At 37.5% G+C, this 64,750-nt stretch overlaps 10 protein-coding genes, 1 non-coding gene and 2 pseudogenes across 14 annotated transcripts in view; 3 read left to right on the forward strand and 10 right to left on the reverse strand.

Moving 5' to 3' along the window:
• Positions 1 to 825, reverse strand: part of LOC103324467 (putative F-box protein At4g22030) — a 1,605-nt gene extending 780 nt beyond the window's left edge. The window contains exon 1 of the mRNA XM_008226527.2: positions 1 to 825. This exon is cut by the window's left edge and continues 780 nt beyond it. Coding sequence (XP_008224749.1) covers positions 1 to 602 — 602 coding nt within the window. The 5' untranslated portion in view covers positions 603 to 825.
• Positions 826 to 4,609: 3,784 nt separating this feature from the next.
• Positions 4,610 to 7,495, reverse strand: PMP22 (Peroxisomal membrane 22 kDa (Mpv17/PMP22) family protein). Its single transcript, XM_008226473.2, has 7 exons — positions 7,161 to 7,495; positions 6,752 to 6,850; positions 5,884 to 5,985; positions 5,545 to 5,620; positions 5,200 to 5,270; positions 5,028 to 5,113; positions 4,610 to 4,898 (listed from the first exon to the last, which is right to left on the reverse strand). The coding sequence occupies exons 1-7, from the start codon at positions 7,230 to 7,232 to the stop codon at positions 4,844 to 4,846; spliced, it is 561 nt and encodes a 186-aa protein (XP_008224695.1). The 5' UTR covers positions 7,233 to 7,495; the 3' UTR covers positions 4,610 to 4,843.
• A 928-nt stretch (positions 7,496 to 8,423) lies between these two features.
• LOC103324419 (putative F-box protein At4g22030) lies at positions 8,424 to 9,950 on the forward strand. Its single transcript, XM_008226472.2, has one exon. The coding sequence runs from the start codon at positions 8,533 to 8,535 to the stop codon at positions 9,808 to 9,810; it is 1,278 nt and encodes a 425-aa protein (XP_008224694.2). The 5' UTR covers positions 8,424 to 8,532; the 3' UTR covers positions 9,811 to 9,950.
• A 584-nt stretch (positions 9,951 to 10,534) lies between these two features.
• LOC103324417 (Glycine cleavage T-protein family) lies at positions 10,535 to 13,659 on the reverse strand. 2 transcript variants are annotated; one of them, XM_008226471.3, is made up of 4 exons: positions 13,271 to 13,659; positions 12,036 to 12,610; positions 11,516 to 11,634; positions 10,535 to 11,216 (listed from the first exon to the last, which is right to left on the reverse strand). In XM_008226471.3, exons 2-4 carry the CDS (start codon positions 12,594 to 12,596, stop codon positions 10,670 to 10,672), a joined length of 1,227 nt encoding a protein of 408 aa, XP_008224693.1. In that variant the 5' UTR covers positions 12,597 to 12,610; positions 13,271 to 13,659; the 3' UTR covers positions 10,535 to 10,669. The 2 variants fall into 2 exon arrangements, with proteins under 2 accessions (XP_008224693.1, XP_088903908.1); XM_089047782.1 differs by having other exon boundaries at positions 13,275 to 13,589.
• Positions 13,660 to 15,664: 2,005 nt separating this feature from the next.
• Positions 15,665 to 17,306, reverse strand: LOC103324465 (transcription repressor KAN1). Its single transcript, XM_089047986.1, has 6 exons — positions 17,042 to 17,306; positions 16,871 to 16,947; positions 16,726 to 16,762; positions 16,327 to 16,540; positions 16,138 to 16,249; positions 15,665 to 16,014 (listed from the first exon to the last, which is right to left on the reverse strand). The coding sequence occupies exons 1-6, from the start codon at positions 17,304 to 17,306 to the stop codon at positions 15,763 to 15,765; spliced, it is 957 nt and encodes a 318-aa protein (XP_088904112.1). The 3' UTR covers positions 15,665 to 15,762.
• Positions 17,307 to 18,928: 1,622 nt separating this feature from the next.
• Positions 18,929 to 23,014, reverse strand: LOC103324416 (protein SKU5 SIMILAR 14). The gene is made up of 8 exons (XM_008226470.2): positions 22,953 to 23,014; positions 22,658 to 22,767; positions 20,933 to 21,203; positions 20,699 to 20,804; positions 20,196 to 20,541; positions 19,708 to 20,074; positions 19,526 to 19,604; positions 18,929 to 19,432 (listed from the first exon to the last, which is right to left on the reverse strand). Exons 6-8 carry the CDS (start codon positions 19,731 to 19,733, stop codon positions 19,220 to 19,222), a joined length of 318 nt encoding a protein of 105 aa, XP_008224692.2. The 5' UTR covers positions 19,734 to 20,074; positions 20,196 to 20,541; positions 20,699 to 20,804; positions 20,933 to 21,203; positions 22,658 to 22,767; positions 22,953 to 23,014; the 3' UTR covers positions 18,929 to 19,219.
• Positions 19,704 to 23,093, reverse strand: LOC148918358 (L-ascorbate oxidase homolog; annotated as a pseudogene). Its single transcript, XR_016124986.1, has 6 exons — positions 22,953 to 23,093; positions 22,658 to 22,767; positions 20,933 to 21,203; positions 20,699 to 20,804; positions 20,196 to 20,541; positions 19,704 to 20,074 (listed from the first exon to the last, which is right to left on the reverse strand). The product of XR_016124986.1 is annotated as an L-ascorbate oxidase homolog (transcript).
• A 1,580-nt stretch (positions 23,094 to 24,673) lies between these two features.
• LOC103324464 (uncharacterized) lies at positions 24,674 to 28,237 on the forward strand (annotated as a pseudogene). Its single transcript, XR_016124987.1, has 13 exons — positions 24,674 to 24,724; positions 24,856 to 24,978; positions 25,077 to 25,196; positions 25,284 to 25,425; positions 25,530 to 25,699; positions 25,793 to 25,948; positions 26,069 to 26,175; positions 26,284 to 26,374; positions 26,529 to 26,670; positions 26,840 to 26,996; positions 27,077 to 27,193; positions 27,377 to 27,500; positions 27,764 to 28,237. The product of XR_016124987.1 is annotated as an uncharacterized LOC103324464 (transcript).
• A 73-nt stretch (positions 28,238 to 28,310) lies between these two features.
• LOC103324415 (endonuclease/exonuclease/phosphatase family protein) lies at positions 28,311 to 31,346 on the reverse strand. The gene is made up of 4 exons (XM_008226469.2): positions 30,650 to 31,346; positions 29,548 to 29,702; positions 29,354 to 29,464; positions 28,311 to 29,177 (listed from the first exon to the last, which is right to left on the reverse strand). Exons 1-4 carry the CDS (start codon positions 31,224 to 31,226, stop codon positions 28,593 to 28,595), a joined length of 1,428 nt encoding a protein of 475 aa, XP_008224691.2. The 5' UTR covers positions 31,227 to 31,346; the 3' UTR covers positions 28,311 to 28,592.
• Positions 31,347 to 31,494: 148 nt separating this feature from the next.
• TRNAF-GAA (transfer RNA phenylalanine (anticodon GAA)) lies at positions 31,495 to 31,567 on the forward strand. Its single transcript has one exon. It is a non-coding gene; the product is annotated as a tRNA-Phe (tRNA).
• Positions 31,568 to 31,996: 429 nt separating this feature from the next.
• LOC103324414 (O-Glycosyl hydrolases family 17 protein) lies at positions 31,997 to 34,497 on the reverse strand. The gene is made up of 4 exons (XM_008226468.2): positions 34,122 to 34,497; positions 32,717 to 34,033; positions 32,362 to 32,389; positions 31,997 to 32,207 (listed from the first exon to the last, which is right to left on the reverse strand). The coding sequence occupies exons 1-4, from the start codon at positions 34,231 to 34,233 to the stop codon at positions 32,024 to 32,026; spliced, it is 1,641 nt and encodes a 546-aa protein (XP_008224690.1). The 5' UTR covers positions 34,234 to 34,497; the 3' UTR covers positions 31,997 to 32,023.
• A 1,423-nt stretch (positions 34,498 to 35,920) lies between these two features.
• Positions 35,921 to 39,038, reverse strand: LOC103324413 (5'-adenylylsulfate reductase 3, chloroplastic-like). The gene is made up of 4 exons (XM_008226467.3): positions 38,636 to 39,038; positions 38,340 to 38,501; positions 38,125 to 38,251; positions 35,921 to 37,318 (listed from the first exon to the last, which is right to left on the reverse strand). Exons 1-4 carry the CDS (start codon positions 38,715 to 38,717, stop codon positions 36,280 to 36,282), a joined length of 1,410 nt encoding a protein of 469 aa, XP_008224689.2. The 5' UTR covers positions 38,718 to 39,038; the 3' UTR covers positions 35,921 to 36,279.
• A 760-nt stretch (positions 39,039 to 39,798) lies between these two features.
• Positions 39,799 to 42,720, reverse strand: LOC103324412 (5'-adenylylsulfate reductase 3, chloroplastic-like). Its single transcript, XM_008226466.3, has 4 exons — positions 42,235 to 42,720; positions 41,939 to 42,100; positions 41,725 to 41,851; positions 39,799 to 41,019 (listed from the first exon to the last, which is right to left on the reverse strand). Exons 1-4 carry the CDS (start codon positions 42,314 to 42,316, stop codon positions 39,981 to 39,983), a joined length of 1,410 nt encoding a protein of 469 aa, XP_008224688.2. The 5' UTR covers positions 42,317 to 42,720; the 3' UTR covers positions 39,799 to 39,980.
• Between the last annotated feature and the right edge of the window lie 22,030 nt (positions 42,721 to 64,750).

The following is a 64,750-nucleotide window of genomic DNA, read 5'->3' on the forward strand; positions in this document are numbered from 1 at the left end:
GTATTTTCACTGTGAAGTGATAGTTTTGTTTGAATCTGGGCATGAAGCTGCTTGAACAATCTAGCTGCGTATCTCTGTTCTTCAGCAAGTTGGGATGGTTGGATTTTGTTCATCACCACCAACATTCCAGTGGCTGCTACATAAAGTATAGTGGAAGAGAGCTTGAGAGCCATGAACGGCGCTCGTGCTCCGGTTGTAACAGCAAAAGTGGCGGCGGCAATTCCTGCCATGGTTGCAGCAGCGAGAGTAATTGCATTGATGGACATCAGAAGGAGGTGGTTCCAATTGTCACGCTGTGCTCCAATATTCTTATGCATCTCCACTCTGTCTGCAATAGCCTCCATGATAGCATACAGCTTAGAAGTAACCATTGGATCATCAGAATGATTTGCACTGTTATTAGTTGGGACTTTGTAACCATTACTTGTGATGTCCAAGTTGTCAACCAAACTCCTGGATGGGAGCTTGGGAAGAGAAATTGGACTCACCTGGAATTTTGGTGCATTATTGGTGGTGGCTTTAATTGCTCCTCCTTTAGGAAAACGCATTTGATCAGGCGAACCCATCAAACAAAAGATGCTTGAAACTTGAAAGGTTGCCATATTTTCTTTTTGGCTCGATCAAACAGTCAAACTTAGGAGGTGGTTGTTGATAGTTTGAATATTATGCTCAACCTCTCATGGCTTATTTGATCACTTCTCATCTATTGTTTTTGGTCAACCACTTCTCCTCTTTGGGGTTTGAGCTTTGACACAATATTCAGTTTGGAGGGCTGGGCACCGGATATTAATAATGTGCCTACTCCTAACTTTTGTTAAAAATATTTCATGGACAACAAGAATAAATTGTCAGTCCATTTTAGTTTAATCTAGTTTATTTTTTTATATATAAATAAAATATTATGAACATGGTTTTTTAATAAACAAAACCAATTTCTTAGGCAGAAGGAATATTTGTTTTTTAAAATTAATTTTCAAAGAATCCAAAGAAATCTTCATTCCAATCCAATATTTGTCGTAAACTGTTGGTCTACATTTTAATTGATTTCTCAATTTTGGCAATGGCCTAGTAGGCCTTAGTGGCATTTCCCCTCTCATCCTATGGTGGGAAGGTCTTGTGGTTCATTCAAATGCCTCACGTGGATGAATTAAAATACATGTAAAGTGATGTACGGGTGCTTAATGTGCTCTCTATTGGTGCAAAGATGATGTGTTTTTCATCATCATAGTGGTGGCTGCTTCTTTATTTGCAATTGGCAATTCCACAGCATCTCTAAATCAGTCAAACTTACATAATCAGTTGATGAATTATATTTCTAAATCAGTCAAACTTACATAACCAGTTGATGAATTATATTTCAGAATCCTTCTTAGCGTTTAATCTTTGAACATCCTACTTTACTTTAATCTGTTATGGTAATCTTTCAAAGCCTTGCATTACAAGCATCGACTTGGGGATGCACACAATGTGTAATTAGCAAGTCATCCCAAAGTTCATTTTAGACACATCTCATACTCGTTTTGCAAAGAAAACAATGGTGAATCGGATTACGTATTTGGGGTCACGGTCAGTGTAATATTCAGCCCTCAATTCAAGGAGAGATGGCACAAGGTGGATAGATTATTCAAAGTTGCAATTCTAAATGAGTCGCTGTCCTTCATGGCTTATTTGCAACATAAGCAAAAGCTTTGTGGTTTATTATATGATATGACCCCTGCTTTGTGCTTTCAGGCTTTGAGCTGTCGCAATCACATGCAAATTGCAATGCAGGTGTGGTCTCCAACGCCGACAGGGTAAGCAATTTACAGCTTAGATTTCGAAGCGTTGCAGTTCATTGCAACAATATATAATGCAATGCAGCAGTCAATTCATACTTGCTTACCAAAAAATAATGGATAACACATTTAGTCATTTCGAATACTGTTCACAAGATCCAGCATGAAAAAAACAGGGCTTATATCTCTTTATGTAGACTTCATAATTGTTGAAGAAAGACCATCTGTACGTGGAGGGAGCACAAATTTGAGGCCAATCGAAAAATTTCCGTTGCTTCACTTTGCCTTTGGTCAGATCTTGCTTGTAAGTTTAGGAAAATTTCAGCCAGTTTGTTAATGAATCGGGAAAATTATCATCGTGGTATTCTAATCAGGTAGCAATAGAATTATAATCATCACGAGTCCAACCAGGTAGCAATAGGAATTATAATTAACACAAGAACTTTCCCTTTCCCTTTCCCTTTCTTCAATCTCCTTAGTTTGATAGGATTCCTAACTCACCCTTAATTACTAATGGATCAAGTAAATTGCCCATAAAATCTGATACATATATATAAACACAATCCTATGTAGCTTTCAATTCATCAAAAACTAATCTAGTTTTCTAGAGATATTCTCAACACTGAAAATATGAACATGTTAGCATTCTACTATGTTAGGATGATTCAGAAGTCTTTGTCGCGTGTCATCGGCTACTCCCAGTTCTTTGTCATTGATTTAATTCTCATTGGTAAGTGTTTTTAATTTGTCACTTCATGTTCATTGAATTGTTGATTATTTATTTATTTATTTATTTTGATTTTGTATTATACATCCCTCCCTTCAAAAATCCCTTAATTGTGCAGACTAGTATAAAAGCATGATATATTTTAAGTATTTATGCTAGATAACACATTTATTTCCGTAGAATGAATTGGCATGTTCTTCATTGTAGGCTAGACCAAGCTTGTTTGAAATTTCGTGATTTGTATTAATTTGAAAATTGAACTAGTATAGGAAGTTTGATTATAGTCTACGCAGAGCTAGCTAGAACCAACCAGGAACTGCCCTTGTTTGGATATGACCCAGGGCCTGCATCTGTTGTTGCTTTCAGGCTTTGAGCTGTCGCAATCACATGCAAATTGCAATGCAGGTGAATGAGGAAATCATCCAACGCCGACAGGGTAAGAACAATTTACAGCTTAGATTTCGAAGCGTTGCAGTTCATTGCAACAATATATAATGAAAACCAGCTTGATGCGGAAGCAATATTACTTCTTTGTCAAGTTGCATCAGTACTTGCTTTACGAAAAGACCGAGTTTTTGGTTGAAAATAAAATAATCCGAAAGCTTCCCTCAACCACGTGGTAGATAAAAAGAGAAGCAACACATTGAGAATTTAGTGAGAACAAAGAGAGAGAGGTTTGTTTGCAGAAGCCAATACTGATGTTGTAAGGAAACTGTCACTCATTGACAAGGTGTTGAGTTGAGGAAAACCAAAGCTTGAAGAGCCAGTTGCAGTCATATGACAACAAACTTAAACAACTAGAATATGAAGTCGAGACAGAGATAGAGGCTAATATTATTGATCTAAAGGAAGATTTAGAAGATGATATTCTTGAGTATGATCAGTTACTTGAGGAGACCAAGATCTTAAGAAGCCAATTAGAATGGGAGATTGTCACAGACTCACGAGGTAAGCCAACAAGATTAATTAAGGGGATTGCAAAACCTTTCAAGATGTTTTTTAGTTATTTACTTTCCATGGCAGTTGTTAGGGAGTTATATTTTTCAGTTTGGAAGGCTAAGGCACCGATATTAATAATGCGCCTACTCCTAACTATTGTTTTGTAAAAATATTTCATGGACAACAAGAATAAATTGTCAGTCCATTTTAGTTTAATCTAGTTTATATATATTTTTTAAAATAAAATATTATGAACGTGGTTTTTTAATAAACAAAACCAATTTCTTAGGCAGAAGGAATATTTGGTTTTTAAAATTAATTTCCAAAGAATCCGAAGAAATCTTCATTCTAATCCAATATTTATCGTAAACTGTTGGTCTACATTTTAATTGATTTCTCAATTTTAGCAATGGCCTAGTAGGCTTTAGTGGCATTTCCCCTCACATCCTATGGTGTGAAGGTCTTGTGGTTCATTCAAATGCCTCACGTGGATGAATTAAAATACATGTAAGGTGATGTACGGGTGCTTAATGTGCTCTCTATTGGTGCAAAGGTGATGTGTTTTTCATCATCATAGTGGTGGTTTCATCTTTATTTTCAATTGGCAATTCCACACTATCTCTAAATCAATCAAACTTACATAACCAATTGTTGAATTATATTTCAGAATCCTTCTTAGCGTTTAATCTTTGAACATCCTACTTTACTATAATTTGTTTTGGTAATCTTTTAAAGCCTTACATTACAAGCATCGACTTGGGGATGCACACAATGCGTAATTAGCAAGTCATCCCAACGTTCATTTTAGACACATCTCATACTCGTTTTGCAAAGGAAACAACGGTGCAAAGCGGGAACAGAGAACAGAACATGATTATGTATTCGGGGTCACGGTCAGTGTAATAAGCCCTCAATTCAAGGAGAGATGGCACAAGGTGGATAGATTATTCAAAGTTGCCATTCTATTAGAGAATGAGTCGCTGTCCTTCATGGCTTATTTGCAACATAAGCAAAAGCTTTGTGGTTTATTATATGATATGACCCCTGCTTTGTGCTTTGAGGCTTTGAGGCTTTGAGGCTTTGAGCTGTCGCAATCACATGCAAATTGCACAGGGTAAGCAATTTACAGCTTAGATTTGGAAGCGTTGCAGTTCATTGCAACAATATATAATGCAATGTAGCATGTCAATTCATACTTGCTTACCAAAAAATAATAAGCACAGATCACACATTTAGTCATTTCGAATACCGTTCACAAGATCCAGCATACATGAAAAAGGGATCCAGGGCTTATATCTGCTTTATGTAGACTTCATAATTGTTGAAGAGAGACCATCTGTGACTGGAAGTAACTTGGAGGGAGCACAAATTATCTGAGGCCAATCGAAAAATTTCCGTTGCTTCACTTAGCCTTTGGTAATGCCACAGATCTTGCTTGTAAGTTTAGGAAAATTCCCCTGAAAAAAGGAAAAAAAGCACAAGGCCAGCCAGTTTGTTAATGAATCGGGAAATATTATCAGGAACCAAAAACAACATGGATATTAATTATTATAGAGAAAAAAGGAGATTAAGCTTATAGCTTGTACCAGCCAAAAGCGACCAAGCTGTGGAAGACGACGCGTAGATGGAGAGGGACATACTGGTGATTTATCCAACCCAGAACAGGCCAGAACTGCATTTTCATCCGTCAAGGTTTAAAATGTGTTATGTTTCCTGATAAGGTGTTCCTAAAAAATCACAATGGAGACAGAATTATACCGTCCACGATGTGTATTGCACTGACGGGTAGTCCTTCTTAATTTTATTCTTTACATGCGTCCAGGGTCTTCCTGCGTTTCACATCTTTTCTTAGACAATAAGCAGCAAAGTTCACATAAGCTGTTACATTCATATCTGTCCCACATGCTAACATGACTCTTTTAGGCTGACTTTCTTTGAAAATTTCAGAGTTGTTTGACTAATAATATTATAATCTCAACGCTCAGATCTTAATTAAATTTAAGGGCTGCGAGGAACTACTGCATTCCAACTGTACTTCTCACATGCCAACATTTCAAACATAAAAAATTGATGATCACAAGTTTTGACATATTATATACTTACCCTCCACAACCAAGCCATAGTAAAGCATGAAAAGCAAGTTATTCCAAGGAGAAGATGTCAACTGTTCCACCAGCACCTGAAATAATTTAATTAGAAATTTTAGAACGACCAATAAAATCTTCTTTATGAGCACAACCTTTTTGGTTTAAGAAGAGGAAGAGATCAGAAGTTATGCCACTTAAATAACGATGGCTATAATTAATATGAAGTGTAGGAACCCATGACTCGGACTTCTGCAGCCATGTGGGGTTTCAATAGCTGGGGGAAAAGTCACTCCTTTTTACCATGGATTTCTCAATCAAAAACCAAAGCGTGTGAAGGCAAGTAGAGTAGCCTTACCTTCTTGGCTACTGTTTTTGAATCCTTCTTCCCCTTGAAAATCTTATCAAGTATTAAATGCAGGAAATGCCCAAATGGTCCCAGATAAACAGCTCCAAAAAGCTGCATGCAGAAATGCAAGGTTATAATGGACAACACATGTAATATTACTTGTACACATCAAAATTGACATATTAGCAATAGACATGTGTGCATATATAGCAAAAAAATTAAACCTTCTTTCCTTCAGCACATTAATACTTTTTAGGGCCAAGCAAATAGAGTCATGAAGATCCACCCAAACTTCTTACAGAATCTTCTCAGAAAAACAAGAACGTACATATCACCCAATAATGATTGTAATTATGACTGCATAATGAGTTTTAGTCATTATCCCTGACAACCATGCTGTATATTTTGCATTTTACTGGGATATTTTCTGTTTGCTACATTAATTTGTAAACAGGGTTAGTGATATTATCTTCTTTAACTGCATGCCTTAATCCAAAAACCCAGGTCAGGGGTCTGTGTGATATGCAGGGTGAGGTTTTAGGCATCCACCTGATTGAAGTGCCATCCAGTGTAATCATGTTCATAAGTGTTACGTTGGTCTTTCAGACCAAATCTAGCTCAGAACTTATTCTAATTAAGGTTGAGCAATGGCTATGAGTTTAGCCAAATGAAATGTGTGTGTGTGGCAATGATCAAATAGAAACAGCATCATTTAGCTACGGTAGGGAATTGGGATCTTTCCATTCATTTAGCTCAACTGCTTAGCATCCAATTATATAGAAGAAAGAATAACACAGTTGCGAGCGCATGCAAATCAAATATACAAATCCTTTATGTAATTGGAAAACCAAGAAACCAAAATAAAATGGGACCTTACCACTTTGAGAAGCAGCCGTCTTAACTGAAGTTTCTGGATGCCGGTGAGCTTCTGAGACACTATGTCACTGATCGCTGACAAAACCCCAGCTGTAATTGCCTGTTCGAAAAAGAAACGAAGGTATCACCAAAAATTCCCAATTAACAGCATTTGATGGCTAGGATAGAGAGACTAAATTAGCACAAGTACCAGTCATAATTGAGTTTAAAAGACAATATCTTTGAAAACCCAGATGAGAAAACAATCTAAAACTATAAAGAAAATCCTTTCTTTTGGCTTTCTTCCCTAAACTTTCTGGGCAACTAAGCGAGCAGGAGTTTAGACGGAAAACAGAGGAAATCAAGGTAAACCCATCACAAAATTGGACTGAAACAACAGAAGTGAGATTAACAGAGACATGGGATTTGACCTTAGTTCTGAGAGGATGATGCTGAAGCTGAAGCAAGTACTGCTGCAACCCCTTCTTTGCAATCGACCCCATGCTTTTCCTTGTTACAGAGTCTTCCAATTCTTGAGAGGAACTAACTCGTTGCGCTTTTCAGTTTGTAGTTTTGATTGAGTGAAATATCTCTAAGGCATTTAATTGTAGCTCAAGACTGTCAAGCTGAGATTTTGTTTGTATTGTATGTGTCCCTCCATGGCTGCGCCGGAGCGGAGTGCCCAATTATCAGGGGAGAGAGTATCTTTTGGGTTACTTCGCATATATTCTCCTTTTACGGTTTTTCCAATCACGGGCAAGCAGACCTTTTCTTCCTTTTAGGAACGGGTTCCGAATGTAAAGTTGGAAAATTGGAAAGTCAATTTAATCCGATCAAAATTGGAAACGCTCAAACCCTCATGGCGTCAAACCAAGCCTAAAAATGTTTTTTTTTTTTCAATTTTTTTAAAAATACAAGCAACAATCTAAATTATTCTAAATTAATCTAATTTACGGGAAAGGAGAATCAAACTTGGCTGCAATGGGGCGAACTCACCACCCTAAAAAATTTGTCTGACTTACGTATTCAAGCCTAAACCCGCTTTACCTTACAAAATTTGGTTTACTATTTTATTACATTTTGTTTTGTTATATTATGTGTGATTTGTGACAAGGAAAATTTAAAAAATAACAAAACAAAATGTAACAAAATAGTAAACCTCAACATATTTTAAAGCACTAATAGAAGCAACCGCACTATTCATTCAAGTGACAAGGATCGGAATGATACAAGTGTACCAAAAAAGAAAGACCAAATATTTAGGATATTATAATATAATGTTGAGGTTTGAAAACTAGTAGTTGGATAAATAAAAAAACTCAGTCCATCTTAAAAACCCAGTGAAGAGACCACTTCAATCAAATAGGAGGTCACAAAACTTGCAAGTTGCTAGCAGCTTATTAAATTGTTGACAAGGTGAAGTACCACGTAGGGTACCGCTACTGCATGTTTGCATGAGAGAGAGAGAGTGTGTGTGAAGCCTTGGTGGACCAAATCTTGAACAGAGAAAATTTAAAATAAGGGAATGGGTCAGGCTGCAGGTCAGCCAATGGGCTGAGTCTACTTTGCCCGTTCAAGCCGGTCAACATTTTCCAAATCTGACCTCTTCCTTTGGTTCAGTTTCAGCTGTCCTTCCCCACTATAAATAACACCGAATTGGACCTTCTATTTTCATCTCAAACTCCTCTCCTCCTACAACTACATCAACAACAACAGCAAGAAAGGCACCAAAGAGAAAAACTCAGATCCTCTCTGATTTCAATACTCTACTTCACAACCAAAGAGATCCAAGAAACAAGTTAAATGGCTTCCTTGCAAACTTCAACTCTCATTTTCTCTTCTTCTTTTTCTTCTTCATCCTGTTCTTCTTCAAGGAGATCAAATATCAATGCTGCTATCCATGTCCCCAAGCTCCCAAGAGTTCGCTTCGCAGTCCCAAAAACAGCAACAAAGCTAGTTCTTGAGGGGCTTCAATTGAGGGAACCAAAACATATCCTTGATAATGATTCATACAATAACCATTCTGCCACTCCAGCAACTCCTACAACCGCTACAACTCAGCTCTATGCAATCTTAGAAGCCGTAGCAGACAGAGTTGAGATGCACAACAACATTCGCGAGCAGCGCGACAACTGGAACACGCTTCTTCTCAACTCCATCAACATGATCACTCTCTCAGCTTCACTCATGGCTGGAATTGCAGGCACTGCAGCCGGTGCTGGAGTGTCCGTTTTGGCCTTGAACATCTCCTCCACTCTTTTGTTCTCTGCAGCCTCCGGAATGCTTCTTGTGATGAACAAGATCCAGCCTTCGCAGCTTGCTGAGGAACAGCGCAATGCCACAAGATTGTTCAAGCAGCTCCAGAGCCAAATCCAAACCATGCTTGCTCTTCATGATCCTACTGAACAAGATGTGAAGGACACTATGGAGAAGGTCTTGGCACTTGACAAAGCTTACCCACTTCCTTTGCTTGGAGCCATGCTTGAAAAGTTCCCTAAAAAATTTGAGCCAGCTGTTTGGTGGCCTAAAAATATTCAATCTCAAAAGCCAAGCAAACCCAACTCCCAGATGGGAAAGATTAATGGGTGGAGTGCTGAACTTGAAGAGGAAATGAGGGAAATTATTGAAGTGGTGAAGACGAAAGACATAGAAGACTATGAGAGACTGGGGAGCTTGGTGTTGAAGATCAACAAGATTTTGGCAATCTCAGGCCCTTTGCTAACTGGGGTTGCAGCCATTGGCTCTGCTTTTGTGGGCCATGGGTCAGCTAGTGCCATAGTGGCAGTGGCTGCAGGGTCATTGGCTAGCGCAGTTAATGCTTTTCAGCATGGTGGGCAAATTGGGATGGTGTTTGAGATGTATAGGAACTGCGCTGGCTTCTTCAACAAATTGGAGGATACAATTCAAGCCACACTTGAAGAACAAGATTTGGAAAAAAGAGAAAATGGGGAGTTGTTTGAAATGAAGGTTGCTATGCAATTGGGAAGAAGCTCGGATCAGCTTAGAGAACTTGCATTAAAATCAGCTTCATCTCGTCTCGAGGGAACATCCATAGATGAATTTGGTTGCAAGCTTTTCTAAGTAGTTCATCAAATGTTGTACAAACAGAAATAGGAAAATTCCTCTGATTCTTTGGTTCTTTTTAGAATGTAACAATAGATTCTTTGTACAATCATGTAACATAGAAGAATTAATGTTAACACAAATTTTTCACACTACAATATTCGCAGAAGAATGTGTTTGATTTTTTTGTTTCCGCATCATTTGCTGTCATGCATGACATAGAAACATTTAGTCTTTTGTTTTTTTTTTTATCTATCTAATTAAGCTTTGTTAAGTGTTCAAACAACCGTGTTCTGAGAGTCATTGACTTTTTAAACATAATTTATGTCCTTAATTTAAGAGGAGGGAGTTGTGAAGTTAGTAGTTGAACAAAATAAAGTTGTTTATAGCGTTTTGGAATATTTTTATCATCAAAACAACAAGAAACTGGTCTGGATTGGATGGCTTAGATTCACCGGAAATGTTGACTCTGAAACAATGTCTTACCATTGCATGGTTGGACTTGGCCCTGGAGTTGGGAGTCGCTCATAATAAATGGGGTAAGGGGACATTGCGGTCAATCTAATTCTCCCTAATAAATGTGTCCAGTCTTTTTCAAGGTTGTAATTTACGTCAGACTGATCTGTCCCGTCGATTATTATAACATGGTCAATCACATGTCGGTTTAAGCTATGAAAGTGTAAATATCAACAGTAAAGATCATCCAAGCTGCTAAGAGGTGGAACATAAACAACACAAGACAAAAGATAAATCCCATTCCATTCCAGATTCAGAGCAAGTGGAGAAAGGAAATTAGCATTGACAGAAACAGTCAAGTTTATCAAGAAATCAAAAGGGAAACATTAGAAAATCCCAGTGATGAAATACCGCACTTGGATTATGATGGCTTGTAGTATTTTGTAGGTACGAAAGGCATTTTTGTGACCGCTCCATCGTAGGCCTTTCCTCGGACAATAATCTTAACTTTGGTGCCAGCCTTGTGTGATCCAGATTTCACGTATCCCATGGCTATATTTTTCTTCAGGCAGGGGCTAAATCCTCCACTTGTGACTTCCCCAATGGTTTCACCTTTTTCATTTTGAATCTCGCTGTGGCTTCTAGCAGGTGGGCCTGAAGAGATGAAACCAGCACGCCGGATTGAAGGACCTTCCTCAAGTTGTTTGAGTATCAACTCAGCACCAAGAAAGCCACCTTCCGCTCTTCTCCTCTTCCCTATAGCCCATGTGAGTCCAGCCTCCACAGGTGTTACGTGTTGCTCCATATCATTGCCATACAAACACAACCCAGCTTCTAGCCGGAGACTATCACGAGCACCCAATCCTGTCAGCCTCACCTTCCCCTCAGATTTTTCCAAGATTGCTTTGGCAAGATCCACTGCATGTTCAGAAGGAACTGAAATTTCAAATCCATCTTCACCAGTGTACCTACAATGCTCAGTGAAAAGCGCAATCAAATGTCATTCATCGCTCACTCCAATAAAATAGGAGAAATGCCAAGTTGATGAAAACGGAAATAATAACATATTTGTAAACTAAACAGATATGAAAGTTGTTGACCAAAAAAAACAAACGGAAATGAAAGTTTGCAGTCTGAGGCCTGGATGCTTTGTTCAGATATCACCAAAGAAAAGCATAGAACAGAGTTAAATTGCTTCACTCATCATCTTCAATCATTTTCTTAGTAATCGCATTCACATCACACGAATGCATATGGAAGAACATACCCAGTCCTTGTGAGAAAGCAGTGCGCCCCATTGATATCCAAAATTCGGAACTCTCCAAAATACAACTTGCTCAAATCCTCTTTCGTCAAGTGTTGGAGAGTTGGAGCCGCAAGAGGTCCCTGCACAGAATAATTAATTTCCTCATTATACATTTTACTATACGAGATATTAATCAGCTATTGGAGCAAAATCAAACCATAAGAGATATTAATCAGCTATTTAAGCAAAATAAAACCATGCCCAATTGTCAGCCTGCTTCACTATTGTAAGCGCAACAGTTTTAACTGGTGAATTATTGGCCAAATCAGTCTAAGTAAGTTTCAATTGAGTTCAACAGTTCTAATTACCGTACTTAACTTAAACTTCTTTGAAATTGGTCTTTGATGTAAGAGAAAAGAAGCAGCAGTTGAATCAGACAAGTTTCAAATATGCAAAACTTGCAATCAAACAATCAGTTCTAGCAAAACGGAATATTTAGATTTAGTAGAAAGATAATAAGAATCAAAGGAAAAGGATTGACCTGGAGAGCTAGAAGAGATCTCTCATCATGGATGTGCCATGAGACATCTCCCCCTTTAGCCTTGAATGCCTTCATATGCTCTTCAATGTGAGCAAGATCTTTATCCCTACATCCAGCATTTACCACCAGGTATATATGGTCGTCAGTAACCTTGGTAATCACAGAGTCATCGATTGACCCTCCCTTCTCATTTGTAAAGACAGTGAGGGTCCCTGTTCCAGGGGCAAGTCCAGCAACATCAGCAATGACAAGCTTTTCAAGGAATGGAATGGAGTCCTTCCCCTTTAGGCTCAGCCCACACATATGGGAGACATCAAACAGGCTACCATTCTGCCTACAGTTTAGAGTGGAGTCCATGATTGAGTCCTTATACTGAATAGGCATGCCCCATCCAGCGAATGGCACCATCTTTCCGCCATTAGCAACATGGAAGTCATAGAGAACTGTCTTTTTGAGCTCAGCTTCCGAGGCAAAGTATCGGCGAGCTACAGCCTTCTTATCACCCTGAGCAACACGTCGGGTGATTGACTGGCCAAGTTGCCATAAACCCGCTCCTCTCATCTTAGCAGAAATATCTGATATGCATAATCATAGTGACTTTTAGGTCCATGTTACAAAATACAGATAGGTCTCAAACAACATAAATGATATACTATATCTTGTCCTATCACTAAGAGCTTTTCGAAATGGGGAACTAACTATTCAAGCTACATCCTCAAATCTCTCCAAGAACAATAATCAACCATAAAAAATGTTGCATCCCACTTCATATAGACTGGTTTATAGAGTTGCATTGAGACACTACCATTATCATCAAAATGAGATATAGATATATAGACTCTAAAGTCATCCAATGGTATAAAAACACAGTTGAGATGATCAAGCAGGTCCCTTTACAAACCACTGCTAAATACCACTATTAAACTATACATTTGAGAATCCACCGAGTCAAGTTAACAAATTTTAGACCACTGAAAAATGCTACTGACTCAATCAGATTCGATTATAAGAACAATCATGTTTTAACGCATTCCAATAAATCAGAGCATTATCATCATGTGGATCTCAATCATTCAGAACCATCAAAGAGTAAGCAAGCCAACCACACAGATCTCCTAATCTTACATAATTTAATCTGGAAAGGAAAACGAAAATACAAAAAGAAAAAGAGATGCTCAGGAAAACAAACCCAATGAAATGCAATTGCACATGCGAGAGAGAACGAGAAAACTCACATACGGAGACGTGGGTTGTCTCTGGTATCTGTTGTTCTTCAAATACAGGCAAATCTGAGAGCCCAAATGAGCATCTCCAAACTCAGAAAAACAGATTTAAAAAAGATGGGATTTTTATATATGTGAGTGTAAGTACGAGATACAGAGACAGATATGTTGATAAAATTTTAAGAAAAGAAAAAATGGTTGGTGGTATATAGTGGGTGGAGGAGGGTTTTCCCTTCCTAATCGAGTTCGAGACAACCAAAACACCCCATCGTTAGCGAGTGGTGATACCACTACCTGACAAAAGAACCCAATCTTCTATTCTTTGATGAAATGCTATCGCTTTCTCATTTCTCACTCCTCTTAGAAATCTTTTAGCTTTACCCAAAAATAAAAGAAATAATTTTTTTAGGGAAAAAAGTTTCAGTCTTTCACACAGTCTCAGTCACACCCAGATTCCCTTCTTGTGCATTTTGATGTATCAACGGCTGTGATGGTAGAGTCAGACACGACAGTATCTATGCCGCTCATCTCGTCCGAGGTTGACTAAAACTGTAGTAAAAGCGGGACCCACCAAGGAAGTTGTTTCGTTGGCCCTTGAATTGAGTACATAGGTATCCATATTGTGGAACTGAGGACAGGTGATCGCCTAACGACCAAAGTTGGTGAGGGCAGGGACATTCTGGACACCAATGGCAAGAGATTAGTAGTTGAGATGGGGATATGTTTTTGCTTAAGTTTGGGATGAAAGAATAAGCACATCCCAATGTTTTTTGGATATCAAATATATGTTGGTGTTTCTTTCTTTTTTTCATTTTATTTTTCTGAATATTAGATCTCATTTTAAATTCTGATAATAAAAAAAATATATCTCATTTTGAATCTTTGAACATGGTCCTGGATTGTGGTTAGCCCACTACTACAGTATAGTCCAAAAAAGCCCGGTACAATATTAGTCTCCTCCTGTATCCAATCCAACATTGGGCTAATAGAGTCCCATGGACCATATCTCCATCAATTTCTTACACAAGCGATACTGAAGAGCGGAAATTCAAAAACAGAACTTCCGATGCAGAGGTAATAACTCTTAATTATTTGAGCTACAAACTCCTTACTGTCTCACCATCCATTTCTACTTAAGAATCAATATCAAATCAGTATTGTCACTAATAATAATAAGAACAGAGAGGGAGAATAAATCAAAAGAGAACATTTAAATTGGGTAGCTTTTAATTATTCCATAGATCTAGTAGTACATCGACCACATGATAGTACAAAGTAACTATATAGCTAGCTAGCCAGCTACTATATATATATATATATATATATATATATATTAATACATGGGTTGCAGCCACAAGTTGAGAACCGGTGGAAGAATTAGTGCATACATATATAGAACACTCAAGGCGATCCACCACCAGCTCCTTGCCCTTCAACTGCAGACCCAGCCCCAGCTCCGGCTGCTGCATCAGATCCAGATCCAGCTCCAGCTCCAGTGCTAGTGCCAGATTCAGAACCGGAACTAGAACCGGAACTGGAACCCGACCCACTTTGACTCCCAAACCCACCAACATTACCACCATAGCCTACTCCACTTCCGAAGTCACCACCAAAACCTATGCCTTTACCTAATCCATATCCATAACCTGGAAACTTGTGATGGAAAAATGCATATGTCTTGGCCTCCTTAAAAGCACCAGCACCCTTTTTGCTCACATCCTCATTAACCATCCTGGCATATGTAGTGCCACTGATGAATATAAGCGCACCAACAAGCACAAACACCAAAACCTTAGTAGAGCTAGCCATCAGGAATCTATATATAAATAGATATTCTTCTTCTTATGTGAGAGAATATTTAAGCCAAAGATTTGTGATATTCGATTTGGGACATTTGGCTCTTCGGGACAAACGCTCCAATATATAGATGAAAGAACAAGAGTAGAGAAGCTGGTAGGTTGAAATTAGGGAAGATATATATATCCCACTTCATGTACATGAGTAACCTATATTTGTAGTTTTATCACGAAACATAAACATTCCCTTAATTGCTTTGTTTTTGCATGAAGTCAACTCATCTCTAACTGGCTTGGTTGAGAGAGAGGTTGAGAGAGAAGAGAGAACTACTTTCTAAAGTCAAATCACACACATTTTTCATCACAAGAGAAAATTTAAAATATATTCCTTACATATATATATCACACACACGTTGCTCAAAAGTCGGAAGAAAAATCACATGACATTTTTGTGACCAAGTTAATTGATAACAGTATTTTATAGTATTTTATATGTCACGCTATTTACATTTTTTTTTTGTCACTCGTACTTTGGAGAGCCTTATTTGTTAATTGTTATTGGATGAGTTTAATTTTATAGATTCACGTAGCAAGTAGTTCATATGTATAACTAGATATTGGAGGAGAATATTGCAAAATAAAAAAAGAGGGCACTTTTTTATGAAGTTTCCACATGGTCTCTATCGATTATGTGCATGAATATATAGTCTAAGTACTGAGAGTAAGCTCAAGAGAGACATCATTCATATCTGAATTCCCAGCAGCTTTGCTGAGCCTCAACAGCTCATGAGAAGCTTTCGGTGACGAGTTGAGTGATAGAGACATTCTTGCATCATTATTAGAAACTACTCTCATGCTACTTTCACTTTCTTCACATAATAATACATCTTCAAATTCTTTATGATTGCTCTTGCAACCTGCACTCACTAGCGACACAGCTTTTCCTTGATCATTGCTCTCCTGAAAAGTCATACGTAATTATATATGGAATATATTTGCACAAATATATAAAATAGCTGTTTGAGCCCAGAGAGACATAGCAGCTACAGAGAGAGAGAGAGAGAGAGAGAGAGAGAGTGGTACTTGTGCATCAGTGCATCTTTTGAGTAGATCCTTGAATATGATGAAGGAATTTGGATTCTGCTCCCTCGTCACTTTTTTCTCAATCCACATGGCTTGCTTCGTCTCATCTTTCCTGTAAAAATTAAGACCACATAAGTATAATTAAGGGAAATTATAGAGGGAGATAATATAATTAATTCAGAAATGAACCATTTTGGCAGTGGGCTGGTAGTGTTGAGATCAAGCTGTTCAATGTAGCAAGTTTGATTGCTTTGGGAGGGTCCATAGTTGTACATGTTTTGCATCCCATCGTTGCTTTGAAAATAACGAGGTTGATTGCTATTGATTGGTTTCAATAAGTTTGAGTTGTTTGGGTGCTCCAAGGCCTGGAACATACCATTCCTTTTTGCTGCCATAGCCGCTGCTGCAACAAAATATTATGTTCAATTCAATTATTATTAGCTAGAGCTTTATAAAGAATTACAGAGTCTCCTTAGCTTCCTTCAAAAGATGAAAAATTACAAAAGCATGGACCAAAAGTTTTCTTTCAAATTAGTCAAAGGGGGCATGCATGAGTTCATGAATAGAATATGCTCTGTACATGTGTACCTTGGATGCCTTGTTCATGCTTCATGCTCCTGTACATCTGTCCGTCACAAACCTCAACGTGAGAAAGAATGAACAAAAATAAAAATAATTAAAAAGCAAAAAAAAAGAAGGGGGATTTGAATTAATTAATCATCAGATTAATTACCTGAAGATGGCTTTTAACGTGAGATATGGTAAGGCCCTTCACATTCATGATCTGTAAAACCATCTTTGGAGTAGCTCCTGTAATTTTAATTAAGAACAATAAATCATATATTAATTATTATGTGAATGATATATATATATTATTTAACTAAGAGAGATGGAATTTAATTACTTTGTTCGCCGCCAAGCCTTTCGACTGCATGCACAAAACAGTGGTGAAGATCAGGTGTCCAACGGAGGCGAGGCATTTTCGAGCGAACATAAGGTCTCACCGGAGTTGACGACGACGACGGCGATTTCTGCAGGCCGCTTCTCTGATGATGATCAGCGGCAGCTAGCAAATGATGGTATAATACCAACCTCTGTCCAGCTTGATGATCGTCATCATCGCCATTGTCAACACAGGAAGATGGAGACCCCTTGAGAGAGCTCTTCATTGCCTAACTTGTTTGAGAGAGAGAGAGAGAGAGAGTGATGATATATATCAGATGAGGCCTCTGCACTGCAGGGGCTCAGCAAATTGAAAGAGAATAAATACAGAGATGACCAGTTGGTGAGAATTGTGTCCTTTAGCGGCAGCCTTTTTTTTTCTCAGGCTCAAAGGGATACTTAATTTTTAGTCCTTGGAGTTTCAATTGGGAAAAAGAAAAAAACTTTGGGACACACCCCACCCCACCCCCGCAGAATTTCAGTCCTGCGCAGAGGTTGTGTGGTTTTATGTTCAAAAATGCCTTCATGATTGGGTGAAAATGGAAAAACCCAACCCAAGCCATATATATTTTTATTACTGCTATATTTATTTTAGTATAGATTTTTATTACTGCTATACTGGGTTAAAAAAAAGAAAAAAAAGAAAAGAAGAAGAGATGATGTATTAAAAAGATTAAACAGGAATTATTAAAAAGTAGAGTGAGGTCAAGTCAATGTATAATTATTAATTAATATAATATAAATATTTTTTAAAAAAATATTTGTTGGGAGTCAATAGATGTGAAATAGTATGGGAATCAGCAAAGCAAACGTACGTTATAACAAGATAAATAAATAGGTTTGACAAGAAAACAAAGGAAAGGCAAACGTACGTTATATGATGAGCTGAGCAAGTTGCATGTCCTAAAGGAAACATACCAAAATAAGCAAGTTGCAAGTTGCATTGCCATCCAATCAAATAAATATATTTTCAAACCTGCTCCCTTCGCTCACTCCTCACTCTCACAGTCTCACTCTCCTCACCGGTCAAGCTCATTCCCTAATTCCAGCCGAAAAGACTTTTCACTCCTCCCTCATAAGTCACACATACAATTAAATTAACTAATGGATGACTCAAAGTCGCGTCTCTCATCACAATTCTGAAACGCAAGCAAGAAACAAACCCCGTTCAAAAGGGAAGTTATATCCGTATTACTCTATAATTTCTCCAAATCCCGACACATGCAAGCAATGGATGAGCACAATGAGGGAAGTGTGTGTTTGCAGATTTTGAAACGTAGACATGCTTCGCATGTCGGGCATTGCAGGCTGAGAGACACGTCGGGGATGAAAACGTCATTCACATTGGTGGGATGGGAATTTGGATGGAAGTTTCCTAATTAATTGATTTAATTTAATTCATGTGGACAAGACCAAAATGGCTGAAACCAAGTTCATGACATAAGCGGAACGTGGCCTCCATGGCCATGCCGTTTCAGTAACAGATCCAAAGTCGGAGAGGCGGTTTTGAATTGGAAGAATATTCTCTCTTTCTTCTCTCTGTGTGTCTGTCTCTGAGTCTTGAGTCTGTGTGGCATGCATTGGCAGAAGAAGCATAGGAGACGACAAGTGTTGTGTGACGTCGTAAGCAAAGCTTGTGGTATTTTTATATTGTATAATGATGGTGGAATGGAATGAATGAGAAAGTAGCAAAGCCAAACTTGTCATACAGCCAGGAAGCACAAAGCATAACACACACAATGCTGCGTTGCTTGCTGGCATCCGTTTCTTTACCGTCTATGCCGGTCTTCGGTGACCTTTCATTTTTTTTAATACAAGCCATAATGAAAAAGAGAAATCGAAAACAGAATTTCGAGTGCATAAATAACTGTTATTATTATTTATCTTTATTAAATTAACTCAATTTAGGATGATAAACTCGATTACTCTCTCGGAGTTATTGAAGTGGATAACCCATCTAGCAATAACAATATTGGAAGAAAAAAAATCTAGAAGCTCAAGAGGAGCTCCCAATGAAACGCGAATTGTTACAATTACAAGGATGCTCCTAAACTTAGGATAAAACTATGTCACCCTCTCGTGACAAAAATTGACCCAACTGAAGCATATATAGAATCTAATAGTTGAATGGTATGAGATTTCAGAGAGGCCTAGTGCGACGGCCTCTTGCCCTGCCACAAAGCAGAGCATTTCTTGGAATTGGGTATTCATCTCTCCATGAATTTGCAGGAGAGTAGACTCTCAGATAGAACTGCTGGCCCAAATACTGCCTGGCCCAGTTCTCAGACCTCACGTTCCACATTCCCACATTGTCCAGTGCCACGTATATTGCAGTCCATGACCTCGGATACACCTGCGCGCAACCAAACAAATCCCAAAATCAAACATTTAATAATAAATAAAAACAATCCAACCAATTAGTATTTTCTTACAAAAATCACAATACCTGAGTTGTGCTACGTGCAACTGTGTCTCTCAAATTGTAACGTGCTCTACTTGCTGGTGTCCACTGTCCTCCATCCATCCTGCAAGATTTTATCCCACCAATTAATGTCAAAATCACTCAAGCATATAAGACACAATAAATAATTTTAACGCCTGGTTTTAGAACTATACGCATGATCTTACCCCATTACAAAGAATGAATAAGCCATCAATGTGCCATGACTGCACGGTGTCTTCCCAATTCTGGAACACAATCTCAACGTACTCTCGGAAATTCGCGTGCATGACGGAGGTCTGGAGGTAGCCGCTTCCCCCTGTGGGGTTGGTAGGTATGCTTCCAACGCTGAAAATCCCCGGAATCTTGAAGTAGTCAGCAAGTTTTAAAGGAGTGTCTGGTTGAACATATGAGACACTATTGACAGCAAACCTCTGCTTCCCATTGATATAAGGAGCAGAGTTTGCAAGCATGATTGTCCGGGCAGGCTTGATCAATCCGTAGTGGTAGGAGCCTTGGGGATTAGGCCTTGGTCCACTTGCTGTCAAGTTCGAGCTGGTTCAAACACCAACAAAATGATCAAACTTGGATTTCAATCAGATTTTCAAAAGCATTGTATGTGTAAAGACATATTTATGTGTTATGCTGATATAATGTAGCAGAGAATTTGAAGTACCGGATAGATCTTGCCTGGCTGAGGGACCAAGCAACCTGTGTGCTAGGACCCCAAGGGAGAGGACCTGAAACTCCCTTGCGCGAATTGCTGTAGTGAAGAACGGCTGTTGTGGTGAGTACCCGAGGGGTGAAGCGCGAAGAGACAACGACGTAGTAGTCCTGGACAGGCTGATCAGCTGTGACCAGGACAGAATAGGACTGTCCAAGATGGATGTCAAGGGAGTCATAGATGTTCTGGAGTGTATGAGACCCTTCTACCTCAACCAGTTTCAACTTGTGTCCCTGAATTCTGAAGTTAATGGATGTTGTAAGCCCCACATTTGATATCCTGAACCTATATGTCCTCCCTGCACACAAATTATTGAAACAATGAGGTGCCAATTGTGCCTTTAGTTATAAGCACATGCAAATAAACAGTTACCCAAATGGAAGCTGATAAATTCAAAGAAAGAGCTCTGTTTGTTGAAGGGATACAAAGAAGAAGAGATGTTCATTTTAGAATACCTTGATCAACAGTAAATGTGTATCCATTCCAGCCACGACCATTGATAAGAAGCCCATCAGGGGAGGGAAGATTGCGACCAAACTCCAAGAAGCTTCGTCTCAGTATCTAAATTTCCGAGAAGAGAACATTATAAATATATATGTATATATACATGATGAGGAACAAAATTTGAATATTAATAAAACCAAAATATAAACAAGTTATGTGACATAATAGAATGCTTAGTTGCTTACATAATGATTAGTCTTATACCAGTCACCAGCTAATACAGTGAAGTCTCCAGCAGGATTAGGGAAAGGAACCGGAATCTTAGGACGGCTCCAGATTCTGATGCCGCCAAACCCTCCAGCTGCTTTGTGGAACAAAAAGGACGGGAAGTAGAAAAAGCTACCAATCTGATCCTTGACTTGGATATTGTAAGTGAAGTTCTTCCCTGGTAGGATTGGACAGTTTGTGCCATAAACTCCATCCTGCCATGAGTTCCTTCTCTGCTGTATACCATCCCTACAGAAGAAACAGTCAGATTGAAACTCAATAGTGTCACTTAAAAGGTTAGCAACTTAATGCATCACTTGATCATAAACATAAGACAGATTTTACTATTTATTCTTTCAAAAAGGTTTTGCCCTCCAAAATTTTATATCATCAAACTGAAGTTGGATGCATAAAGGAAGCCACCAGCAAATTATTTACAATGTGGCAGATCAAAAATCAACAAACTAGTAGTTTCAACTAACAGTCTCCTTCTAACGCATTGAACGTGGAAGCCCCCTCCACCTCTCTACTACACCAAGTTAGACTTGATTGAATGCTGGTTTTGCTTGTCATAAATCAAGGATCTGACAGCACGTGAAGTTAGATCTACTCTGGCTTGTGGGGCTAAACAGTAAATGCACTCTTTGGATGTCAATGTTTTCCACATTTAACAGCTGACATGCGTGCAGATGGCAATTCTGCGAAAATGGTAAATCAAGAGATATTTTACTAGATTTGTGCCCATTTTTACTAACAAATGTCTAGACTTGGTTCAAGTAATTACTCAAGTTTGATCTAGTTATAAACCGGACAGGGATATAACGCAGACGGGCTCACTATCTAGGTCTGAGTAACACTTGTTTATTTATAGAATATGATGTAGTTCGTGGTGTGGTCATGTCTGTGGACAGGAAGAGATGGAGCATGTGAAGGATCAGATTTCACAATACGAGGCCAGTCCCAGTTGCACATACATAATTATCATGCAGTGTGGTGTGGCATGGCCAAACATGCAATAGGTTTTTTGAGATAAGAGGTAATTTAATTTGATAACTGAGATTTTAACATTAAAACAACATTCCAAACAAAGTCATATCCTCAAATGAATGTCCGTACCATGTCTTAATAAACCCAAACCGACAGAAAGCGACTGAAAGGGTCAAAGTTGCTTAATTACTTTGTAAGAGTTTTCTTTTGGGTAATGATTTCCCCACTCCTATTTTATCCACTTACACTCCTTTTTTAGGAGTGGAGAAATCACCACTCTTTCTTTTTATGAACAAAAACTCCCTTTATAATCAATATCAAGGATATGCAGCATATTCTAACCTACGGCCAACTTTACTAAACGAACCCCAACTTCATTCACATGCTTAATAGACGCATGAGTTATTCTTACTTATCATGTATGTAAGAGAATTATTCTAATTTCTATATGAAAGTCAAGTTTTGCAGCCATAGATCTGGTAGAGTAGAGGCTGATGAAACTTTTTAAGTTTCGACACAAAACATTTTATCGTTGCTCTGTTTAGTAGCTGAGACTACGGAGGGAAACCGAAAAAAAGAAAAGCATTTTGGAATTATATGCTTTACCCCAGATTCAGAACATAATTACTTTCTTTTATTTTCTCAGAAAACAAACACAATTTTCTATATATAAAAAAAGACTATAAAAACTGGAAGACAGAAACAGAGTATTTTACCAAGAAATGAGGAATGGTTCACGTAGGTAGTTGAACACGCTGATGACCAAGTTATCGTTTGTCACAGCATCGATCTGAGGCCCTGGAAATTGCCCATTGATCAAGATCCCCTGCAACAGTCATTCAAATTCAACCCACTAATCAGAAACTCCACAGACGTTGTTTTTTACTCAGAAAGAAAAGAACTTCATTTGCTCCCAAGACCAGCACAAATGCTTGAAAGATAATCGCTTTCTGTCTCAACTAGTAAAGAACAGTTTTGAAAGCTGCAATGAAGTAAAAAAGCCAAAAGTACCTGTTGCTTAACACCAAGAGGATAAATGTCACCATAAGTGATTTTCCAAGTGAAGAGCCTATATGGGTCTTCACCATTAACGCCATTAACAAGAAACAGAACCAAAACAATGGCAAAAGAAAGAAGCTTGCATTCTCTCATTTTCTGTTCTAGCAAACTAAAACAAGTTAAAAATGTTTCTTATTTAGATCTAGAGAGAGAGAGAGAGAGAGAGAGAGAGAGAAGAGAGAGTTCAAAGTAGACTTGGTGAGGTAACCAAATGGATCCCTCTCTCGCCAAATCTAACTATGAATCTTTCTCAATTTATCTCTTCCTATCAATGTGGTGCTTTTGTGAGCAGAGCTTAGCTCATAAGCTCATTTTTGTATGCGAGTAAGAGAACAGTAGATGATGGCTCTTGTGAGCTGTCATCAGTGATTTCAAGTCCAGTGCGTGAAGTGAAGTGGTGCATGTGAATGTTCATAGTCCAATCATGGACCGTTGAATTTTAGGTGGGCCCAAAATGAAGGTGTGACGCCCAACTCTTGTCGACAGTTTCTGATTGGCCAGTAACTTTTGGTGTGCAAGGGGAACTTGTGGTAACAAAATGGAATTGTCCAGTTACTTTTACCAACTTACCCCCCGTCACGTGCAGTTGTATTTTATTTTATAATATACTTCTGTACCTGCAGCCTAAAGACAAAAAAAAAGAGTTAAAAATATATTATTTCACTCAGATAGTCAGATTATTTTACAGTTTTACTCTACTTTTCAAGGAGTGAGTCGTCACATTCAAGATATTAAATTCCCATTTGCAGACGAGAGAGAAATTAAAAATCTCTGGTTTGATGATTCAGTAGCATCAGACAAATCAAATTTTAACATAATAATAATTTTATTAAAATTTTGCCACAAGTGCAGCATCAGTAATATTTTTGAGATCGCATAAGCATTTGTCTGAAGAAGTTGTGTAGATTAATGCATGTTCAAAAACTACCCTCGCTGCATTTGTTTGTTTTTTCTTTCCATTTATGGACATTGTCACAGTCCTATGTTATGCTTCAACTATGCAGACACATTGGTGACATAATCTAGAGAAGGCTGTTCTTGTTTCAAAGACTTTGATTCGATTCTTATTATATAATATATACATTAAATCCCATAGAAACCAACGACTGGCCGTGGATCAATCAAATTAGCTTTAATAGCTCATAATGTGGCACTTGCCATCATTTTCTGCATTATAATCTAGAACTATTCTATAAAGATTAAGAGGAAAGGTGAAGAAATTTGTCTGTTTCTGCTATGGCAAAGAAGAAACTGAAACTGAGGAACCAAGATCCCTATGTAAGTTAATCATGTTCCCATGCTGCTATGCATATTACTCTCTCATCATTTTCCGTGTTTTTTTTTGGGTGTGTGTGTGTCTGAATTTGGGTATTTTGCTTAGGTTATACTGGACAATGGGTTGGTAAAGCTTACAATTTTGAGGCCTCAAGGGTACTTAACTGGCATCAGTTATGGAGGAATGGACAACCTTTTAGATATCAAGTCAAATGAATCTAGCAGAGGGTAAAAACCTTCATGCATATCTGATTCTCAGTATTCTTTAATAAAGATGGTTCTGACCAATTGAACTGTGAGAATTAACAGGAGTGTTGATAATTTGGCAAGATTTTATACATAATCATAAGATAACAACATGGTTTTTTTAATTTGAAACACTCATCTGTGTTCATTAGATACTGGGATATCAACTGGAGTTTGCCAGGAGGTCAAGACATATACACCTTGTATGCTTTTTCTTTCCTCTGAGATGAAGTATCTTCGATAGTTTCGATTTGTACTTGCCTTTTACCCTATATATGAAAAAAGTCAAACAGTCTAACTACACATTGAGCACGCTGAATTATGTACATTTCAGACTGAAAGGTGCTGAATATAGCGTTGTCCATGAGAGCAATGACAGCTTAGAGATTTCATTCAAGAACACCTATAATCCATCATCAGCTCAAGGTGTCAAATTGCCGCTAAGTGTAGATATAAGGTTGTACTTTATTAACATAAGTCTTCTTGTCGTCACTTTTATGATATTGTCATAGTTTAATTTGTTATGGTTTTCATGATCAAATGATGAATTTTCAGGTACATATTAAGGACCGGTGTTTCAGGCTTCTACAGTTATGCAATATATGAGCGCCCTTCTGGATGTCCTGCTTTTGATCTTGCTCAGACAAGGATGGTGTACAAGTTGCGAAGAGAGAAGTAAAATCATTCTATTTATTTCCTATTTTGAGTTTCCAAGTGAATTGGTTCTTGTCAATGATTTTACATTGATTGAACTTGTGTTAGGTTCCACTACATGGCAATAACAGATGAAAAACAAAGGATAATGCCAATGCCTGAAGATCTGCTTCCAGGCAGAGGCAAACAACTAATTGTACCTGAATCAGTTTTGCTAGTAAATCCCATCAATCCCGATCTCAAAGGCGAGGTGTGTACCTGAAATATTTTATTGTGTGTTTCTGCACAATGCATGTATGCTGCATTGAATTTCGATAAAAAATTCCGAACTCTGCTATATGAGACTGGATGCAGGTTGACGATAAGTATCAGTATTCAATGGACAACAAAGATGGTGGAGTCCATGGATGGATAAGTTCTGGCCCCATTATAGGATTTTGGGTCATCTTTCCCAGCCAGGAGTTTCGCAATGGAGGCCCTACAAGCAAAATCTCACAGTCCACACTGGTCCAACCTGCCTTGCTGTAAAAGTCTATCACTCTAAAACTATCTATATATATTCACAAAATCTTAGAAACTCACCTGGATGATGTAAGCAATTCTATCTGGTGCAACAGATGCTTCATGGCACCCATTATATTGGGGAAGATATATTAGCTCATTTTAAAGAGGGAGAGACTTGGACTAAAGTGTTTGGCCCCTTCTTTGTATACCTTAACTCAACCCCAGATGTATCAAGGGCACATAATTTATGGATAGATGCGAAAAAACAGGTACTAATTCATTTCCAGCAAACCATGTTTAACGTCAGTAAAACTAGACCTCCTCTTTTGTGTTTGTTGAAAACCTTAAATGCAGACTAACTGGTAAATTTTGTACTTCGCTCATCCTAGAGGTTGTTTGAAGAGACGGCGTGGCCTTATGATTTTGTCTCATCACCCTACTATGTTGCTGCTAAAGAGCGTGGTTCGGTTTCAGGAAGATTATTCGCCCAGGACAGGTTAGTACCAACAAATGGGGATTTCTGTCTAACCAAACCCTTCCATGGCACAACTGATTCTATGGTAATCAGTATTATTGTTTATGTTTATTTTGTACATGGCCCCAGGTATGTTTCTGGTTCTCTCATTCCTGCTAAATATGCATATGTTGGCCTATCAGTTGCAACAACTGAAGGATCCTGGCAAACAGAAAGCAAGGTAATTACTAACCATTCTTACCCTGCAAAACATGCATATGTTGATCTTCCACTTTTGTTCTTGGCACAACCAATCTTAAGACTTCCTAACAGACTACAAGCTTGAGGCACATGTAACCTTCTTAATTTGACATTTAGATTTCAATTCTATGCAGGACTATCAGTTTTGGGTAGAAACAGATTACACCGGAAACTTCACCATCAAGAATGTTATCCCTGGAGTATATGGACTTCATGGCTGGATCCCTGGTTTCCCAGGTGATTACCTTGGCAAAGAACATATCACCATCTCCGCAGGTACTTTCTACAGCAGAAGTTTCTGTGGATGAGGAGGCTATCTTCCATTCTTATAGGATTCCAGTTCAATGTCAAATCATGCGATACAGTTAGCTAAACATATCAACTTATGGTTGACTAGTACTCATCATGTAATGTCATATTTCATTGGTTTTCCAAAATTCCCCAGGATCACAAACACAACTTGGAAATCTGACCTATGTTCCCCCAAGAGATGGTCCAACTCTCTGGGAGATTGGCTTCCCCGATCGAACGGCCATAGGTTACTATGTTCCTGATGTGAACCCAATGTATGTCAACAAGCTGTTCCTTAACAGCCCTGAAAAGTAAGTGAACTCATCCCTTCCCTAAAAATGAAACTAAATTGAACTCTTATTTTATGTTTGATATTCGCTTTACATTACAGGTTTAGACAATATGGCTTGTGGGACAGATACACTGATGTACACCGTCAATTTGACCAGACCTTCACAATAGGCAGCAGTAATCCAAAAAATGACTGGTTCTTTGCTCATGTAGACAGGTCTTTCCTTCTTTCCTTTCCGCCATGAATAATGCATACATTGGTTATTTGCAATACAAAACCAGAAACGTTGCCATCATTCAATAAAAGCAGCCTAAATCTTCATAGACAAAAATGCTTTCATTCAAATTTAACTGTATGAAATAAAGTATGTGCTTGATATAAATAATTTGACTTTTGCAGGAGGGGGGCAGATAATAAATACCTTCCAACAACATGGACAATCAAGTTCAACCTCAACTCTGTAACTACTGGCACATACAAGCTGAGACTGGCAATTGCTTCAGCAACCCGCTCAGACCTGAAAGTATGGATGGCAAAAGTTCAAGAAAAAGAAAACTATTGAACTGTTTCAAAAGCCATAAAAATGAAAAACTTCTCACCTGATTTGGAAAACCAAAGCACTACAAGTCCTGAATAGTTTCTTTCAACAAATTGCATTTGTGTTTGTTCATGAACTTTTCTTAAGTAGTTAGTAATTGCTAGAATTCCCAATAATTAGAAATGCATAAACAACATGTCATTAAATTTACTAATTTCAACAAGTTTACCCTTACTTCTGAGCTGCAGGCCCATGTTAATGATATGGATATAGAGCACCTGGTGTTTCAAGTTTTGAACTTGGGTACAGATAACACAGTTTGTCGACACGGAATTCATGGACTCTACCGGCTTTTCAGCTGTGATATTTCGTCATCATTTCTGGTTAAGGGAGATAACTCCATATTTCTTACACAAGCTAGGGGTGGTGATGCACTCTGTGGAGTTCTATATGACTATGTAAGACTGGAGGCTCCTGCAACCGCAGAGAGATCTGAATTATCAACATTGGCTTGATGACGGTGCCTCTATCAAACACAAAAGCGTTTCAAACCATTTTACAGCAAGCGAGTGTTTCTCAAAGATGTTCTTCATAATACAGAAACCTTGTTAATAAAAGAAGCACATAACCTCATCATTTCATTCTTTTTATGTTATTTAAGTTGTATATATTTATCTTCTACATTACCCATTTCTAGTAACGAAAACATGTTTTTTCTATCACTTTTATGTGTTTCAGTTTCCTCCCCATTATTTATGTTGTAATAAGCATATTCAGTTTTGAGAGGGGGGAATTAATTAGAAAATATATAAGAAAGTCATTGTTCATAACAAGAATCTGAAGATAATAAACAAAATACAAGCCATTCAGTTTGGGAGTTGCATTTTAAGTGAACGATTTCATCAATGAAACTTCAGACAAAATGTAAATGCAACAATCCAACTTCCATATCATATTCATATGCAATCTATACTCAAAATACCATGCAAGGCATGCATGGCAGGATTGCCAGTCGGCCACAAGAGAAAGGTCGGTGCGCACACGATAAATTCTATCATTTATGTCACCAAACTGACATCACTGGCTACAGATTGTCAAAAGCAAGCCGTAGTGATCGCTAGGCAAAACAGGGAGCTCCAGCTTCTTGATCTCCGTCCTCACTTTTTTTTCCTTAATATAAGATAGACCTGGTATTGCATCCATCCCAATCATTTCAATTTTACTCACTCTAAAATGATGCAGACTACACAAAAATCGATCTAGTCGCTTCTGCAGTTTCCGGTTGCCAGACAACATCATGTTGGACTTGGTATCATATGTCCATCCATTTTCCTCTGGTCTTAACTCTTCCCAAGCGTCAATCCATTTGTTGGGTAAAGGAAATTGACCATCCAACTTGTCATCCCAGTTCATGTCACCACAAAAAATCACATTTTGGTTCTTGTTTAAAAGGTTGAGGGCCTCCTTTGCCTGATCTACACGTTCTTTACTGTACATCTGATCCCAGTTTGGAGGGCCGGGGCAAGGACTTTCGAGATGGCTAGTGGCAACAGCCAAATGTTTGTCCCCCAGGACTTCAACTTCAGCAACACAAAGTTCTCTCCCCATTGCAGAGTATCCAAAGGGCTTACAGCTGAAGGACTTCACTCCCAATTTGCTTAACTACATAATAATTCATCTGTCAGATGATATCATGCTTACTAAAAGATGCATTCATCTTATGAAATTAGCAAAACACTTTCTCAAACAACAAGACAAGCAAGAAACTCGTAGAAAAGCAGATACCATTCTCTGGCATTTGAAAATAAATCCCAGTACAAAAGAGATCAAACATTCACCTGCATGCAAAAGTATGGTCTTGAATCTGCCATCTGGTTCGAAACTGAGCTTTGATACATTTTCCACCAGCTAGATTGCCGAAAGATGTCATATATATTTGGGGTGACCTCCTGGAGGACAAAAGTGGTCATCAGATAAAAGAAGTGTAAAAGGCTAAATATAATGATATTTCCAGTTAAGAGGGTGAGGAAACCTGAAAGCAAATGAGATCTGGGCAGTGCTGTTGGATAAGGTCACCAAGAGCTTTCATTCTCTTGTGCACTTCTAGATCTTCTCGGAACCAGACATTGTAACTAAGAATTTTCAATGTCGTCAAACCCACACCAGAAGACCCAAAACTAGTTCCCTCTGTAAATATATAACTTATTCATAGTGAGAAACCCCATGAGGTTCACAGAGTGCAAACCAGGAACAGTTGAAGAAATAAAATACATAATAACTAACTCAACTACAGAATCTTCCAAGTCAACACAGGCATAAGAAGTAGAACTTTAAGACCATCTCCAGCATCTCTGAAATATGATACTACTGCTTAGCTATTTTGGTGTAAATCTAATAGAAAAGGTGCTCCAACAGAGGAGCTAAACATTAAGCTAAAGGATTTTGAAATTTTCAGTTACCTAGCTCATCTCCCTCTTGCCAAAGCTTCTGTTTTCTTCTTGATGATTAAAGCAACAAAACATTTCTTACACAAAATCAATTGCTCTGTAGTTTATTGCGAATGGGTTTTGCCGCTGCTTCTTGAAATTGGTAGCTTGGGATCTAAATTCCTTTAGTTCAATAGAAATGAAGAAGAGGATAAGGGGAATCTATTGCAGACTCAAAAGTAAATTAAGAATTTTAGATGAAAATCAAAGATGAGTTTATGCCTACCAGGTCAACCTGATAAGTTGGAGAAGAATTTAGCGATTCTTACTGAGTTGGTGGCTTTGAGAATATACACACACACACACTATGCATTACATTTAAAAATGGTAGTTCTCAACTTCCAGTGACCTTTGTTCAAAAAACAAATGGTCAGCATGAGAATAGAATGGCTGTTGGAGTAATTGGAATGGGTCATTGATAAAAGATCAAATCTCTCACTTTTCTCAGCAGTATACTAACACTCGTTCCACCTACATTCACAGAATAAAGCTACCCCCATACAGATTACACAACGACCCATCACCACGTACATTCAATAGCAAAGAAGAAAATTAGCAATCGATTAGGAAGAAAGTTCACACCTTTATCAGTTCAAGCATGAAACAAATCAAACCCAAAAAAACGCAGATTATGGAATCTAAACGTACCCGACACATTCATTCCCTTATCGGGAACCCCTCCAGACACATTGAAACTGGAAGAACCCGATACAGTCGTCAACTTATCGGACGCCTTGACCTCTCGAACCACATTGAAACTGGAAGAACCCTGATTAACCTCAACTGGGTCTTCAACCCTCTTCCTCTTGCAACGCTGCAGGGGCAAGAAAACAGAGCCTACCGAAGAATCGAGGTCTCCACCATCAAGCCCCGTATCGGTCAAATCCTCAAAACTCGAGAGGGACGAGATTGAAGCCCTGGTGTCACAGACTTCACAGTTAGAGTTCTTGTAAGCGTTCAAGAAAGTGCAGGCCTTGCATGACCATTTTGGAATAGAAGAAGATGCTGGTGATGGGGGTGGTGATGATGATGATGGTGATAAGCAGATTTGGCATGTGGGTTTTTGAGATGGGGTTGGGGGGTTGACAAAGGTGCATTTTTTGCATGCCCAAGACATTTGTACGGTCAGAGTATAACAGGTTTTTCTAGGGTTTATTATGGGACGGTGGAGAAGATGACTTGGGAAAGTTAGCGAAGCTGCTGTACTGAACAACTTTATCGGCATAAACTTTTGGAGGGCATTGTTAGGAACGAAAACCCAATTTTGAAAACTAGCGCTCGCTTTTTGGTATTTTTGTTGTTCTACTCTTTTCTGGTTCCATGATCTTTACATATCCTCTGTAACTGTTCTGTGCTGGACTACCGTACGGACTACTTAAAGAATGTCAAACGACGCAAATAATGAAGTCGTTGATTAGTCAACGACACTAGTTAACTAAAATTACAAAGGAAATATTATAGTAAAGCTACATAAAGCTTAAAGAATAACATCGGCGGGGATAGCTCAGTTGGGAGAGCGTCAGACTGAAGATCTGAAGGTCGCGTGTTCGATCCACGCTCACCGCAAAAATATATTTTTATTGTAAATTCACTTTGTTTCGTTTTGTTTAATAGCAGTCTGTATATTCGTTTCGTTATCGATCCCCTGCTGTTGGAAAACTACTGTGAGTTAACAAAAAGCTATTTCAGTCGGTGGCTCAACAACAAACAACTACCCATTAAGCTCAGAATAGCCAGCCATTGGTTGGGAAAAGGAGGATAGCTCTCTCACCATCTTGTTTTCAATTATTTAACCTAATCAGATGGATGGTGTGAAGAACTATTAATGTACAGTACATGATATTCAACTTTTCCCTTTTTCTTTTTCCCTTTGTTCTTTTTGTGTGTCTCTGTATTTCATAATCTAACAGACAACCAAGTAAAGCATCTACAAAAACAAAACAAGCAACCTATGCAAATTACTGTTTACCAGGAAATTCAAAACACACTTGTACATTAGAAAAAATTTATTTTATTTCTACCTCAGCAAGGAGTCACAAAAGGAATGAATAACAAAGTAGAGAAAATTACAAGAAAAAATACAGATAATATCCCACTGATGGCACTTATTCTGTTGCTGCTCAAGGCAATGAATCTTAATCTGTCTGCTCCACTACTTGAATGGGTCGAGTTCACCACCTGCCTTGTTTTATTGATCACCTTCTTACTGCACCCAAAACAAAACCAAATATCCCTTGTTAAGGAAGAACAATGCAAACTAGCTTCATTGTATCCAAGACCAACAACAATGGTTATTACTTTTTACATTGCATATAGTATGTAGCAACAAAAGTAAGTAAGTCAAGTCTCTCAAGCTTTACCTTCCAGGAAATATACAGCTCCCGTGACCTGTAATACATTCCCACCAAAAAAAAGAAGAAAAAGTTCAGTACAGAAAATCACCAAGAAGAAGTGCACAAAATTACAAAGTATGTGGAGCCCATTTGGGCCAAAGCAATATATAGCATATCTAAGATCACATATATTTCTAGTACAATTTTGTTTGCAAGACTACAACAACAAAGAGACATCTTTACGAAGGCAATCTTAGCCTTGGTCTCGAATCTATTGAAGTGTTCTGCCACCATTATTGGGCTAAAGGAAAATCATTGAATGAAAGGGCACAAATAAAAATATCCAAGCATGCTAGAACCAGGATAGAGAAGTAGCACTTACTTGGGTCTGTGGTGGTAATGGTGGCTACACCCTTGAAATCACAAGACCCAGCAGCCCTCCCTTCCTTCTGGTAATAGCTATCAAACGCATATGAAGCATGGCTTTTCACATTATTAGGAGAGTAACAATCCTGCCCTGGCTGGATCTCTGAGCAATTGGATCGCCCCGGTCCACATGCCCAATCCAATGCCGCCTGCAAAATCTTTGAGTCTACTCCATCCATGGCAATGCAATAGGTCTGGTTTGTTGTATCATTAGCCAAAAAAGACCCACTTCCTGATACATGTAGCAAATACACCGCACTTGAATTCCCATAAAACAGGCCCCAATTGGCCTCGGATACCGGCGGAGACCTTAAATCTTCGTTGAACAATTCATAAATGTACACGCTTGAAGTGGTCTCGGGGTGCAAAGGGGTGCCACTACGATCAAAAACATGCTTAATAAGATTGGAATTGTATGTATCCGCGTTGTCAATAGTAGCAAAAGGCTCTTTAGAATCAGCCTTTGAGGGCCAACCACTCTCAGTAACAAGAACCACAACATCAGTGATATTGAGGTTTTTCATGGAAAAATAAGCAGCATCAATCATAGCATCTAACACATTGGTATAGTGAAGCAAAGTATTGGGATCCACCATTTCTTTGGAGGGTGTTAAAGGCTTGAAAAGGGCATTGTCAAGAGGCACCACACCTTTGTTCTGCATAAACACGTAGTAAGGGTAAAGATTCATCATCAGAGGCGACCCTGTCTTGGACAAGAACTGAAGCAATGGAAGCACAATTTGCGTCCAGCTTTGGTTGAAGAAAGCCTGAGATGGTGGAAACGGGTCAAGAATTATCGAGGCGGCGTGAGGAGTAGAAATCTTGACATGGGTATGCAAATTTGCAGCCACTAAAGCACTGTAAAGCGACTGAATTGCTGGAAGAAGCAGAGGAGCTGAAGAGGGCACTGTGGTCAGGACCTCATCGCCAACCGCAATGCCTGTTATGAGCGTTTCTGGGTAGTATGCGACGACGTTTCGACCGACCCAAGAAGCAGCAGTGGTGTTGGAGGACCCAATGGCGAGAATCTGATTATTGGGGACACTGATAATGACTCGGATCTTGGTTTTGGCCAAGGCTTTGAGAATGTCAGGGTCCGCATCGTAGAGGCGTATGTGGTTGATCTGCTGGACTTGGAGGAACGAAACGAGGTCTGAGGGAGATAGAAGATTCGAAACGTCTGTGCCTATGTTCACTCCCACGAATGGCTCTTTGTCTTGGTCTTGATTTTGCTGCTGCTTTGTGGTTGTCAAAATGGGTGAAGAAGAGGTAGCTGAAAACCCATCAACAAAATGTTAGAAAGAGTAAAGGGTGTTGCTTGCTTTCTTCATTTTGAAGCAAGCATGGGTTAAAGTGATTACCTTGAGACGCTGTGAAGAGTAAAGTGGAGATAAAGAAGAAGCAGAAGTAGATGGTTGAAAGTGAGAGGTTAGTGATTGTCATTGGAGAGGAGCTTGAGCTTGGCTTCCTCATCCTCTGTTTCTGGTTCAGCTACAGATCCTTGCATTATCCTCTAAAAGCTTCCTCCTTTTTGTGGTTTATTTCTTTCTTCTGGGTTTTGGTTGTTGACCCAAGAGATGTCAAGTGTTTGAATGAAGAAAAAGAAGACGGTGATGAGATGAAAGAGTGGAAGTCAGTCAGAGGAGAGAGTAGTTCTGCATTTTTGTAGAGAGATAGCAAGGTGAAGGAAAGGAATTCACTAAAATGGCCTTGTGTGCCGACAATAAATAATAAATTAGAAAGACTTAAAGAGGGTAGTTGCAACTTTTAATTGATTCTTTTCCCTAATTAGTTGAGTTGGGTGCCCTCAAGGCAAATAGTTGAGAAGAAAAGGACATACTTGAAAATAAAAGGACTTTCTGGAGCTGTACTGTAGGGTTGCCACTTGCCAGTTGAGAGTTGAGAAGACAAAAGTAAAAAGAATATAAAACGTGGGTTGGGTTTTGGTTCTTCCTTAACTCTGTAGTCTCTACTTTTGGAATGGTTTTTTGAATTACAGGCTGGCCTTCTGGCTTCTGTCAAGAGTGAATTGGACATTTGGTTACATCACTTGGAATTTGATTCAGGCGAGGAAAATAACAAAAAAGATTACATGGAACAATGCAGTGGTGTGCTGTTAAAATTAGTGTTAAATCATTTGTCTGTGTAGATGTAGAGAGGGGGGAAAGAAAGACATTGCCAGCCAAAAATGGATTGGAAGCACGAGCAACCTCTGTGTTACAGTAGGGGTTAGCAAACAAAACAAAATAATACAGACACAGCAGTATCTACGGTTCACCAGTGAGTCACGAGCTTATACAGCTGAGGCCTCAGGTGGGTCACCAAAACAAATTTTTCTTGTTTTTTTTAAATCTCTACTTTAAAATAGCATGCAGCATTCGTCATTAGAGAACATTCCAAATCATTTCAAACCAGTTCATAAACTATCCAACATTAATCTGATATCTGCTGATGCCTTGCTGCCGACATTGCCGTTGAGCATCTTTGACAAAAGGGATTTTATGATAAAGCTTAAGCTTTATACGTACTGTGAATGAAATGGAAGGTAAATCTTGTTCAACCAACGGATTCTGGGTTTTCTTTCTCAACTGTAACTTGGAAAGCTATGAATATATAAATATATGAAAATGGTTAGAACTCAGAGCGCACAACACAAGACTATTGGCATCTTCTAGTTTCTCTGTCTTCAGACAGACAGCTAATGAAAAGTTGTTTTTATGGATTAAATAATTGAAGAAACAGGACTGGAGGAGAGACATGTTTTATAGAAGAGAGGAGAGGATAAAGAATCTCAAGCAATTTGGAATTGGAATCCTAGGCATTTGCAAGTACAATGTAACCTTTTCGCCAACAATTACATCTTATATCAAAGTTACATCGCAATCTTTAACCAAGTGTAGTGTAGTGGTCATACAAACAAAATACTATAATTAAAATAAGTTTGGACTTAGTTTGAGATGGCGATATGCGCAAGTATCACAGCTCAGGTACTTGCTGTATCTTCTGCACAAGATTGACATGTTGAATTTCTGGGAAATACCATGTTGCAGAATGGGGAAAAGTGTTCTGAGAAATTCATAATTTTCAGTCACGAGAACAGATAAAGCAACTAGGAGAAAGAAAACTGGCTAGTACATCCAGCAATCCGATACAGGAAACAAACAATAAAACCTACGTTTCCCATTTCCAAAATCAGATATCTCATTGTGGACAATCTCTAACCAACAACAAAACAGAAAATAAAAAGTAAAAAAATAAAATATTCAAAAGCCCTACGATGTCCCATAAGGAACTTTGACTAAGGTGAGAATACACTACACCTAACGATTCAGAATTATTCATAGAGAAACATAAATACATTACCAAAAACACAGATTCTAAGTAAAATCAGTGCAATTTATCCAGCTGGTTTGCCAACGAATGTTGACTTCACCTTTCAGGTATGGTGATGAATGGGAGCTTGGGGACTCCGATTCTCCAATACCTTGACTACTTTCTTTAAACATTTCAAAAGTCCGGTTACCGGAGGGCATTGATGAAAGCCATCAATGAATCAACATCCCTCTTCTCTGATGGGTACTTGATTGGCCGAGAAGAGTGTTTGGGGAAGAAAAGTATTGTGGGGAAGCTTCCAAGCTGCAGTTCATTCTGGGCAAACTCCTGCTGCTCACCATCTGCTCTGAACTTCCCTACTTTCACACCACTCCCTGCCAACTTGTCAGCCAGCTCATTGTATGATCCTTCCATTGCCTGGCAGAATGGGCACCATGGTGCATAGAGCACTACAATCCGTGGTATGTGCCGGTTCTCCAGCCTTAACAAATTTTCTATTCCAGTTCGGTTTAAGGTAACTAAATGTTTGGAAGTAAAGATATCAGTTTCAGTGGCAGTGCCATTTGAATGTGCAGCCCCATTACCATTAGATTGGTTTCCCTCTTCCTGTTTAATGTTGCCTTTGTGAAGACCACATTCCTTAGCCTTGGCATCCTCCCACCACCACCTTCCTTCTCTTTCATGTTGCCCTGGTAGGACTGACCTTGTGCATGGCTCACAACCAATTGAGATGTACCCCTTCGAGTGCAGTGAATTCACGGGCACATTCATGGCACGAAGGAAGTCCCATATGTCACGACCTTCAACATTTGCTACTGGGTTCCACTTCACCAGGCTCCCAATCCCACCATCCAGTCCCTCAAAAACAGGGTCGACCTGGACAACTGGAATTTCAGACCTAGTACCTGGAGATTGATCTTTCCTTTGGCCGGTGATCCAGGCACGTAGCCCCTTAAGGGCCCTCCTCAGAGGTCTCACCTTCCTCACACGGCAGCACTCCTGGTGCCCATCCTCGTAGAAAGAGAAGAGCCCTTTGCTCCTTACTAATGCCTGAACTTCAACAGCATCTGGAAACATGTATTCAATGCGGATGCCATAGTGCTTCTCAACTGTGTCAAAGAGTTGATATGTTTCTGGGTTCAGCCTCCCAGTATCCAAGCTGAAAACCCTATAGGGCCTGCCAGTTAAATGTGCATACTCAATCAAAGCAACATCCTCAGCTCCACTGCAAAAACAGAGTTTTTTTGTTACTAACGAAAATAAAATGGCTACTATTCGAGGCCACATTTTAAGCAATCATCAAAAGGCATATACCATGGCAAACTTCTCTCAATTAGCTCAACACATCATAAAAGCTTAATTTCCAGTAACAATATATTGGAAAATCACAACCACCATCTCAAGGAAAGTGAATACTACAACATAGCCGACAGGTGACTCAGTTTAAATTCTCTATTGTTATTTACTATCAGCTAGAGTGCTAGATCTTATCAGCAATCCCACATAAATCTAGATGACAAATAACTATTGCCATAGTTATTTTGATAGTCAAGTCTATAAATGGACACTTACTAGAATCATATTGAGATGAGTACATCTACATCATGACCCCGCATTGCGCATGCATTAATGTAAGTTCAGGATTTTTGTTTTTATTTATTTTTGGTAAAGGATCATATATGGGGAAAATGATTCTTAGGCGGAGGTTTATTGACAATACATTATTACTTTCAATAACGTTCCGCCCTTAATACACAGTTTTCTGATCACCATAACTTATTGAACACTCTTAATACTAAAGGATATTCTCATATCTTTCATGCAATTGCCACACTTACCTACAGCTACCAAATACGGTATTCTTTGATTGCACACAGCCACATAATGCGCTTCAAATGTTTAAGCCCAGATTTAGAAAATAACAACTAACCCAACAGAATGTTGCTCATTAAGTTTTTCAATTATCAATTTTACAAATAATCATCAAAATTAAGTATTAAAGGGAAAACAAAATTGGCCAGAGAGGACCACCTGAAAGCAATGGCAATGTCGTTGCCGAATTTCTCAAGGGCCTTGTCCATAATTTCAAGAGGGGAAGCATTCTCAAGCCCTTTAGCCAATTGCGTAAAATCCTCTGCCTCTACATTCTCAACTGGCTCTGCAAAATTCACCAATTTTCAGTCAAACCCACAACAAATGAATTCCTTGAAATTCTCCAAAAAAATTAACAAATTTCAAATCTTTACCAGGAGCAACAATGGTTGCTGCAAGAGGCACAATTGACTCGTTCAGTTTAGACTGCGCATTTATGGGCTTCACCGAGCTCCATCTTTGAGAAAATGTTACAGCTTGGCTTTGAATTTGGCCGTGGGCTCGACCAACCACCCGAAATGAACCAAATGATGGAGCTGCAAATTCAAAAATGGAAATCCTAACATGTTAATTACATCCCAAATTGAAAGAAAACTAACTAACTTGTCCAGATTTCTCAATTCTGAGTCCAGTCAAAAATGAAAAAGAAAAGCGAATGAAAGGTTTTTACCTTTGAGGTCAGAGGAGGGAGTGGATAGAGAGAAGGTCCGGCCAGAGATCGAAGTAGAAGGAGAAGCAACAGCGAGAGCCATTGACGAATAATTGAGATGAAATTGCTTCTCTGTTTTGCTCTGTGATTTATTCAAATCTCCTGTTTGTGTGTGGAATTGAAGATTAGCAGGTTGTGTTATGTTTATGTAGAGAGGCTATTGAAGGGGCGGCCGTTGAGGTTCATTGAACCTGGACGTTATATCGTACAGGCAATTGGACATGGTAAGTTGGTCTTCCGGTCACGTGGCCGCTTACGATTCGAGGCTTCAATCTAAGGGAGCAGTCATCGCTCTCGTCACGCGGTGTGGGGCCCAGCCCAAGAAAGACCCTGAAGGTGAGACGTGGGATAGAAGAGGAGAGGAGAGAGACTTTTCTCCTGGTCCATTTTCTCAGATTCTTCTGGTCTTTTCCTGCTTTAGTTTCTGGCCAAATGAAAATCTACATTTTTTAATTTTTTTGGCCTTTTACAACAAATTATTTGTTAATTTCTTCATCATCTCCCAACAGATGATTGATGATGGACATGGTCCTCATCTTATGGTCGGTTGCCCTGTGCCGCCCTCTCAATTTTCATACAACCAATTCTTTATGGTTCAAATCAAAACAAAATTCTCCGGTTATACGAGAAATTCCTTCGGTAAGTCTAATGTGAGCTATACAAAAGATTTACACGACAAATTTTCTAATATAAAATACAAAATAGTAAACCCTAACTCATTTTGTTCTAATAAAATTGTGTGAGGCAAGAAATTTGTAGGTAGAGTGGTTAATTGCATCCGAAATTCAATGTTCGGATCCTCTCTTAATATCGCTTGTATAAATTGCGTTACTTAGGAAGTTTTAGAATTACATGAAGAGGCATAAATTATTATTATTTTTTTAAAATACGTATAATGGACAATAAAAAATAGTAATTGGTTTGAATCTTTTGTCCTAAAATAAATAAATAATTATTTCATAGCATGCATCATGGATTCATGGTAGCTTTTATTTAAATATGGAAAATATGGAACCCCCCTCCCCTCCCATTTTGGAATCTTTTGTATTTTTTGAAGCCCTACGATGTCCCATAAGGAACTTTGACTAAGGTGAGAATACACTACGCCTAACGATTCAGAAATATTCACAGAGAAACATAAATACATTTCCAAAAACACAGATTCTAGGTAAAATCAGTGCAATTTATCCAGCTGGTTTGCCAACGAATGTTGACTTCACCTTTTAGGTATGGTGATGAATGGGAGCTTGGGGACTTCGATTCTCTAATACCTTGACTACTTTCTTTAAACATTTCAAAAGTCCGGTTACCGGAGGGCATTGATGAAAGCCAACAATGAATCAACATCCCTCTTCTCTGATGGGTACTTGATTGGCCGAGAAGAGTGTTTGGGGAAGAAGAGTATTGTGGGGAAGCTTCCAAGCTGCAGTTCATTCTGGGCAAACTCCTTCTGATCACCATCTGCTCTGAACTTCCCTACTTTCACACCACTCCCTGCCAACTTGTCAGCCAGCTCAATGTATGATCCTTCCATTGCCTGGCAGAATTGGCACCATGGTGCATAGAGCACTACAATCCATGGTTCGTGCCGGTTCTCCAGCCTTGCCAAATTTTCTATTCCAGTCCGGCTTAAGGTAACTAAATTTTGGGAAGTAAAGATATCAGTTTCAGTGGCAGTGCCATTTGAATGTGCAGCCCCATTACCATTAGATTGGTTTCCCTCTTCCTGTTTAATGTTGCCTTTGTGAAGACCACATTCCTTAGCCTTGGCATCCTCCCACCACCACCTTCCTTCTCTTTCATGTTGCCCTGGTAGGACTGACCTTGTGCATGGCTCACAACCAATTGAGATGTACCCATTCGAGTGCAGTGAATTCACGGGCACATTCATGGCACGAAGGAAGTCCCATATGTCACGACCTTCAACATTTGCTACTGGGTTCCACTTCACCAGGCTCCCAATCCCACCATCCAGTCCCTCAAAAACAGGGTCGACCTGGACAACCGGAATTTCAGACCTTGTACCTGGAGATTGATCTTTCCTTTGGCCGGTGATCCAGGCACGTAGCCCCTTAAGGGCCCTCCTCAGAGGTCTCACCTTCCTCACGCGGCAGCACTCCTGGTGCCCATCCTCGTAGAAAGAGAAGAGCCCTTTGCTCCTTACTAATGCCTGAACTTCAACAGCATCTGGAAACATGTATTCAATGCGGATGCCATAGTGCTTCTCAACTGTGTCAAAGAATTGATATGTTTCTGGGTTCAGCCTCCCAGTATCCAAGCTGAAAACCCTATAGGGCCTGCCAGTTAAATGTGCATACTCAATCAAAGCAACATCCTCAGCTCCACTGCAGAAACAGAATTTTTTCGTTACTAACGAAAATAAAATGGCTACTATTCGAGGCCACATTTTAAGCAATCATCAAAAGGCATATACCATGGCAAACTTCTCTCAATTAGCTCAACACATCATAAAAGCTTAATTTCCAGTAACAATATATTGGAAAATCACAACCACCATCTCAAGGAAAGTGAATACTACACATCATAGTTATTTTGATAGTCAAGCCTATAAATGGACACTTACTACTATTACTAGATTCATATTGAGATGAGTACATCTACATCATGACCCCGCATTGCGCATGCATTAATGTAAGTTCGGCATTATTTATATATTTTTTTTTGGTAAAGGATCGTATATGGGAAAAATGATTCTTCAGGCGGAGGTTTATTGACAATACATTATTACTTTCAAAAACGTTCCGCCCTTAGTATACAGTTTTCTGATCACCATAACTTATTGAACACTCTTAATACTAAGGATATTCTCATATCTTTCATGCAATTGCCACACTCACCTACAGCTACCAAATAAGGTATTCTTTGATTGCACACAGCCACATAATGCGCTTCAAATGTTTAAGCCCAGATTTAGAAAATAACAACTAACCCAACAGAATGTTGCTCATTAAGTTTTTCAATATCAATTTTACAAATAATCATCAACATTAAGTAGTAAAGGGAAAACAAAATTGGAGAGAGAGGACCACCTGAAAGCAATGGCAATGTCGTTGCCGAATTTCTCAAGGGCCTTGTCCATAATTTCAAGAGGGGAAGCATTCTCAAGCCCTTTAGCCAATTGCGTAAAATCCTCTGCCTCTACTTTCTCAACTACCTCTGCAAAATTCACCAATTTTCAGTCAAACCCACAACAAATGAATTCCCAGAAATTCTCCAAAAAAATAACGAACTTCAAATATTTACCAGGAGCAACGATGGTTGCTGCAAGAGGCACAATTGACTCGTTCCGTTTAGACTGCGCATTTATGGGCTTCACCGAGCTCCGTCTTTGAGAAAATGTTACAGCTTGGCTTTGAATTTGGCCGTGGGCTCGATCAACCACCCGAAATGAACCAACTGGTGGAGCTGCAAATTCAAAAATGGGAACCCTAACATGTTAATTACATCCCAAATTGAAAGAAAACTAACTAACTTGTCCAGATTTCTCAATTCTGAGTCCAGTCAAAAATGAAAAAGAAAAGCGAATGAAAGGTTTTTACCTTTGAGGTCAGAGGAGGGAGTGGATAGAGAGAAGGTCCGGCCAGAGATCGAAGTAGAAGGAGAAGCAACAGCGAGAGCCATTGACGAATAATTGAGATGAAATTTCTTCTCTGTTTTGCTCTGTGATTTATTCAAATCTCCTGTTTGTGTGCGGAATTGAAGATTAGCAGGTTGTGTTATGTTTATATAGAGAGAGGCTATTAAAGGGGCGGCCTTTGAGGTTCATTGAACCTGGACGTTATATCGTACAGGCAACTGGGCATGGTAAGTTGGTCTTCCGGTCACGTGGCCGCACGATTCAGGCTTCAATTTAAGGGAGCAGTCATCGCTTTCGTCACGCGGTGTGGGGCCCAGCCCAAGAGAGACCCTGAAGGTGAGACGTAAAGGGACAGAAGAGGAGAGGAGAGAGACTTTTCTCCTGGTCCATTCTCAGATTCTTCTGGTCTCTTCCTGCTTTAGTTTCTGGCCAAATGAAAATCTACATTAGTTTTTTTATTTTTTGGCCTTTTACAACAAATTATTTGTGAATTTCTTCATCATCTCCCCAAAGATGATTGGTGATGGACATGGACCTCACCTTATGGTTGGTTGCCCTTTGCCGCCCTCTCAATTTTCATACAACCAATTCTTTATGGTTCATATCAAAACAAAATTCTCTTGTTATACGAGAAATTCCTTCGATAAGTCTAATGTGAGCTATACAAAAGATTTACACGACGAATTTTCTAATATAAAATAGTAAACCCTAACTCATTTTGTTCTAATAAAATTATGAGGTAAGGAATTTATAGGTAGAGTGGTTAATCGCATTCGAAATTCAATGTTCGGATCTTCCTCTAATATCGTTTGTATAAATTGTATTACTTATGAAATTTTGAAATTACATAAAGAGGCATAAATTATTATTATTATTTTTTTAAAATACGTATAATGGACAATAAAAAGTAGTAATTGGTTTGAATATTTTGTCCTAAAATAAATAAATAAATAATTATTTCATAGCATGCATCATGGATTCATGGTAGCTTTTTTTTAAAAATGGAAAATATGGAACCCCCCTCCCCTCCCATTTTGGAATCTTTTGTCCTGAAATAATTAAGGAATTATTTGCTAGCATGCATCATGGTGGGTTGATGGTATATTCTATTATTCTATTAGAGTGGGTGCAATAATCATGGCTGACAACATCGTATGGTATTTTTTGAAGGGCAGACGACAGAAAGTTTGGTGCTGTTTCGTGCGAAACATCACAACAATACCGTGCCGTTTTGTGTCTAATGCATATGATTTAGCCTTGATGTAACTTTTGAATGTATTACTTTAATTTAATTCAATGACCGTAATATATATATATATATATATATATTTATTAATTAAATGAGAATAATATGGTAAATTCATATTTTTTATATTAAAAAAATTAAAATTAAAAATAAATAAGATAATAGATCATACTTTTATGAAATATAACTACCCATATTATCTTTTTTTAATTCTAAAAATAAAATATAAAATATAAAATATAAAACCAATTGGCACATGCGTGTGCAAAGCTAATATATATAAAGAAAAACAGAGAATGGTAAAATATTCAAAATATCAAAAATGTCATTGGTTACCTTCAAAGTAAATTTAGGTTTTAGCAAAAAAAAATTTCACTTTTGGAAAAAGCCAAAACTTTTTCAAAAAGAAAAAACCTCTCAACTTTCAAATCAAAGCATGCAAATGTAAAGGATTCCTTAAGAAATCAAAAATAAATAAGGACAAATTTGTCATTTTGGCTTCTTTTAAAAAATTTCTCTCTCCTTTGTCTTTTTACAAAATCTCCCTTAATTCAAACATTAAGAACTGAAATTATTAATTAAATGAGGATAATATGGTAAATTCATATTTTTTTCATATTAAAACAATTAAAAATAAAAACAAAATCAGACTATAAGTCCTATTTTTGTGAAACATAACTACTCATATTATATTTTCTTAACTCTAAAAATAAAATATAAAATAAAACCAATTGGCACATGAGTGAGCATGTGCCAAGAGACTAGTTAAAGATAAAGCGAACAATGATTTGAGCCATGATTTGTGCAAAATTATTTATTTTTTTATAACCTTTTAAATTTAATAATAGGTGGTAATGTAATGCAACTGACATGAAAACAACCTAATCAATCATGTAGATTTAATTGATAATATTGTTTTTTTATTTATTAAAAACCTTTATTATTTTAAACAAGCTATATTTAATTATTTAATTTATCATATATCTGGGTATTGAATTGGAAGAAAAATTTGAAAAGAAAACAAGAATTGTTGAACGGAGGAGAATGAAGGAAAGGAGGGAATTTTGACTTTGGTAAGTTGGTTTGTGGCCGACTGGCCGCTAATAACTTGGAATGGTATGCGCCAACGCGGGTCCGCTCTAATAATTTTATGTGGTGGGCATCAAATAAGCACCAGCCGGTGGCCACAGCCAACAACTTTGACCTTTTTTTTTTCTTTCTAATAGAAAATGCGATAGTATATAAGTGGTGTACTACTCATTGTATTAATCATTGAGTGAATACAAAAACATCCCTTCTAATACTGTTACACGCACGAGAGAAGCGTGTGTCTTTCCCCCTTCTTGAGAGTCTGAAAAATATTTCCATGGTTGTATGGTTTGTTGGTCGATATGCAATTAGTCTAATTGTGGTTGGACCAAGAAATACATGGTTCATAGTATATATGAATGAAGGGATCAATTTACGCATTTGGATAGTATTGAAAATGATATAATTATAAGAGTGAATGGAAAAGAAAGACTCTAGGAGTAAGAGTAAGTGATTCGGTGTAACGAGTGAGTTTTTACTAATATATAATTACGATGAGGTGTAATACATATTCGAACTCTTGGAAACCCTATAATTTACCCTATCCGTTAGCCAACTCATTAGTTAATTTGTTAAATGCTAATGTGGCATTTATGAGACCCATTTTTTAATTGATATGGACTCCACATAAAAATAAAATAAATAAAAAACAATAAAAGAAAAGAAAAAACAATAAAAATAGTGAAGCTGGGGAAGCGATGATGTGTCAATACGCAACTCAATCATTGATGCTATTTTCATTATATAAGACTGAGAGTAGTGACTAATAACCAGGGGCGGAGGCACGTAGGGACCAGTGCAGTCACTAGCCCCCACTCAACTTTTTTTCTTTCTTTTAAAATGTAATATGTATTGCTGTTATTGAATAATCTATATGAATTAATATGTTTATTTTATCACGTGGGCCAGTAGCCAAACCCTGTTTTCCTTTCCACCAAGCGTAAGCCACTTTCTTTTCCTTTTTCCAAAGGTTTATGGCTCTTATTATTATATATTTACTCTTCTAAAAAAATTGATAAAATCCTAACCCATTTTTCTCCTTTCTTGGAGATACACAAGCAACAAAGCAGACTTTCTCAAGGCACTGCCTGTGAGTTCTTCTCTCAAACTCCATATTAAACTATCAAGTTTTAATTAGGTTAATTTATTCAATTAAAGTTTTTTTAGCAGTTCTCTTTTTTATTTTTTTCTTTCTTTATTTATTTTTAGTTCATAACATTTTGATTTTTTTCTTTTTATTGATTTTAATAGATCTTCAATTTATGTATAAATGATTGCTTCGTTGCATATATTGAGAGAGACATTTTCAATAGTATAGATGACGAGATTGTTATGCAATGATTTCAAAATATGAAAACTCGTCAAGAACAATGATGATTGTAATGAATACATAATATGATTTTTGATGTCTTGGTATGTTTTGTGAGTTCAAATTTTTTATTGTTTATATTTTGTGAGAGGCCCCCACACACATGAAATTCAGCCACTGCTAATAACCACTCCTCAAAAAAGTTGAGTACCCTATTCATCAGTACTGATATACAACAATTATTTTCCTTAATTGATTAGCTCATCACATCTCTCTACTATAATATTGGACACGTACGTACATACCTATGTAGTCACACATTCAATCGATAAATGGATATGTGTGAGCATGACGTACCTATTATGTAAGAAACATAGGATAAGAGGCTTCTCATCATTATGTGCATTTTACTACCTTATTATTATTGTTATTTGACAATTAATTAATATATTATATATGTATGCCTTCCCTTCCTCACTTATTTTTGCTGTGACCAACCAATTAACAGATATACAAGTGAAGTGAATACATCATGTCTGTACTCTGTACATGTATTAAATGAAAGAAGTTGGCCAAAAAACAAAATTAGCTCTGCCGACGAAATTTTGTCAGGAGAGATTTTAAAAAATAAAAATAAATATAAACTTAGTATCTTAATGTTTGTATTAACCAAGGGCATTTTCTAGTATTTTAAATGTTTCACCATTCTCTGTCTTTTGCTTTATATATATAGATTAAATATTTTAATTAACTCCACAAATTATATTATTTAATAAATAGCAATATATATTTTTTTAATTTTTTCTTTAATAAAATATTTAAATACTAAATATTTACTGAGTAAATAATAATTAAAACATAACTACTAATTAAAGTAATTTAAAAAGAGAAATCCAGATTTTGCTATTTAAAGGGTATAGCCGGGCGGCTATAACTTTTTAAAATATTATATTTAAAGGTTTCTACAGTTTCTTCTGCTTGTCGTACCATTATTAATCATGTGTGTGCCTCTAGTACTTTAGCCAAGGGTCATATGTCGAATAAGGTGCGTGACTTGTGTACTGTTTGTTCCTTTGGGGTGCGTTGTAGACTCAACCCCAATCCCAAAATTATTGAGGTTACGTGACATCCCCCTTGCTTTGGTTCGGTCAAAATTAATACTGATAGCACTCACAAAAGTGGCTTTGGTAAAGCACGTAGTGGTGGTGTATTTCGAGATTATCATGGTTGTGTACTTAGAGCATTTTGCTCCAATTTAGATGTTCCTAGTGCAGTACATGTTGAAGTTTTAGATGTCATCAAGGCCATTAAGCTTGCTTGGCTTCATGCTTGGCATATTGTTTGGATTGAAACTGATCGTTATTAGTTACTCAATTCTTTCGCTCTCCTCATTTGGTCCCTTGGCACTTGCGGGTTGACTTGCAGAATTGCTTGCATCGTTTCCAGCACATGTTGTTTAAGATTTCTCATATATTTCGTGAGGGTAATCATGGAGTTGATGCTTTGGCAAATCATGATGTTCAGGGCTCTGGTTTCACATGGTGGGACACTGCACCTTCATTTATTTTGTCTTTGTCATCGGGACCAGCTGGGCATGCCCAGTTACCGTTTTACTTAGTCTCTTTTTGTTTACTCCTTCAGAGTTTTAGTTTCTTGGGTCTGCATGTTGCTGTGCCTTTATGTCATTGTCTTTCTTTTCTACAGGGTTTTGGTTTGGTACCGCTACTGTACTTGTTTTCTTTATATGTTTCTTTTATATTAATAAAATTATGATCAAGGGGATGGGTGGGGGGCTTCCGGAATGTGTTGGTCCCTTCTTTGAGGGTTGTGGTGTTGGAGAGTTTATTTAGTTAATTTTTGTCCATCTTAATCTTCTCTTCTTTCAACCTTTTCACGTTTATCTTGAGCTTTGGATTTATGTTAAGAGTTTTTATATTAAAACCCCGCACTTCTCTTTGTTCACCTCATATTCTAAGTTCACCCCAACTTCTAATTTAAAATTTCACAATTTCTAAGAAAACCCCAAACTATCCCTAAATACACACCCAACAGAAAAATAAAATAAAATAAAAAACACATCAGCCCCACACCCCACACTCCATACCCCGCTATCTTGCCCCTCACCATGCATGGATGAATAAATGACTATGGTTGTGTGAATTTAGTTTTGTTGATTTGACTGAATTTTGAGCTTGTATGGCTGAGAAGTTATGCAAATTTTTACAGTTTGATTCAGTTGTTCATATGTGCATTGTTGTGTTGTTCACTAAAATCCCTAATTCTGATGTTCTAAGGCATCATGGTTTTGCCTGCATTGCAACAATTGGTGCATGAGGTGCATGAGACTTATGCTGATTTCGATTTCTCTGCTATAGTTGGAGTGAAACAGTTTTGTTCCTAACTCTTCCCTAGTCTGCTGCTGTAATTCATGTACAGCAGAAGACTGATTTAGCTAGCCACATTGAGAATGTTGACAATTAGAACTTCAGCATGTTGGCAATTACAAGTTTTAGCCCTTCAATTAGTCATATCAGTTTATCTTTGCATCTCCTCTTCCTTTGGTTTCTTTCACTAGAAGCAGTTGGGTTGTTGTTGTTCGTAAGTCTTGGCACTTAAAGAAGAAAAAAACTGAATATATGAACTCAAACTAAATGCTTGGTTTCTTATTGTCCCTGCCTTGAAATTCTGTTTCTATCAGATACATAGATTCTAGTTGTCTATGGAGATAAATTAAGTCTAGTTTTGTTGTCTTCCCCAGGCCATGGTTTCAGGAATAAAATCTCACTCCACATCCGCTAGCACTTTCTCAAGCAATAGGGTGTAGAGGAGTTAGTGTTTTTCTAAAACTTAATATGAAGAGTGATGAGGGTTGAGTGTGTATAAATGTACTATGATTAAGTATTCAGTTGGATGACCTTTTTTTGTCTTTTTACACAATAATAAAACTTAAGAGCTTAATGATTTAAGTATTGGGGTGAACAAAGAAAAGTGTGGGGTTTAAATAGAAAGATTATATTTTAATATTCTTCATCACAAAGAATATTTAAAGGTTTCCATCCACCCCATCATTATTTTATTCTTCTTTGAATCAACTCACTTGTGATGAAGTCCCTCCATTGATGAAGTGAAACTTGATTAGCAGCTACAAAATTTCTTCTCCGAACATGCCTTGAAGCATAATAAACTGGGAATGCTAAGTTGATCTAAGTGCTGGCAATTTCGGATATGTTGTTCTCCACATAAGTAGGAACAACATTCATGAAGAACTTAATTCCATTTGAGCAATAGAAAATCTGATTTAGCATGGTTGCAACTGACTGGTCGTCACAGACTGCTGTCACGAACAGAAATCATGATTCCTGAAGATTCAATACTTGTGAAAATGACGCCAAATTCGGATATGTTGCAGTAGACATCCAAATGAACAACTTTCATGAAGAACAAATTTTCATTTGAGGACTGGAAGCTGGCCTGAATTGCCACTGTTTTCAGCTTTCACTGTTGCTGGAATGCTTCTGATGTTTGATGTCTCAAGGATTTGGCATTTATCCAAATGATCTCAAATTTGGATATGTTGCAGTAGAGATTCTAATGAAAAACTTCCATGAAGAAAGACAATTCATTAGAGCATTGGAATTAGGCCTTAATCAGGCCCGAATTGAGCACTATAATCATTTTGCTAGCGCTGTGCATCTGGTGTTTTCAGCTCTTAGGATTCCACATTTGTCCGAATAAACCAAAATTTGGATATGTTGCAGTAGACATATAGAGATGAATCATGAAGGATGAAACTTGATTTGAGAGCTGAAAGTTGAAATTTGGGCCCACTTCAACTGACTGCAGCAATGCATGTCTAGCCATATTTTGGCCGTTTTGATGTTCATGGAACATTATCTTCCATTTTAGGCAAAAATACGATTTTTGGTAAAAACAATACCATTCCCATGTTTATCAACGGAACAGCTCCAGCCATTCTTTCGCACTCATTAGCATTGAACAAAGAGTATCAACCGGACATCTCAGAAGGTTTTCCATCTTTATCAATGAAACAGTTCCTGCTATTTTAACAACAAAACAATAAAAATAAAATATATGCACCAACACTTCTAGTTGTAAAGGAATTTTGATCATGCATCAGGGGAAAGCCTACAAGTTCAAAGCTTAGTTGCTTGAACTGGAACAAGTTTACGAAAAACCATATAGCTAGTACTGATTATGAGGGAATAGTAACAGTTTGGGATGTAAATACTCGGAAAGTATGTGATGTTACTTACACATTCTGATTTTTTGTGTGTGATTTGAATTTGTGTACTCATTCCCTCAACCTTCAATTTTGTTGCTCATGCTTAAATTTTCCGACAGAGTGTCATGGAATATGAAGAACATGAAAAAGGTGTGCTTAGAGTGTTTGATTTTTCATGCACAGAGCGCACGAGGCTTGTATCTCATAGTGATGATTGTAAGGTAGTCTCAAAATCTTTAAAATCTTCAACCAAGTCTTGTATTATGCTTCGGTGATATGAAATGTAATGCAGTACCTGTTTCTTTTTGGAAAAGCAAAGAAACGTTATGCTGCACACTATATTCTATTTCTTCTATTATTTATTAAAGAGTTATTTACACCAACACCCCCTAAGGGGTAAAATGATATACTCACTATTTGCAAGTGACTATTCCTAGTGGGTATAGTCGAGATGTTGTTAACTATGCTACTAAATTTTTTGTATGCTTGACTTAAAGCTGGCTGGTTTAGGCTACTCGAATACGTAATATACGCTTATATCTGGTTTATTTAGTATATGCAAGTTTGCATATACAGGATGCTAAATTGATGCGTTATGGGTGTAGTATCTGTTCTTGTATTTCAGCAGGGAGAAAATAAATATGTTAATTTTGCAAGAAAAAATTAATGGATTCAGAGAAATATTGATATGTCCTTCCTTGTGTAGTTTTGACGATACATATTGGTTGTCGAATTGTTTAGTATGTTTTAGCAATCCCAATAATTGTGGTGTATGCTTGAGTTAAGGTTTGGCTAACAATACTTAAATATTAGATGCCCCACACATTGGCTGCCCTCACAGTTTTACCACCTACCCCAGCTGTAATTTAAGCGGACTATTTAAAATGATGCTGTGCTTTCAGCTTTTTTGGTGCTCAAGGAATGTTCATTGAAGACTAACTATGCAGTCCTCTATTCTCTGTATAACAAGCAGGTAAAAGTTTGGTGCACACGGCAGGAAAGGAAACTAGCTAGTGTTCTTGACATTGATATGAAAGCGTACATAAGTATAATATTTTATCTATAGCAACTGCATTGCAGTACATATTACATGAATCGTATCTGTACGTAAACTTTGAAAGTATGATATTGGTCCCCTGTTGATTATCTTGCATGAGACTAAATCCATTTAGAGTAAAATGCACCTAATTCTGGTACCCCTATGAACTTCAATCCATTTCATTGGCCACTTCTCCAGTATGAATTTGACCCAATTCCAAAGAAAAACTTGTGGTGGCAACCCAGCAGTAACTCCATTACAAATGTTCCAGATGATGGATCATTTGCAGATTTCTTCGAATCCAAGAAGCATCTCTCTCCAGTTTTGGTGTTCAATCCTATCATCATTTCAGGTAAGAAAGTATCAGAGGGATAATCAAAGCTTTCGCAAAAGATTCCTCCAGATATATGATCTCTCAAAATGAAGTTTCCGGAGTCTAAAAGCACTAGGCGGGCTGCACGCATGGGTGTAACGCCTAGAGGAGTAATCCGGGGCCCATCTCTTCTTTTGTTTTTTTTCTTCAACATATAAATGCAATTTTCCTTCTCAAACCCTAACTCTAACAAGAGCCGTCTTCCAGCCCCTGTCTCTCGCTCAGACTTCTTCTTCAATCCCCATCTCTCTGTCTCTCGCTCATAGCACCATCGTGATCTCTTCCCTGACCTTGGAGATTCCAAAATGGCTTTTTTTTTTCTAGGCGCAGCGCCCTCCTAGCCCGCCTGCCTAGACCACCTAGCGACCGCCTAGCCTGCCTAGCTAGCCTAGCCCCAGCCTAGCCAGCCTAGCCCCTGCCCAGAATATAGAGATCTTGGCCACCATCTGCATATACCGTCATGTCGCCCGCCTACACCGCCTAGACTGCCTAGAGGCCGCCTAGCGACTGCCTCGACCGCCTAGCGAGCCTAGCCCCCACCTAGAACGTAGAGATCTTGGCCACCATCTCTATTCTGTGTGTTGGTTGTAGTTGTGTTGCTTGAAGAAACATAGCCCATATTCAGGGACTATGTTAGATGCATTCTCTGCATAAATATTTGGTTCTAGTCTTGGTAGTTGGGTTAAAGGATTATATGCATATTTTTATCAGAGGATGGATGATTCTGATCTAAGCTAAGGGTATTCTAATAATTTGTTTCCCCCTGTGTGCAGTCTTGCAAACGTTGATCCTATTGAAATTGCCAGAAATATTGCAGAGTTAAACCCAGAAACTACCCTCGATAAGCATTAAGTTTAGTTATATCACTACATATTGACTTTTGTAATCTAAGCTCTATGTGGGGTTTCTTATCGTTCATTCATATTCTTTTGATATTTGCACTTGTGGTAGTTTCAAAGACCTTTACAACAGCCGAAACTATGTTGAATGCTCGAACCCTTAGGGAATGGATTTCATCTTCTCTCAGGTTAGTGCAGTGCCAACATTTCTACAAGTATATGAACAGGGTTGCTTCAGTTCAGGATTTGCTTGGGTTAATTTAAACAAACGTGAATGAACTTGGGAGTGGGTGGAATGAATCATATTTGGAATAGCTTAATAATTTTATGATTGAATAAATTTAGTAATTTTATAATTGAATAAATTTAGTAATCAAGATGGTATCATGGAGTGAAGGTTATTATGTCTTTGTAGTTAAGTATATACAGTTGAAATATTTTATTTACAGAGTATAGCCGCGCGGCTATACGTTTGAAAAATTCTATTTAGAGAGTATAGCCGATCGGCTATACGTTTGAAAATTTCTATTCCAATGGTATTGCCGGAAGGCTATACCATTGAAACACTCTATTAACAGTGTTTAGCCGCGCGGCTATACGTTCAAAATTTCTATTTACAGTGTATAGCCGATCGGCTATACGTTCAAAATTTCTATTTACAGGGTATAGCCTATCGGCTATACGTTTGAAATTTCTATTTAGACAGTATCGCCTACCGGCTATACTGTTGAAAGTTTCTATTTATCAAGTATTGCCACGTGACTACACTATTGAAATATTTTATTTGTAGGGTATAGCCCTGCGGCTATATCATTGAAATATTCTATTCTTTAAAGATAATTCCACATTGCACCAACAATAAAAATATGAATTTATATTTGCCGGATTAGACCTCTCCCGAAAAAATTTCTTTGGAAGAGGTTTCTTTTAAGAAGAAATAATATACTTAGTATGTTTAAGTCAATAGATTTTTTTTTTAAAACTTTCTTTTTATTAATTAAATCATATCTTACTTAGCCTTATTTAATTACTTTCATTAGTAATTATATTTTAATTATTATTTCTTTAGTGAATAGTTAGTATTGATTATTTTAATTAACTTTAAAAATTATATTACTTAATAAATAGTATTTATTATTTTTTAAATTTTTTTCTTTGATAAAATATTTAAATACTAATTATTCACTAGGTAAATAATAATTAAAACATAACTACTAATTAAAGTAATTAAAGTAGTTAAAGATGGTCCCAAATACTGAGTTTTGGTACCTCGAATCCATTCCATGTCTGGTGATGTCAAATTGATGAGTGAAAAAGAGAGCACAAAAAATGAAAACGAAAATTGAAAACTAAAACCACTTTCAAATTGTTTTAAAAAATAAGGGTAATTTTGATAACTTGATTTCACCTTTTTGAAAACCAAAATGGCGTTTTTTTTTCTATGCGCAGCGCCCGCCTAGCGCCCGCCTAGACCGCCTAGAGACCGCCTAGCCCTCCTAGCCCGCCTAGCGAGCCTAGCCCCAGCCTAGCCCCCACCCAGAACATAGAGATCTTGGCCACCATCTGCATATACCCTCATGTCGCCCGCCTAGACCGCCTAGAGGCCGCCTAGCCACCGCCTAGATCATCTAGCGAGCCTAGCCCCAGCCTAGCCCACCTAGCGATCGCCTAGACCGCCTAGCGAGCCTAGCCCCAGCCTAGCCCGCCTAGAACATTGAGATCTTGGCCACCATCTGCATATACCCTCATGTCCCAAAGGAAAATCTCCGGGAAGCCATGGTGATCTAGTTTGATAGAAAAGCCCCCTGTTGATGGGTCCTCTGATCTTTTCCACGAGGTCAAGTACCTGTTTAAACATGTGCTCAACTTCCATCCGAGCTTCATAGCTGGAAGCAGAATGTGTGTGGGATAATCAAAGCTCTGCCAGAAAAATGTTTGGCTGTTTTCGGTTCCTTCTTTGATCACAAGATTGCCTATATCCAAAAGCAGGACATTTGGTCTCAAAACTTGGGTGTGATTGGAGGACCAAGTGACATTTCCAGATGGATCAAGAAGGACAATGTTTCCATGTTCACCAGTCATCAAAAGAGCTCCTGATGAATTTGAAAGTGGGGTGTCTATGTTGGTCACCCAAACAACTGTTCTGTTTTGGACATTTTTGTACCATATACATGCCCAATTAAGTACCAGCCTGAAATATTGCCTGGCTTGAAGAAACCCAACTCAAAGACTTCACAGGGGGAGACAATGGTCATGTTTCCTTCGACAATTAATTAATATATTATAAATATTGTATATGTATGCCTTGCCTTCCTCACTTATTTTTGCTGTGACCAACCAATTAACAGATGTACAAGTGAAGTGAATACATCATGTCTGTACTCTGTACATGCATTTGAGTGCGAGAGATTGGCTCCTCAAATTATACAATAATTAATTAATTAATAATGTCAGTTTCCTCATTAACATCGGCTTGCCATAATGCCATTGCCAAGCGTAATGTATTTCCATTTCCTAATTAGACGGGGGATGTTTTGCTGAACCCGTAATTGGAGGGCATGATTATTCTTGCAAATTAAGGTGCTTTGTCAAGAAGATCCTGGTCAAGCTATCTCCTTTTTAAAAGCTTGCTGTCCAATGAATTCATGTCACTTGATCATCCGTTCCATGAATCCATGATGATGATTATATTCGTAATCCTACCTCACCAAGCTTACATTATATTTAAACAATATGACTACAAAGAAAATGTTGCTGCCCCATACAATATACTATTTACATAAATATAGGTAAGGTGGAGGTGGACCCATAAACTAAGCAATCTCTGTGCCTAGTCCTAGACTTTGCAGTTCAAGTTGCAGCACCACCTCTATTAATAATCATGAATCCCACGATGAGTCTCTGGATCATGACTCCATCGCTTATGCTGCTGGTGAAGATGAAGGGGAATCGCCAACTATACAAGAAGAAGAAGAAGATGACAACAGGAAGAACATAAAAATGGGGCTCTGTTGCAGGCAGAAGAAATACCTCAAGCTTTTAGTGCAGAAGAAAAAGGAGGAGGAAGTGAATCTTTGATAAAGCTAGGAGAAGAAGAGATGGACACACCAGAGCTGGAAACAAATCGTGTTAGCCACTACCAGTACAGGACAGATGAACTCAATAAAAAATTCGAAGACTTTATAAGAAAAATGAAGGAGGAAATCAGGATTGAAGCTCAACGGCAACCCATTGCCGTTTAACCATTCAGCGAGCAGATGTGCCGCTGCACATACACAAAACATATAGAGTTCAGTTTGTTTAACCGAGTATCATATAGCCGCGCTGCTATACCTTTAAAATCTTATATTTATAGTGTATAGTCATGCGGCCATACTCTTTAAATCAACAGTAAAAATATTGTACGAAAGTTGAGCCTTGAGATAATGAATCAATTAGCCACGGTATGTATTTCTAGCTTTTTCCCTTGTTTGTGTGTTGAATGTGTATGAGAAGTGATACAAAGAGGTTGCTTATCTTTTTAAGTTCCCTTTGTCATATTTCCTGATATATATTCGAATATTTAAAAATTATAGCCACGCGGCTATACGCTTTAAACATATTTTTTAATTATTATATAATATTGAAAAAAAAGAGTCCAAAAAATAATTAATTACTATTTATTAAGTCAATTATGAAATCAGTAATATTTAAATTTTCAAAAAGAAAAAATCAATGGTAAAAAATAATTACTGAATTTAAAAAAGACTAAGATATTAATTGATACAATATATTAAATATAAAGAAGTTGGCCAAACAACAAAAGGTGAAACTAATCTTTATATATTTTTAAAAATTAAAACAAAATCAAAGCAACCTGATCCCTTCGGGCCTTGTGTTTTGAATCCCAAAGTATTTTCTCTGGATTAGATCATCTCCCGATATACAAATCATTAGCTGTGGAAAAATTTCAAAGCAGGAATAGAGTCTTATGCAAATTATTCATCGGGAGAGGTTTTAAAAAAAATATATATATGAACCTTAGTATCTTTAGCTGCTTTTTTCAACCAATATCATCTTTAAGTAATTAAATAACTATCACTAGCCTTATTTATTTAATTTCATTAGTATTTATTTAGTGAATAATTAGTATTAAACATTTTAATTAGGACTCCACAAATTATATTACTTAATAAATAGCATTTTATTTTTAATTTTTTTCTATAAAACTATTGAAATACTAATGTATTTCACTAGAGAAAACGAATAATTAAAACATAACCACTAATTAAAGTCAACTCTAGGAAGAGAAATCTAGAGTTTGCTGTTTAATAGGGTATAGCCGTGCGCTATGCTTTTAACATATTCTATTTAAAGGCTTCTGTTTTGGTTTATGTTATGTTTGGTTGCTAGGAAGCTGATGATGAACAAATATTCTCTTACCTAAATATTCAGCCTGCATAGGCGTTCCTCGAGTTGTTTTGATTGTTTCAACAAACTTGACCCAAAAGGAGTATGCTGCTTTTTTCCAATTGTTGAGTCATCTCTTCCGATTTGAATTTTTTCCTGGCGAGTCTTCTCTGCAAATTTACATTCTTTGTCAATTCTCAGTAATGTAATCTGGGTGAAATGCAGCTTTTGGATCCGTAAGATGGGCAAAAGAGTAAATCAAAAATTCCCAGAGAGAAGCAAGATAGTACAGCTGCTGTAGAAGAGGAAAAACTCTCATCTTTGGCCAAGAAATTGTAGAATCATTGGTTGAGATCAGTTCAGGTTTACCATGCATATATTTTGGTTTTAATTTATGTTTCAATTACTAGGCATATTAAGCCTCATCTGATCCTACTTTCTGCAACAGGAACACTTGGAGAGCAATGAGGTGATCCTGAGCTACTTGTTTACATTCTGTGAGTATCCACTTTTGTTGTTTTATGTGTTATCTTCAGGACATGAGTTAAAGAATGCATAAACATGAAATGGATGAGATCCATTGTTTGACTAGTGTTATAACCATTTTCCATATTTTCATTCAATTTGAGAGGTAACATGTCTTGTTAGATCTCATGTCGGATTTGTATGAGTTTGAGTATGGGATTCAAGTTTCAACCTTAGTAGCATCTCCAGGTTCACCTAAAACAAACATAACACTTAATTTGTGAGTCAATTATAATTATCTTTTGTTCTTGTGCTCATATGCTACATCTGATGTTAAACATAGCTGTACTCATTTCTGAAACATTTGTGTTGTATCTTGAGAAATTTGAAAGGAAAGAGAGGAGAAATCTAAGTTACAAGCAGTAAGATTTACTCTCTTTTTTTCTCCTGTTTTTTAGCTGGCATGTATGTTTGGTGACTTAATGCATTATGTTGTTTGTTTTTTATGGTTTTGGCAGTGTTAGTTATTCATATAGAATGCAGGCTCAGAGATAGAGTTTATAAGAAATTATGATTCTTTGATGTGTTAATAAAATATTAAGCATGTCTTTATTCATAATTTTGTCCCTCTGTAGTTGAGGTGGTGGTAGTCAGTTTATGTGACTTCTGATCTCATGAGTTTGATAAGAGTAGAAATTTCCCTGCTTTACTAATGCCGGTTACGAGAAGTTAATCCTATAGACCAAAGAAATACTGTTTGAGGTTTAGCAAGATTTAATTTTGAATCTGGTTATTTCTACTAAATCCTTTGATTGGCTTTTCTATGCAATTAGTCGTATGGCATACAGTTCATATTCAAATTACATAGGTATTTTATACAAGTATATACATTTGGAATTATATGAACTTGTCTACAAAACAAATATTTGAAGCAGATTGATCCTTTTGGATAAACAAATATACAAACTGAAATTTGGTGCAACCTTAGTGGAGACTTGAGAATAAACTTTGAGTTAAAATGACTAATGTGATATGATGATGAACCGAAATCAGTAATGGAATTTTAATACTGACCTGATATGTAAAGAGCCAAATGTATGTAATAACTTAGGAATGCTGTAGCCATTTGACAACCAAAACAAATAAGCTAATGTTTTGTTAGATGCATCCATGGACCTTGTCTTCTGTTGATTTCCTTTACTTTTGCCTTGCTTTGCACGCCAAATTATTTGATATTTACATCTGATATGCAAGTTAATCGATGTATGCATTTTGCAGCTTCAGCAGTAGGACCTTTCTACAAGGAGATCCATTTCTTGGAATTTTCAGGACTCTTGATCTTTTATCTCCTTTGCTGGTTACGTTGATGGTTGTATGCAAAGGAGAATTTGCAAGGCTACAAGAACACCACAGCACAATGATGTGCCATGCTCAGTTTTGTTTGGCGAGGATGGTAAAGTGCCCATGTGAAAAGTTTGACACAACAGGTTCCTTATGCAACAACACATATAAAAGTGAATCAGGAGACGATAATATTGCCGGTCAAAGCCAAAAAGGTGGCAGGCCTCTATTCTCTGTTTTACATTTGTGATGCCACAACCGGACGGTCATTCCTTCCTAGAGATAGTGTGACCACTTGAAGAATACTTAGCTTGCAGAATTTTAAAGAACCTTATCTTTCTTGAAATCAATGGTAAAATATGCAGGCTCTTTTTGAGCATTTGCAATGCAAGGCAAAGTAAAAATTGATACACAATTTGTGTAGGTTAGTATCATATACTTGTGAAGGGGCGTTGTACTACATCTTTATATGAAAAAAAAAAATCATGGTGAAGCATTGAGTGGCCTGATCCCTTCTTGGGTGCCTTGTGTTTTGAATCCCAAAGTGAAGAATTAAAAAAGCCAAATAGTTCCTCAAAGAGGCCTTGGTATGCCCTGACCTTGGGATGGGGTATTAAACACATGCTAGTTCTCTCACTTCATACACTGCAAGGTGAGTCTTGTTTATGGCAATGAGGTGCAGCTCATTCTCGTGAATTTGGATGTAAGTATATGACAATGATTTCAACTCCTCCCATCTGGAATCTGCAAGAATTTTCTTCTGTGTTTTTCACACCCAGTAGCACCCCACACATAAATACGTTGATCGTTAAATAACAGAAGTCGCATTAGAGTAGAAGCCATGTCTGAAAAGTAATATTGTAGTTTCCAATGTGCATCAGCACCAGAAGAAACTAGTACATTCAGTGTGTTCGAGAAGGCAAGGCTAGTGACTCTTTTGGCGTGACCCTCAAGCTTCCTTGTAACCTGCAAAATCTATAATCAAGGCAATGACTCTTTTCGGGTTTGATTCATCACAACATTGAGCATGATTTTTTTGTTTTCTGTTTTACAAGAACAAACAAACTACCTCGTCTGAGTGGAGATTGTATATATTACAATGGTGGAATTGTCCATGCCAATAGCAACTATACTGTCATCTGTGAAAAGCAAGACATGTTGCCGCAGTGGCGGTGGCATGACTTTCTTCATCGTCTGCATAGATTTGTATGAGTACAATGAGTTAGATCATGAAATTTGGAACCTAAGCATATTGACGAACTTGGCTGGGAAAAGAAAATTTCAAGATTTGTGTTGACGTTTTCAAAAATGGAGGTTGCTGATATGAGACATGAATCATTCCTGGAAAAATCAAAGCTCTTCAAGGTTGGTGCTGGGAAGGTCATTGTTCATCGGGTTAAGCCACTTCTTGGTTTCCGTAAATTAGGGTGAACCTGCTTGCTTTCAATCAATATCATCAGAATCAAATGACCAACTATCACTCCGATTTCAAAAGAAAAGAGAGGAGAAATCTAATAGGAAAGAATTATAAAGCATGTCTAGAATTAAGGTCCTGTCATTTACAGAGAAAACGAATGCCATTTGATGCTAACTCCAAAAGTGGCATCAAGTTCTTAGATAAAATAAAAGGAGGTATAGCCGCGCGGCTATACATCTGTTAACAAAAAAAACCACCTAGAGGCGCCCGATATAGAGAAGCATTTTGTATTTGACACAGCACACAGGATATTAGGACATGGCATGCTTTTGCATGCCTTCAAATTTTCTTTGTGTTTATTTTTTAAAGCAATCTGCATTCTGTGTGTTGGTTGTAGTTGTGGTGCTTGAAGAAACATAGCCCATATTCTGATATTCAGGGACTATGTTAGATGCATTCTCTGTATAATTATTCAAAGCTACATACAATACACCTCACTTAATACTCCTAAGAACAATGATAACTGAATCCCCATGGAGAAACATCTTGCTGATGATAATCTATCCTTCCTTGTTAAGGGGTTGAGCCTTTTTTCTTGCCGTTTCCAGTCTTTGGAACCTGCACTGCATACACACACACACACACACACACACACACACACACACACACACACACAAAAAGATCACACAAATATCACGAGAAAAAAGAACTTTGATGATTGATGAAGATCTACCAACCAACATAAAAGAAGACAGAACCGAATAGTGGAACAAAACACAAGAGAGAAAAATAAAAGGGGTTTAAGAATGAGGAGTAATCGGGGGCCCATCTCTTCTTTTGGTTTTTTTTTTTCCCTCAACATATAAATGCAATTTTCCTTGCTCAAACCCTAACTCTAACAAGAGCCGTCTTCCAGCCCCTCTCTCTCGGCTCAGACTTCTTCTTCAATCCTCATCTCTCTGTCTCTCGCTCATAGCACCATCGTGATCTCTTCCCTGACCTTGGAGATTCCAAAATGGGGCCTTCTTCTTTTTCTATGCGCAGCGCCCGCCTAGCCCGCCTGCCTAGACCGCCTAGAGCCCGCCTGGCGACCACCTAGCCCGCCTAGCGAGCCTAGCCAGCCAGCCTAAAGCCCGCCTAGCGACCGAGCCCGCCTAGCTAGAACCTAGCCCCAGCCTAGCCCGCCTAGCCCCCGCCCAGAACATAGAGATCTTGGCCACCATCTGCATATACCCTCATGTCGCCCGCCTAGACCGCCTAGCGACCCTAGCCCCAGCCTAGCCCGCCTAGCCCCGCCCTAGAACATAGAGATCTTGGCCACCATCTGTATTCTGTGTGTTGGTTGTAGTTGTGGTGCTTGAAGTTGCCCAAAATATTGCAGAGTTAAACCCTCCATTAAGAAACTACATATTGACTTTTGTAATCTAAGCTCTATGTGGGGTTTCTTAGCGTTCATTCATATTCTTTTGATATTTGCACTTGTGGTAGTTTCGAAGACCTTTACAACAGCCGAAACTATGTTGAATGCTCGAACCCTAGGGAATGGATTTCATCTTCTCTCAGGTTAGTGCAGTGCCAACACTTCTTCAAGTATATGAACAGGTTGTTTCAGTTCAGGATTTGCTTGGGTTAGTGTAAACAAACGTGAATGAGCTTGGGAGTGGGTGGAATGAATCATATTTGGAATAGCTTAGTAATTTTATAATTGAATAAATTTAGTAATCAAGATGGTATGATGGAGTGAAGGTTTATTATGTCTTTGTAGTTAAGCATATACAGTTGAAATATTTTATTTACATAGTATAGCCGCGCGGGTATACGTTTGAAAAATTCTATTTAGAGAGTATAGCCGCGCGGCTATCTATTTCAATAGTATTGCCGGATGGCTTTACTATTGAAAGACTCCATTTAAAGCGTTTAGCCGGGCGGCTATATGTTCAAAATTTCTAATTACAGGGTATAGCCGGGCGGCTATACGTTTGAAATTTATATTTAGAGAGTATCGCCCATCGGCTATATTGTTGAAAATTTCTATTTATCAAGTATTGCCACATGACTACACTATTGAAATATTTTATTTGTAGAGTATAGCCCGTCGGCTATATCGTTGAAATATTCTATCCTCTAAAGATAATTCCACATTGCACCAACAATAAAAATATGAATTTATATTTGCCGGATTAGACCTCTACCGATAAAATTTCTTCAGAAGAGGTTTCTTTTAAAAAGAAATAATATACTTAGTATGTTTAAGTCAATAGATTTTTTTTAAAACTTTCTTTTTATTAATTAAATCATATCTTACTTAGCCTTATTTAATTAATTTCATTAGTAATTATATTTTAATCATTATTTCTTTAGTGAATAATTAGTATTAATTATTTTAATTAACTTTACAAATTATATTACTTAATAAATAGTATTTATTTATTTATTTAATTTTTTTCTTTGATAAAATATTTAAATACTAATTATTCACTAGGTAAATAATAATTAAAACATAACTACTAATTAAAATAATTAAATTAGTTAAAGGTGGTCCCAAATACTAAGTTTTGGTACCTTGAATGCATTCCATGTCTGGTGATGTCAAATTGATGAGTGAAAAAGAGCGCACAAAAAATGAAAACGAAAATTGAAAACTAAAAACACTTTCAAATTGTTTTAAAAAATAAGGGTAATTTTGATAACTTGATTTCACTTATTTGAAAACAGAAAACGAAATATGTTACCAAACATATTCTCTTTTTTCAAAAGTATCAGTTTCAAAAATAGTGAAAATGAAATGGTTATCAAATAAACCTTAAGATTGTTTATAAATAATATATATATATATATATATATATCTTAAGTTTTGTCCATTTGGTTTTGGGGAGTTTATTTAGTTACTTACCAATTTATGTAGTCCTACACACCCATTTATTTAGTCCTATTGAAATTGAGATTTATTTAATATTTGATCTCTTTTAAGGTTAACACATCTTTATACTTATTTATAAATACCTCCATTTGAAAGAAACAAATTTTAGTATTAGATGGAAAATTCAATCTGACATAACAACTCCCATAAATAGCACGTCCACCACTCATTCTTTGACTATAACCTTGAAGTTCGCTTATTGCAACGTGAAGGCACTTCTTGCAATCTTCATGTGACAAGTCTCTAGTACACTCGACCAAAACTATAAAGATCAATCCTTTTTGTCCTTTTATTCCTCTTTGTCACCTGAATGATTCTAGTAGCATACAAATTGTCCGGAAACAATTTCAGAAGTTAATCGATTTAACAAATGATCTAGTGCCATTGGAAATAACTTGGAATTAGGAACATATTGAGGATTTTTCCCCTACACCCCGTTATCCTTGTCAATTATACCAAAGAATTTTGTGTCTGAGTATTTTAGGATGCAACCAACCATCCATATTATAGCTCCTCGACTAAGACGACAATGCTCGCCAAGATTTTGGCTTGCTGTATTGAGACACCTTTTGCATGATGCATAGCGCTCGTGATTCAAACTAAAGTCCCAACATTACGCTAGCCCATATACAGAACTATTTTTTGTTGTTATAGATTTAGATTTGTCACCAACGATTTCACTTCGATATCCAGAATATGAAATTTCTTCAGATAATCTTTGTGTCAATAATGTAATTAAGTTTTTCTCAAAATTCCCATTGCTGCCCCAAAACAAGAGGTCTGATACATGAGGTATTTTTTAGGAAAACAAAGAAGGATGAAAGACTCACAGAATCACTCGGTTTGAGTAAAGACTCAACAAGAGGTCCGATACATGAGGTATTCAATAGGTTGAACTAATGTACAATTTATGTTTTAGACAAGCACATATATATATAATATAATTAGAAGCTAGTGTTAATTTTTTCTCGTTGACTATAACATATTAGTTGTATATTAATTAAAGATTAATTTGGCCAATTTGTTTCATGAAGGGCTGCTTCATATATATATATATATATACATATATATATGTATGTATAAGATACCAAATTTAAATTATTTTTGTTCTTAAAAAAGCTATATGATCTTTTGTATAGTTAATGGACAATGTGTTGTCATTGTTCCTTTCAAAAGAAAGTATATAATTTGGGTTATAATAGTAAGAAAGACACATTTCCTAAAAATATATCATCAGTTTACGTGGTCATGTTCCTTTCAAGAACTATATGACTAAAAAGTGCATTCAATACAAGTAGACTGAAATTCACAAACAAATCCAAAGAAATATACAGCACTTGAAAGTTGCTCTAATTTAAAAAAGTGCATATAAAAGCTCCCAACTTCAGTGCATATAAATCTTCAGCATGGACTCTACTTGTACAAGTCTATTGGAATTGTCAAAGCTACATACAATACACCTCACTTAATACTAAGAACAATGATAACTGAATCCCCATGGAGAAACATCTTGCTGATGATAAAATATCCTTCCTTGCTAACGGGTTGAGCCTTTTTTCTTGCCTTTTCCAGTCTTTGGCACCTGCACTGCAAACACAAGAGAGAAAATAAAAGGGGTTTCAGAATGAGGAGTAATCGGGGGCCCATCTCTTCTTTTGGTTTTTTTTTCTTTCAACATATAAATGCAATTTTCCTTCTCAAACCCTAACTCTAACAAGAGCCGTCTTCCAGCCCCTCTCTCTCGCTCAGACTTCTTCTTCAATCCTCATCTATCTGTCTCTTGCTCATAGCACCATCGTGATCTCTTC

Source organism: Prunus mume, linkage group LG3, assembly GCF_029339155.1.
Source record: "Prunus mume cultivar Tortuosa linkage group LG3, ASM2933915v1, whole genome shotgun sequence".
Classification (NCBI taxonomy): domain Eukaryota; kingdom Viridiplantae; phylum Streptophyta; class Magnoliopsida; order Rosales; family Rosaceae; genus Prunus; species Prunus mume.

Bases quoted from the DNA above. Each gene is read 5' to 3' on its own strand.
- PMP22 (XM_008226473.2), bottom strand. From the start codon at position 7,232: ATGGGGTCGATTGCAAAGAAGGGGTTGCAGCAGTACTTGCTTCAGCTT. The intron at 6,851-7,160 runs GTCAAATCCCAT...TTTTTCGAACAG, and splicing joins ATCATCCTCTCAGAACTAAG to GCAATTACAGCTGGGGTTTT. The intron at 5,271-5,544 runs GTAAGTATATAA...TGTGAAACGCAG, and splicing joins CTATGGCTTGGTTGTGGAGG to GAAGACCCTGGACGCATGTA.
- LOC103324419 (XM_008226472.2), top strand. From the start codon at position 8,533: ATGGCTTCCTTGCAAACTTCAACTCTCATTTTCTCTTCTTCTTTTTCT.
- LOC103324417 (XM_008226471.3), bottom strand. From the start codon at position 12,596: ATGAGAGGAGCGGGTTTATGGCAACTTGGCCAGTCAATCACCCGACGT. The intron at 11,635-12,035 runs GTCAATCCTTTT...TATTCTGTGCAG, and splicing joins GATCTCTTCTAGCTCTCCAG to GGACCTCTTGCGGCTCCAAC. The intron at 11,217-11,515 runs GTATGTTCTTCC...TGAGCATTGTAG, and splicing joins TGCTTTCTCACAAGGACTGG to GTACACTGGTGAAGATGGAT.
- LOC103324465 (XM_089047986.1), bottom strand. From the start codon at position 17,306: ATGAAGAGCTCTCTCAAGGGGTCTCCATCTTCCTGTGTTGACAATGGC. The intron at 16,948-17,041 runs GTAATTAAATTC...TTAAAATTACAG, and splicing joins AAGGCTTGGCGGCGAACAAA to GAGCTACTCCAAAGATGGTT. The intron at 16,250-16,326 runs GTTCATTTCTGA...TAATTTTTACAG, and splicing joins ACCAGCCCACTGCCAAAATG to GAAAGATGAGACGAAGCAAG.
- LOC103324416 (XM_008226470.2), bottom strand. From the start codon at position 19,733: ATGGCTTATTCATTCTTTGTAATGGG. The intron at 19,605-19,707 runs GTAAGATCATGC...AAAATCTTGCAG, and splicing joins TATTCATTCTTTGTAATGGG to GATGGATGGAGGACAGTGGA. The intron at 19,433-19,525 runs GTATTGTGATTT...GGTTGCGCGCAG, and splicing joins TTGCACGTAGCACAACTCAG to GTGTATCCGAGGTCATGGAC.
- LOC103324415 (XM_008226469.2), bottom strand. From the start codon at position 31,226: ATGCCGATAAAGTTGTTCAGTACAGCAGCTTCGCTAACTTTCCCAAGT. The intron at 29,703-30,649 runs GTACGTTTAGAT...ATATATTTACAG, and splicing joins TAAGGGAATGAATGTGTCGG to AGGGAACTAGTTTTGGGTCT. The intron at 29,465-29,547 runs GTTTCCTCACCC...TTTGTCCTCCAG, and splicing joins CAGATCTCATTTGCTTTCAG to GAGGTCACCCCAAATATATA.
- LOC103324414 (XM_008226468.2), bottom strand. From the start codon at position 34,233: ATGAGGAAGCCAAGCTCAAGCTCCTCTCCAATGACAATCACTAACCTC. The intron at 34,034-34,121 runs GTAATCACTTTA...ATGGGTTTTCAG, and splicing joins ACTCTTCACAGCGTCTCAAG to CTACCTCTTCTTCACCCATT. The intron at 32,390-32,716 runs GTAAGTGCTACT...AATGTATTACAG, and splicing joins CATTACCACCACAGACCCAA to GTCACGGGAGCTGTATATTT.
- LOC103324413 (XM_008226467.3), bottom strand. From the start codon at position 38,717: ATGGCTCTCGCTGTTGCTTCTCCTTCTACTTCGATCTCTGGCCGGACC. The intron at 38,502-38,635 runs GTAAAAACCTTT...TTGAATTTGCAG, and splicing joins TCCCTCCTCTGACCTCAAAG to CTCCATCATTTGGTTCATTT. The intron at 38,252-38,339 runs GTAAAGATTTGA...TGAATTTTGCAG, and splicing joins AGCAACCATTGTTGCTCCTG to AGCCAGTTGAGAATGTAGAG.
- LOC103324412 (XM_008226466.3), bottom strand. From the start codon at position 42,316: ATGGCTCTCGCTGTTGCTTCTCCTTCTACTTCGATCTCTGGCCGGACC. The intron at 41,852-41,938 runs GTAAATATTTGA...TGAATTTTGCAG, and splicing joins AGCAACCATCGTTGCTCCTG to AGGTAGTTGAGAAAGTAGAG. The intron at 41,020-41,724 runs GTGGTCCTCTCT...CTGTTTCTGCAG, and splicing joins GACATTGCCATTGCTTTCAG to TGGAGCTGAGGATGTTGCTT.